Genomic DNA, 57,333 nt, shown 5'->3' with positions numbered 1-57,333 from the left:
TCGTCACCCTCTGTCCCGGGCAGGGACGTTGTCCCCCGAGGCTGTGCTGGGCCTGGCCCCACTCCCCGCTGCCATCATGGTGCTTGCAGGGGAAGTGCCAGCTTTATTTATATAACAGCCACTGTTTTTAGGTGCTGTCACTCACACGTACGCTGGAAAACACAGTACTTGAAAAGCTGCTATGCTAGTACAGCATATGCTGGAGGCAAAACTATATATATATTTTAAAAAAAAAAGATCCTTGTAAAAAAAGAATTAGAGCAGGATTATCACAGCGTGTCAGCCTCCTGTCCACAGCCCAGCCGATGAAGCACCTCACCGGGGCCACCTTTTAGAAACACTTCCTCAGTTAAAAGCCCTTGTTGTTGGAATTGATTTTATTTTATATTTCCGATCCAGAACCTAAGAGATATTCTCAGGTGAACCAAATTCCTGCTTTTATTAGCAGCTATAGGCTGGGCAGGGGATGAGAAGGTGCTGGTGACCTGGCGTGGAGGAAAGACCCGGGCTGCTGGCATCTCGCCTTCCTGGGGATCACTGGTTTTTCTTCACGTCCAGCATAAGGAGAAATTACTCTCAGGTGTAAATGCGTGAGTTTTAAATGCATGCGATGCAGATATTGAAAAGCAACAGTGCATCCTGAATGGAGACGTCTACGATGCTTTCCACCAAAAGTCCTGTTCATGCAATTACAGACCGCGGTACAAGAACGAAGCTGCTGCTGGAAATAGTCCCCTTGGACAGGGCAGCACCTGTGACCTCCACAGACCTGAAGTATTTCGGTGGCGCTGGCTCATCAGCAGAGCTCATCCATTAGATTTCCATTGCTTTTTCTCAAAAGCAGATCTCTGCTTTAAGGTTAATTTAAAGCCAATAGATACATTTAGTCATTATTTTTCCCCGTCCCCAGTTTATAGAGGTGAATGTGTGTAGGGACGCTGTCCCCGCTGCAGTCACTGGAAACCTGCCTACTGGCTCCAATGGACTTTGTGTTTGGCTCTCAGTAAATCGTCCTACATGTTCTAAATAGCACCTCATACTCCCTACCATTGCTCTTCCCTTGCCCCAGCCACCATGCACATTTAATACAGGTCTAGTGAGTAGCCAAGTGTGGAAGAGCAGGGAAGCCTGAGCGAGATTAGGCAAAACTCTTGCAGGGGAGAAGATGACAGATGGATGCCTGGTGGTCTCCTCTGTACCGGGGTAATGGCCACGTTTTCTGTCCCTTCAGCTTTGCCAGCTGGAGGCCTCTGTGTGGACAGATGTGGGAGGAGAAGAGAAAGAGCGCAACGGATGGACAAAATGTCAAGAATTTGCCATGTGTCCCGCTACCTGCCTGGAGCAGAGGAGCTAGGAGGGAATCCAGGGCTGGTCCCACCTAACGAAACACTTCAGCTATTGCAAGGAGCAACCAAGAAGCCACCACCTCAGCCCCAAACCTCTCCTGTATGCTTCAGTCCCGCCTCAACATGTCTGGCCAGGTCCTCAGCTGGTGTAAATCAGTCGCTCCTTTGAAACCAGTGCGATGACCTGACAGCAGCTGTGAATTCGACACAGCACGCCGTCTTGCAGCTCGCCCAGCTGTTCTTGATTTACATCTGGATCTACTGGGAAGTTCACGTCAAAGGCGCTGCCACAGAAGGAAGGGGTAGAAGCGGCGCGGGGGGGGACGGCTCACAAAATGCCCTGTGCTGGGAGGGGCCAACCCCACAGAAGGCGTACGGCTGGGACAGGAGTCGGGCACGGACCTTCTCCCCCTCCCCTCGCCCCGACGATGCCGAGCTTCCTGCGATTACTGATTACGACGTTTATAATGTTTCTGGTGTGTATGTGTGCGCACACGTGGGCAGTGGTTTCTTGCTAAACCCGATTCTGTTGGACATTGCCAGATGGTACAAAAGCTTACCGGAATTTCATTTTCAAATAAACCACAGACTTGGATGAGCTAATGTTGTTCCACATAAAAAGCCACAAAATTCAACAAAGTGATGTTGTTTCAAGAAGAGAACATGTCAAGTTAGAGAACCATCCGGTCGGCTCTGAAAGAGCAACACACTCCCCCTCATGCTTTTAGAAGCTGTTTACGTACAAACCCCGGGCATATGGCACTGCAGCTCGGTTTAAAGATTTCTCCGCAGCTGATGTCTGCGGAGCAGAGCCTTGGCAGAAGCGGCACAGGAACCACATCTGCTCGTAAGCCTTTCTGCTTTATTTTAACCACTCGTGAAAGGCTGATGGCCCCGGAGGAACTGCAGCCTCTTTCTCCATAAGGACAGGTACACCATCACCATTGGGGGACGTGGCTGCAGGTACAGGTCCTTGTCATCGTCACCGGGGCAGGGGAGGTGACCTTCTGCGATGCTCCAGAGCTTGCATCCTGGCAGTCCAGAAGCTCGGGGGTCTCCTGGGAACCAAACTGGGACCAGTGGCTGGTTTTAAATATAGCCCTCCGCTGTCACATCTTTGTCAGAAGCGGTTGCTCTAGGTGCAGCGAGGATGGGCAATGTGGACACCAAGAGATAAAGCGGCTAAAGGACTTCACCATTGCAGTGGTTCCTGATCTGCTAGATCCAAAAGCACGCTAGATCCAGCAGACGCGGGGTGGGAGCCATAAAGCCGGCAGCAACAGAGGAACCGAGTGAGGAGAAGATGCACGTCAGCCACAAGAAGAGGGCCCTGCCCAAGGACCCACCTCTCCCTGCACCACCCCCCCGAGCTGTCCGGCAGAACTCAGGTATGTAACTTTCTCTGTGCACTTAGCCCCAAATGGCCTAATGTTGGCATAAATAGTGCTGTGATTTAATGACAAATTGGCAAAAACTTTCTCTCCCCAGCAAGCACCAGCGCCAGTCTGTGGCCAGCGAATTAGGTTTTGGCCCGGCTGAGGGTTGTGTGGAGCTGCTAGAGAAAGTGAGCCCGGTGCTCGGGGCCAGCAGCCACAGCACGGCCTCCCACAGGTCTCTGGCAGAGCCGCGAGGGCTACGTCTGCAAAAGGGCTTCAGCGTTGCAATGGTGAGACTTGCAGCTCCTAAGCTGTAGGACCCACAAGCACGGCCCTACAAGGGGCCAGGTCTCCAGCGGGTGAGAGGCAAGGGGGGGGCCAGTGCCACTGCCCAGAGGAGACTCACCGGTGGTGGTGGCGTTTCACCATGTCCCAACACTGCAAGAAGTACCACCAGCCACATTTGCAACAGTAAGAGTTTGGTTTCCACTTTAAAATGCATCTTACTATTGATGTCCCACTGAGGATGGTTGAGCTTGGGCTGATGGACGTTGCACCAGACCTCTCTGCCTTGGGCTGAGGGTCTCTTTCTCTGGCTGCTTTTCATGCCTATTTTCAGCTGTTGCCATGCTGGCTACTTATTTCAGCCTAGGGCAGGCCCAGGAGATGTGGCTTATAAAGCATAGATGGCCCTATTGCCAGATCAGACCTCCCCTTTCAAACGGTTGCTCCTGGGGCTTTCCTGCCGTGCACAGTCATGTCCCCCTGCCTGCTGCCCTCACGGTCCCACATCTGTGGCCCTGTGCCATCACGGCAGAGATGCGGCGTAATCATCCCTCCTGTTTAGGAGACAGAAAAAAAGAGGCTTGCTGGAAATGTACTCCCAGGTTTGGCCAGAAAGCAGTTAACAAAAAAAGGAGGGGAAATTAAATCAGTATCAGAATAAATCAACCTTGCACTTCCGAAGGAGGATAATAAACAACCTCAGCTCCGAGAGGATGATCTGCTTTCACATTGGAAATAGGATGCGGGTGCTGGCTCTGACTGCCCCTGCCCTGGTACCCGTGCGAGGACGTGGCACCAGTCGTGTTTGGGGGGGTGGCCTTCCCGCTCCCGAAGAAGCAGCCAAACACCAACAGAGACAGCAAAGACTTACCAGCAAAGGCATTTTTTTTTCCCCCTTAAACTCTCAAGCCTTCAGGATAGATCTTGTTTCAATTACATCTTTATAAATAACTTTCTATTTCGCACTCACCTGTTCATTTTCTGCCCTAGTTAGAATCAATATCACTGATAATTATCTGTCAGATCGTTTATACATCACTGGAAGGTGACTAACAAGGAAAAGTCTTTTTCTTTATATGTATTTTTTTCAGAGCGCTTTAAGTGAATTAACCAACAATGAGAGATGGTAGATTGATGGTGGCTGGAGACTAGGTACTAATTTTTACCCACAAATAAATGCATTCTTGCAAGCAGAGGCAATTGAAGTCCTCCCAACAGCTCTGGCAGCCCCGGCAGGAGGGTCACTCCGCAGGGCTGTGCCCTCCCTTCCTGAGCCATCCTGCCTGATGGACATCTGGGAGGCACCAAGGTGGCTGCCACAGCCCTGGCTGTCCCTTGGACGCCTGCTTGTGACTCCCGCCACAGCCCTGCCTGCAGCAACCTGCCTCCCCAAGGGTGTTCTTCTTCCCTCCTCATCCTCCACCCAGCATGAGCTTTTTCCTGTCTGAGCTTCATATCTGACCCCTAATCTGTGTTCGGAAAGTTTTCTTTCTCAGTCGAAGGGACTGTCACTGGACCTGCTGCTAGAGGGATGAATGAATACCTCGGGTCAAAATCTGTTTTACTGGTGAGCTGTCATCCCTTCCCTTTTATTTCTTCTACTTTCCTCTTGCACTAGTGTAAAATCACCTTGTGAGCTTCTTCTTTGCTAGAAGCAGCCAACTTATTCCTCGTTCGTCCAGCACCACGTGCTCTGGAGCCACCATCTACTGTAGGGATGTCCTCTTCTTTAGCACGTGAGCTATAGACACCTCAAATATTAACATGCACAAAAACCTGGATAAGTCTTTTTGCTGAAGCTTCCCCAAGCAGCTCCACATGGTTGCCCAAGGAAGAGAAAGAGAGCCAAGATACCCAGCCTGCTTTGGAGGCTGAAGAGGAGCAACTAATGGACTGCACCACACACTCCCGACTTACCTGGAGAGCAGAGCAGTGCTTCTGGCCACCACCTGCCCTGCTCTCCCATGTGGCTTCTCCCCAGGATGCTCAGGACATGCCTTCTGCCCAGCCCTGCCCTGCTCGTGCCAGCCTGCTGGAATCCCGAAGCAGGTGGTGGGCATCCGTTTGCCCCATGCCTGGTTTGCTGCGTGGCCCCGGTGACAGGCGGTTACACCAAATGGGCTGCAGGTCACTCATGTCCTCTGTCGTCCTTTGTGTGGAGCACAAGCCTTGCCTAAGTGAAGTAGTTGCACGATAGCCGGCAGTAAATAAATCATAAGAAGTCCATCCACGAAGGACTTGTTCCACTCCTTTCTTTGTGAAGTTATTGGGACGCCATCCAATATAATAACAACATTTTTTGAAGCAGAGGCAATAATTTCCACTGGTGTAAATCAGAAATGCTGCTCTGACCCCAGCAGGTTTCCCCCCCCATGATTCAAGCTCTTGTTTGCAAACATGAAACCAGAATCCCCAGCCAAAAGTTTGAAGCTTAGGGAGGGAAACGGCTGGAAGCAGGAGCACAGAGATGGCTCGCTGGGGCCATATGGCAGGTCGCTAGCAGAGCCAGGTTTGTGTTTCCCAGGCTCACGCTCTGCTATTGGCACATGCGGCATTGCGCTGCCGCCTTCTGAACAACCCAAATGATGGCTGTTGGTCGCAAGCCGTGACAGTCTGGTCAGGGTCTGGATCCCAGCATGGACATTTGTCAGGTCTGAGAGCTTGGTCCATGACAGGCAAAGTCACCCCCCCTCTTTTCTCTCTTCTCTCACAGTGTCTTGGGTCTGTTTTTTCCATGTGAGTTTTGCCTCCTGTGGTGCTCAGGGCCACACAGGTCATTTGCTCTACATGTGGGAACAAATAATCACCACGGGAGCAAAGCACCATTAGCAGTGAATATCCTAATCCCAGAGGAGCAGCTTCAGGTTCGGCCCCCCGAGAGGGTGGTCCTCCTGTCAGCATCCGCTGGCATGGCTGAGTGCCAGCCTCGCCTGCCACTGGTGCTGCTCGCAGGAGCACAGCGGGGGGGATTTTGGATGTAGGCTGTGGCATGTCTTAGAGAAGAGGAGGAAGAAGAAAAGCATTTCCACTTTTTTTCACTTTTCTTGCAGTTTTTCTTTTTTTACTTGCTCTGGTTTCTTACAAGAGAGAATCACAACATGCGTGACCCACTAAATCCGGAAAACCCCACCGCTTTCAAGCAGGTACGTCTGGAGAAAGACCAGGAGGCTGGGGCCAGCCCGCTCCTTGCAGATGCATGGCCATGCTCAGTCATTCACCGGTGCAGAAGGTGGGCTTGAGCTGCTTGTTGCACTCGGGCTCCTGATGTGCCAAGGCACAGGACAGGTACGCGCCGGTGCTTGTAGAGGCAGGGAGTGAAATTCGGAGCAGGGCTGGATTTCACACCCTGGAGCGTACGGCTTGGGGTTGTGCTGCCACTGCTTGCTCCAGAGGAGACAGGTTTGCCTGTGTGATGCACTGCATTGCTGCAAACACTGGCATGCCCGGAAGCCACCCATTCCCCCTGCTTGCACAACATCTTGGCAGTGCGTTTGCTTGGCGAGGCCTCGGCTCCCGGGATGCTGCTTTGCACAAGCACTCGTACCCTTGCGCGGAGGAGGTCGAAGCGGGGCACCCTGGTCCCCGCGGTGCCTCCGGGGATGAGGAACGGGCTACTCCCGAGTGCCACGCACCCGAAAAGTCAGTCCGGTCACCTGGAGGCTGATCTCATGATTTAAGGCAGGAGGGGCTGATTTACTATTCTCGTCTGTGCTTCTGCATCCAGCACAACGTGGGCGGTTTGGTTTGTTTCTTAACTCCCCCTGCCCGGCGGGGCTGGCCAGGCAGTGCCAGCGAGGGCACCCCTGGGAGGACAAGGTGCTGCTGACAGTGATGGGGGCTTGCAGGAGGACGCCTGCTCCTGGGAAGGCGAGGGGAAGCCCTCCGGCCAGCTGGCTCCACCACCAGCCGGGATGCCCAGGTGCAAGGGGAACTGCTGGGGTGCAGCCCAGGCACGGTACTGAGGGAAGACCTCCTCCAGCTGCCCCTGCCACCTCCCATGGCCTTTGGCCATCCCCGATAAAAATAGCCACTCGCCTCCCTGCCGTGCACGCAGGCAGGCGGCTGCCTGCACCAGCTGGGCAGCGGGGCTTTCTTTTTCGGTTTATCGTGTGGCGTCTGTTTTAGCAAGTAGCTGCTCTCAAGAGGTTTTGCTTGTGGAAACACCTGCCCGCTGCTCTGCTCACCCCAGCCAGCCCCCGGGCTCGGCGGGCAGCCGGTGCTCCCACCCTGCATCCCTGCCCAGCGGGGCTTGTGCCTACCCGCAAAGCCCGTAGCCCTTGGTTGGTTGCTAAGTTTGTCCTGCCTTGAAACTGGGTCTTCCCCCGTCACTGCAGGGGGTCACCTGGGCCCTCTGCCTTTTTGATGGGCATTTCAGCCAAAACTTGTAGAAGCAGGTTTGGGAAAAGGGAGTCACGTCCTCCCAACATCCCGTAAAATGAAGGGGTTCAAACTGCGAGTCCTAGGGTGGGCTTCTGCCTTGCTTGAACTGCTTTAGAGCAGTTATAAAGTAGGTCCAGCTACTTCACGAAGGCGCCTTCAAGATGGAGCCGTGTTATAAAGAGAAATAGTAACGCACCCTCACAGCCCACTTCTTGGCTGCTGAAGCAGCAAACGTGCTGCGGGGAAACTTGTTCTTGCTGGGGAAAAGTTTGCATCCAGCCTCCTCTGTCCATTGCGCCTTTTAGCTCCAGTCCACAGCCCCTCACCACATCCCTTTTTCCTCAAACAAATATTGATTGCAGGAATGAAGGAGCAGGCCCTTCAGTGGGGTTCTGCATTGCGCTGCACGCTGCAAGCCCACCGTCAGCCCTCAGCATAGGTAAGAAATGCGCTCCAGGACTTAAGGGTCTCTAATGCTTTCATTTTCAAAACTGATCAGCGATTCTGGCTGCCTTCGTTTTGGGGTGTTCATCTCAGGACAGCTTCAGCAGAGCTGGCTTGCAGGGGCTGCAGAGCCCTCCTTCTCTGAAAGCCAAGGCCTTTTAAGGCTTTTCAGGTGGGAAAAGCGAAAGAGCGGGTTGCTTTGCCGTTGCTGAAAAACGCAGTCCAGGAACGCAGCCGTGCGTGATCCCCAGAGGCGCTCCCCGCTGCAGCTGGCCTCGTCCTCCCGCGGCCGGCACAGCAGCATGCCCCCCGGAACGGAGGGCTGCCACGCTCCACCAGCAGTGCCGGGACACGGCTTTCCTGCGTCGCAGCTGTCCCCGTCCTCTGTGGGATGCGTTTCGGGGCAGGTTGGGATGGGCAGCTGCGACACAAATCCTGGCCCCGGGAGGGCGGGGAGCCAGCTGTGCAGCTGCCACTTCCCTTTCCTCCCGCCACGCGCTGCGGGAAACGCTCTGCAAAGAGACTTTGGTGTCTGATAGAAATAATCAAGTTTCTCCTGCTCCCACTCTCTTTGGGCATGGAGTCTGCATGGTGGGAAGAGTGGAAGGGGAGAGCGGATGAATGCCCCAGTACTTTCCACTGTCAGTCGTTTTCTCACTCCTTCTTTAACAAACTCTCCCAAATCCTCCCTCATTAGACCATATGACCAGCACCCAGATCGAGGCTGGAGGACATGAGCCATCCCTTTCACAGAGACAGCAGCCTCCCTATGGGTGGCAGGTCCTGCCTCTCACGTAACTGCATGAACATCGCTTCCCTCCTGGCAGCCCGCCCCAGGCACCACCACAGCTCGGGGGGGCCCTGAGTCCCAAGGGTCTCAGCGCAGAGACCCGCTCCAGTGCACTCCCAGGTTTCTGGCATCCGCCAGCCCCGCTGTAACCCTGTGCCACCACCCGACGTGCCACTCGCCCAAGAGATACTTGCAGTAACTGGTCTGCGCCCTTACGCGTCTGAAAACAATGCCGTAGGTGATGGTGAAAAGCAGTAAAATGGAGGGCAGGAGTGCAGGACTCCAACTTGCCTCTCGCTGTCTATCTCACTGCCCGGCCGAGCTGTTTGCTTACGCCGCTGCAGCCAGCCCCTGGGATGGTGCAAACCAGCCGGCTGCCAATTGACGTCAAAGGAGCGCTGGTGGTTTGCGCGAGCTGAGGGACCGCTTCTGCTCAAGGTGGGTTTCCAACACCACAGAGAAATGTTTAAATCCCCCCCTCCTTTCCCCTCCCTCTGCTCCAGGAAACAAGTGCCTTATTTCATTCATTGGCTGGTTTGGTTATGGCAAGAATCCTGCCCATACTTTGGCTACTTGGATGTTTGCTGAGGACCGAGCAACCCAGATAATGCTAGCAAAGAGCAGGGGAGCGAAAAGAGGGGGGAAAGGTGGGGTGAAGCCAAGTTTAATCTCCTCTGCTCCAGTTTGTGCCACATGTCTCCAGGCAGGACTAAAGCCTTGTATTTTTTCTTCTCACATCACCCTGCGATGTTTTTGAGGCTTGTGAAAAAGTGAGATGCTGAGTTCCTGCCATCCTTCTTCTCTTCCTTTTCAAATCACTGCGTGTGCTGTGAAATGTGTCTGGGCCAAGGGAGTTCATTTGAACTGGGTGCATTTCCTCTTGACTGTTCAAGTTCTCCTTCAGCCACTTTATTTTTATTTTGTTATACCTATTAGCTATTTTTATTTTGTTATACCTGTTAGCTACAACCCCTATATTTTTGCCTGTCTCCATGCAGATTTGACAGTGAGGATGTCAGTACATTTTCCTTAAGCAAATGCTGTAAGACCGAATTTATATCTAGCCCAGACCAAGGTATTTAACTGCAGCATATCCTTCCAAACACAGAGTGATCCCTGTGGGGTGTGCTCAGGGAATTCAATGTGTTGACTTCCATCGGGTTTGGGTCAGGCCTGAGCTCTTGAATCAGTCCGTATATATTGCTGCCAATACGCGAGGCTGTACTATTTAAGATTGTCCAAAATAAACATGCTCTGGGTGAGACCAGTGCACAGACCATCACGTGAAAAGCTTTGTGATAACAACTGACTGTGTGTTTGTTTTCATATGGCATTGACTCTTACTTCCCTGATTATTTTTAGTCTTCAAGGCTGTCCCTTAATCAACCCACTTTCTTAAATAGCTAGTGTTGCCTCGAGTGTGATGCAGCAAGTCTAATGATGCTTTCTATTAAGCATGGGAAATATTAGCTAGCCCACAGCTAGAAGCAAGTGAGAATGAATTTCCTACATGGGCTGATCCAAGGCCACTGAACTGAGCACAAAGTTTTTCATCCATTTCAGTGGCCTTGAATCAGGTCCTTACACCCACCGAAAGAAAAAACTGTCAAACTCCAAACCAGCCCCAATCAACACATTCCTTTTAGTGGGAAAAACCTTACAGTAAGATGTGCCACGCTCAGAGAAAGACATAGCAAACAAATCTTTATTCCTTTTCTACTCCCCCTGCTTTTTTCCTCCTGCAGTGAGGATTTGCAGCCCCGAAGCTGTGCAGAGGTGAGGAGAGGAGCAAGCCTGGCACCGAGCCCCAGCCGGAGCGGAGGGCGTTCCCACACTTGAGAGGAGAGGCGAGGGAGGGGATGCACCCCCGGCAGGCCACTTTGAAGAGCAGACAAGGCTTCGGAGCTGTTTGGAAACGTGGGAGATTGCAATTAATTCGGGAGGAGGTGAGTGTTAAATGGAGCATGCCATCGGCCTTGGTATTTTGACAGACAGCTGCCCAGGTCAAGCCATGCCATGATTCAGGTCTTCTCTGCACTCACACATGGTCATACACCTACATGAAGCTGTGGCTTTCTCATCCACAGCAGTTTTTGCTGTAGTTTTATGTACGTCCAAGTGTAGACTTCATGTTATGTAGTGCCTCTCTGCAAGGGCACGTGTGTATACGTGCCAACACGGGCACATGTACAACCGTCCCAACAGAGCCTTGCCATCCATGCCTGAACTGCACAGGTCCACCCATGGGAGGGAATGGCACGTTGTTGTCTACAGACCCCTTCAAAATGGGTCAGTTTCCCTCGGGCATGCGGGTCAGCCTCGACACCCAGTGATCCCTCACGCTCCCGCACACCTCCCTTGCTCAGTGCGACACCTGAGCACAGCCAGCTCCCCAGCGCTGCCCACGTCCTGAATTTTCCCTTATTCAGGTGAAATTTCCAGGGACTTTGGTGGCAGCAGGGCCTGCCTGTTCCCACCGCGCAACAGCCACGCACGTTGCTTCGGCTAATGAAATCCACTTGTCGCCTATTATCAGGCAATTAGCCTGTGTGATTTTCAAGCACCGGCCCTCTGTAATTTTTTGACAATTTGCTACGAACAATAGCGTAATCAGTGACTGAAGCAGGTTTAGAGGGGAACTCAGGAGAAGTCTCTTGAGCCAGTTTGCAAAATGTGCCTCCCCTGCCCTAGCTAAGCAGGGGCTGCTCGCACGCAGCCCACAGACAGAGTGCCTTTTTCAGGGCTGGTGGAGGGTGTGCAAGGAAAAGTCCCGCCACTTTGGAAAATGGAGAAGCAAGAGAAACGCTGAAACCTGGGTAGAGCGAGTGAGAGAAGTTTTATTAGAAATAAAGTGGAGATGGAACTCCTGTTAGTTCGGAAGCGCAGACTTTTGCAAGCCGAGATCCTAGCATTTCCTTTTGTCCGCAAGAAAAAATGCCGAAATCTGAAAACAGTAGCCTTAACAAAATATATATGGATATATGACTACAGCCCATAAACTGCCCTTCCCCACCCCCCAGCCCCATTAGGTTACAAAATTTAATTTCTGTGGCGACAGCTAAGTCTATCAGGAAAAAGCCTGGCTGGGTCCCCGTCTGACACGGCGCTCTGCTCTTGGGGAGACTCGGACCAGGAGGGAGGAGCCTGTACAAATACACTCTTTTTCACCTTCCTGACCTAATAACACCTTGGATCATGAAAACCCAAAGTGTTTAGAGTGCCCAGTGCATGGTGGTTTATTTTCTGTACTCTTTCACTGTTTCTCAGTGCGTTGGCAGGCTTGGGCAGTGAAACCGGACGGGAGGCTTTCGCTTTTCCGTCAGCTCCCCTTGGTTCCCCTCACATGCGAGCTGCTCGTCTGCTTGGATTCACAAGGTGGAAGGGAAAGTGCAAATGTCTATTTTCTATTATTTTCATCACGATTGTTCCCTAAACTATCCCACCACATCCCTGGTGACCAGTATAGTCAGTATAAATGGGGATAGCTGCAGGGCTTGGTTGACTCAGGCGCATCACGGATCTGGGCCACCGGCTGCCCCTGCCCTCCCTGTGCCAGCGCTGGCAGCTGTGGTGCTGGAAGAAAACATCCCAAAAAAGATGTGAGGGTGGCGTCCACACCTCTCTGCATGCCTGCGGCTCCGGCTCCAGTAGTGACGCTCCCAGCCAGCCCAATGGGGGACAGATCAGGCAAAGGCTTCCTCCCATCATCGTTTTGGTGAAAGAGAAATCCCACACTGATGTAAGAAGAAATCCCTCTGCAGTCAGCTTTGGGCCATTTAAAAACAGGGTTCTCTTTACATGGCCACAGAGAGTGAAATGGGGTTAGAAACCTGCCTTGCTCAACTCTCTCATTGCCAGGACAATCAGGGCTCTTTAATCTCTCCCATAACATGAGGTTAGCCCAGCACTTGTCATTCATAATACATCTGACCGAGGGAGAGGTGTGTATTCAAATCACCCTCTGCAGATTATTCTCCCAGCTCAGGCTAGGCTCCGGCTTGTGCTCGGCGGCTGGCTCTCAGACACCCGTGCCAGGCAGGAATGCCTGGGTGCACCCGGGTGAAGCAGGGAGTCATTTGTGAGCTTTGGTGGGTCTCAGCTCCACGCTCTCTCTGTAGTCAGCCACTGTAAGCGGGCCTTAAGGGCTGTGCTCTAATGCGAAGATGGCTTTGCGGCGTGGGAAAGCATTATGGTAACACATGAAATATGCATTGCCCATATCTTTAAAAAAAAAGAAAAAAGAAATCCCCAGCCCCCCCGCAAACAAGTCTGAAGTTTAGATGAGTCTTTTAACTGTTTGCTCGGACAAAGACATGGAAATCAGGTACCAAAACACAAAGAAAAATGTGCAATTATCGTTTATGATATTTGACTACAGAGCCAATTTAGCAGAGGATAAATGCTACTGATTAGTGATTACAGGAGGCAGCAGTGGAGCAGAAAGCAAAAATCCCTGGGGGGGGAACTGCAGAGACCTGAGACAAGCTAGCACCAAAATGCATCTTCTTGGAGCCTTTGCTACAGGTGCTACAGTCCGTGCGCAGCCATCCAGAAATGACCTCAGGAAGACATTTTTGCCTGAGGGTTCGGCGCTGCCTGACGCGACATGGCAGAGGGCTTCCATACGTCTCAGAAAAACTTGGCCCTGCCTTGGGATTTATGTTACAGGCCGACAACGGGAGAGATCCTCGACTTCAGCCGCCTGAGCCGGCCGGGTGCTGTGGGTCCCCACTGCCTGACCTGCTGCCCAGTGCCTTAAGGAGGCTTCAAGCTTCGTGCTCGGGACTGAGCTGCTGTTGTTCCTCTGCACCTCCCTTGAATCCCCCTAAGCCAACACCCTTTGCTAAGACCGAAAAACATTTTCCAGACGCAAGCATGTGTACGTGTGTGGGTGGGTGGGGTGCAGGGGACTATGAAAATTTCAAGGGGAGGTATGACATCCTGGCTTTCTAAATTTAGAGAACCTGAACTGCGGCTTCTGTCACACGCTAGCAGCGTGCTTTCTGTTTCGAAAGGCCCCCAAAGCAAATATTGCACTGGCTGGTAGCGTGAAAAAAAAGAAAAAAAACCCAATAGTCCTGCGAGTTGATTACAGTTTCCAGTGCTCTTGTGCAGAGCTGTTTTTTAGGCAAAGCTCCAAGCGGTGCCCACGCAGAGCCGGCCGGGCCGGCGAGGCGCAGATGGCCGTCACGTGAAGGCGGTGGTGGGAGGAGTGGGCTGGTGGCAGCCCCGGCACAGGGCCGGGACCCGGCAGCACTTCCCCTTCTCCCACCGGCCCCTGTCCTTCCAGCGGCAGCAGGAGAGGGAGAGGGGTGCGAAGTGCAGCCCCCCCCGTAAGGAGCGGGTGCCACCTCGGTGCCTGGTGGGGTTGAGAATGTGACATTTTGGCTCCGTGTAAGGCTCCGCGTCTCGGTTCCCTTTTCGTTGCCGTTATTGTCGCTCCAGTATTTGCATAGCACAACATCAAAATGCCTCAGAACCAGAGGAAAGCGGTAGCTGCTGCTTCTCCTTTTAAAAACCCAGCAGTTATCCATGCAACACCACCACTGTCTGCGTGTGCTCGGGGTGGAGGAGCAGGCATGTCACCGGCGGGGTTACGGCCTTTGGAAAAGTTTTGTGGAACAGAATTTAATCGAGACTGATGATCTTTAAGCCAAGCTATAAAATCCAGCAGAGAGTTATATGCCAGTAATAGACCCTATTAGAGGGTCTAGCGCAGTCTATAGACAGGATCTCCTCTCTATTAAATTCTCTAGGGCTTGAGTTCTCATTTACACAAAGGGCTCTTTTAGCTGTGTAAAATGGCCATAAAGTAGGTGTAAAAATGATTGATGTCGTCTTTACAACCCCTTTACACTGGGAAAACAGTGTAAAGTGGCTAGGGTGCAAATGAGAATCACACCTGGGTTTGTGAGAGTAAATTACATCAAGCCCTTCGCAAATTCTGTGTGTCCATAGTGGTTTAATCCTACCCCTTTCTGTGGAATTCACACAGAGAATACATTTCCAGGACTTAAAAAAAATGTTTTTTTCTTCAACACCTCTGTCCTTTCTGAGCCTTTTAGTCCCAGTCTTTCTCCTGGTGCAGTCTGTGTGGACTCTGACACCAGGAAAAGGCTGGGAGCTGTCTGAATATGCTGTGGTAGGTGAAAATCTTTAATTACTACTTTCTGAAATTCTTGATCCGAGCAAAATACATGTTGTAAAACCATACCCAGGGGGAAACCGGTTCCAAATGCTACCGTGTCCATTTCCCCATCTCTCCTGGTTTGATTTTATGCGATGTATCAAGAGGAAACACAGAAGTTAGTCTTTGCTAGATCAAAATGCTCCGTATTTATTCATTAAGCATTAAAACACCAACAGAATACATGATGAATATTGCTTTCTTCCAGAGCAAAGGGTTAAGCTGCAACGCACTGGTTAGTGAACCGAACTCAGCAGCAGTAGCTCAAAGCGGAGGGTGCGCTGTTATAGAGGCACACAGCTTGCCAAGCGGAGCAGGCTCTCTTATCCAGATCTCCCTTCTCTTCCCCTTCGCTGCGCTGAAGGCATTTGCAGCGACTCAGTGATCACCATCGCTATGTCTTCCGTGCTCTAGAGGAGTCCCAGCAAATTTAAGCCCAGGGGTGGGTAGGCAGAGGCCAGGCAATGTGAGCCCAGCCCCATCTAACAGGGGCTAGGCTCCGGGAGCCCAGCGCCTGGGAGGTGATGGGAGACAGAGAGTGAAAACATGTGGGTGAGACGGAGGTCAAAGGATTAAGGAGACAAAAGCCCGGCTCTGGTGGAAATGCCGATCGGCCAGGGCCAGCCAGCCATCTCCCACAACAGCTTGCTGCTGCCAGCCTGCACGCAGCACAGCCTAAGCTACAGCGCTGCAGACCAAGTTATCTTCCGAACAACAAGGACATCTGGGAGAGGGCAGGGTGGGAAGCGTGCCCTGCTCTGCCAGCAGAGCCTTCCTTTTGCTTCACCAGCCGTCGGGGCACAGCGCCTGGCGGCGAGGAGGGGAGGAAGCCCCAAAGCTCAGCTGTTTTTCAGCCTCCCCTCAATCCTTTTCCCGTTTCTTATCTTCTTTGCAGAGAGAGGAGCCCACATTTTTGGCCAGAGGGAGGAGTGGGCACAGCAAGAGTCGTGTAGGTGGAAGGCAGGTATATCCTCTGTCCTACGCTTCCACAGAGAGCACAGCTGGAGTCGTGCGAGGGATGAGGGACAAACCAACATCTGAGTACAAGCAGCAGGTGAGAGCCACCCCTGTGTATCCATCTTATACGGGAGGCTGGCCCTGGCACAGGTCCCCGAGCACCGCTCGCAGCATGCTCCGCCAGAGTCGGGGGAGTCGGGCTGGTTCCCGCCACCGCACGGACGGCCCCGTCGATGGCAGCAGCTGGGTTTTACATTGCCAACCCGCCTGCACACTTCACTGCTGTCTCCGCTTGCTCCGAGCATGCCTGGGAGCCAGGCTTAGGACTTCAGATGGGTGGCAACACGTAGGCAAGCGAACGGGCACCCTTGCAAATGTGCCCCGCAGCCACGCTTACTAGTGACTGCTATTTTTAGGTGCCTAAAAAGGCCATTTGGAAGCTGGTCTCAAAAACCTTAATTTTCTGAGGTTCCTCACTTTGCAGCTTGGCAGAGAGCACTTTGGTGACGCTACGTCTACTCTAGAAGCACTTTCCATGACAAAAACTAGACCGCATCCACCAAGCAGTGCTCTAGGTGGACCGCAGAAGACTTAACTACGCTGTGATCTTCTGACCCTGAAGGTATGCTGGTCTAGCCCTGGGATGACATGTGATCACCATATGGAAGACAGGTTTTTGGGTAGGATTAGAGTTACTTAGACAACTAGCTTTTTGCCAGACTGGGTTTTTGACTTCCTGGTGGCTATTTTTGCTGCAGAAACAGAAAGTTTTTGCTTCTTTGAAGCCTTAGAGAAATTTTATTTGCTTCCTCCTTGCTAATGATTATGACATAGTTTTTCTGGCATGTGATTGCTCCACCCCACCTCAGAGGCACCCTCGCCCTGGCTGGGATCGGGAAATCCCTGGTCATGGCAGGGCGTGAGCACCAGCTGTCTTGACCTTGCACAGATATATATTGGCAGGCAGTGCAAAATGCTGCCGATTCAGAATTGCTCTTACATTTAGAAGTCCATGCTGTGCAAGTGGAAATGACAGTTTGAGGGACAAACTGACATACTTGTCTCGGTATAAGGCTAATGAGACGTAAAGCACTTCTGGAACCACACTTTCAGGGTGAAAAAGCACTGAGTGCAGTTTGTTATTCTATGCTCCTTATTAAGAAATCGTCATTCTTTCACCCTCATCATTATAAACGATGTCTTTGGGAGACTAGCAGTCTCTTCTTGCTTCCCTCCCTCCACCCCATTTTAAAAACATTCATTGTTGCAGGGATATATCTTTCAGGGCTGCTGGCCCAACTCCACTGCTGGTGTGTAAGGCTGATTGTCTTCAGAGGAGTTACACCAAAAATGCATTTGGCCTTTTGTGCTTGGAGTATAATTGGTGGAACTGGCTAGATGCCGGGTTTGGGAGCCTGCAATTACAGTAATGTCAACATAGTTTTCAATGTGACTAGTGATTTAGGATCCCCCACTTCAGGAGCGCAACTCAAGGTTTCTTAAATTGATCTTTTCTCACCAAGTGCCAAGCACTCCTACTTCAGAAATATGTCTGGGGTCTCAAGCAGGGCCCACCAAATCACCATTAGTCAACCCACTCATATTGTTGTTTATTAGTAATTGGATTAGGTAACCTATATCGTTAGTCACTCTGAAAAGTCTTATGTATATTTTATATGGCAGTCGTCAATATATTCACTTTGCTGTTGGTCTCAACCTGCATTTGAGGAGGTCTTGACCTCCCTTATTACTTTTCCGTATGGTAAATCCCCATCAGGTTAGCGTGGATTATACCCAGAGCATCCGAGAGACAATATATTCCCTAAGCATGATCAGCATAATTACAATTAAGCAGTTTGGACCAGATCCTTGTATGGTAGAAATTGGTATAGCTTCTCTGAAGGCAAGAACAGGTATCTACCAGCAAGGGAAATGGACCCTATTTCTTAACGGCTGTAGGCCTGCAGATGAGTTCCCAATGATTTTTTAAGCTCTCATTTTGTCTATGGCTATTAAAGATCCTCTTTGGTGAGTATTTGTACAGCTGCATCTTAGTATTTTGTGACCTCTACATAATCTCACAAGAGACCTTTTGCAAGAGCAGCCATATGAAATGCTCTTAAAATGGTTGAAAAATATATTCATTAAAACTGTGTGAATGTTTTTCCTTGTCAAAAACCTTATAAACACTCATCCATCTGTGGTGTCTATGGTGGCAGTATGCTGATAATTTCCATTCCCTGGCTGCAACCCCCTGCCAGCCCAGACCCTATACTTTCTGTTGCTGGCCTTCAGTAGCAATCAAAGGGTAGAACCGAACGCCCACATAGAAGACCTGGTATCTGTGTTTCCACATGACGAAGCACGCCGACAGACACACCAGGGCTGCGATCAGATTGAGAACCATCTGCAGAAGTAAGTACAGGTTGAGCATGCTGGTGAGGCTGCCACAGTCAGCTGCGTCCTGATAGACGAAGGTCCTACCGAGGGGGTCTGCAGTGTCCAGTTTGCACTGGCAGGACTCGAGGATGGTGTCGCAGGTAAATTTTGTCATCTGCAAATAATGGTGTGCAGCAAAAGCCACTGCCAAAACACAGGCAACCAGACCCAGGGCGCTCAGGAGAAAATACATTAGCTGAAAGAAAGCAAAAAAAAAAAAAAAAAAAGTAAAAAAGAAAAAAACCACTCTTTTTCCAGCTACACAGAGAAGGAAAAACACTGAATGAACACATGCACATGTATTTCACAGGGAATATATGCATTCAATGTACTATCTGGACATTATGTGCTTCAAAAATTGCAAGACAACTATAACTCCCTGGTGATGCAAAGTTCAGCAGGTCATCTCAAGAACTAGTAACTCTGCCTTGCATATTTTATATGAGTATTGCCTTGCAATTTTGAGACCTGTCTCTATACAGCCAGAAGTTTTATAGAGAGGTAAGGAGCATCTTCCTCTACTGTTGTACCTGCTGACATAAATTAGTGCAGTTGCCTTGAAGCAGAGCTGAACAGACTGAGGCTTGGGCTGACATCTTATCTCAGGCTGTGCTGTGAAGTAGGTGTTTTTGAAACTTTGCTCATGTGTTATTCCCACCTCTTGGTTTGCATGCCCGAACAAATCTGATTTATACTTGCAAGTCAGGCAGTGAGGTGGTTGAACCCGCTTGTGGCCCTGCGAATGCAGCCAGCCTGCTTGCTTCCCAGGTCCAACTGTGGAGCGGGAATGCAAATCTCCAGGAGAAAGCGCATGCTGTGCTCAATCTCCTTCCAAAACTTGCCCCATAAACATGGAGGAGAAGTCTTTCAAAGGCGTGAAAGAGCAGCGAGCACCTTTCATTTCCCAGTGCTATGGCATGAGAAGGACAAGGGTCTGCTTGTCACCCCACTACTCCTTACACCAGTGGCAGCTTTAAAACAGGGTGGCTTTTATCAAAGGCAGCTCTGCAGAGTCCACCCCCACAAACGCATGGAAACCGGCAGCGATTCAGAGCCTTTTTCACTCTGGGTTGCACCTGAGACCTTTGGATACCAGAGCATATGGACTTCCCTTGCTTTTGATAGCTGGAACTGCATACAAAATATGTGTGAATGAATATTAAACTCGTGTTCTGTGTTTAGCCAAAATAGCATTTTTGGTTCTGTTCAGCACCGTAAAAACATTTATTTTTCTTGGCATCTTATCTGTCAGACACATGGCATGGCTGGGAATCTGTTATTTTAAACAGCAGCTTCTCTCTCTCTCTCTCTTAACCTCAATACCGCAAGCAAACTATCAATATAAAAGCATTTTTTATGACCTTGAAACTCCAAGTATGTATGTCTTGATAAAATTCACACTCCTGGTGTATTTGTCTTATATCTACAGAGTGAATCAATCTTCCTATTCAGTTGCCAGCTTGAAAAAAAAATATTCGGGCTTATTGCAGATCTTAAAGCACTATATACATTTTCTCCTGCAAATCACTGAATTCTTACAGCAAGATCTTTGTTTCCAAGACTTGGCTACTATTAAATTTAATGACTTCCCCTGCAGCCTTAAACCAAGGGCAGCTTCAAAATGAGGGTGGATCTTATTAAATGCAATTACTTTACCCCCGCAGCTTTCAAGGTAAAGGTCCATGGGAAAGGTGAAGCTGGAAAATGGGGACACCTCCTTATATAAAGCACACAGAAGAAAGCGCTACTACTGACTGATAGAACCCCTCCAAACAAAGATGTGGTAATTCGTAGGCCTGTGGCATGACTTTAAAAGATGGTGCAAGTGTGTTTGATGGGGCAAACGGAAAATGGACAAACATTGATGACTGTTCCTCTTCTCTGAGGGACCAAAGTTTTTCTGTGATGCAGAAGTCCTAGTGGACTGGCTGGGAGTCCCTGGCTTCAGACCAGCAGGAGACAGAATCAGGCCTCCCTATTAAATGAGATATTAAGCCAAGACTACATAGTGTGCCTGGTTCTCCCTGGCAGGTATTTTATTTAGCTGCCAATTTCTATCCAAAGTCAGTACAGAATAGCATGAAATCCACAGCCTAAACTACTACACTCCAGGTACAGTAAGCAAGAATCTGCCTGTTGTGTCCCTAAAGGGAAGGAAATCTCAGAATCCCTTCGAAATGCACCAAATAATATACGGGCTGCTCTTACAGCAATCCTCAGAGGTGAGTAGAGATGTGTGGGGACATAGCGCAATTTCCAAATAGCTTATTATTCTCACAAGATGTTTGCAGAGGAATCTCTCTGCGAGCCGCTGAAAACGAACACATTTCCAAATATCAAAGGTGAGGCAAATGCAAATACTGCCTGTGAGGGAGCACAAGACATCAGCAGATTAATCACATGCCAGACCTGGAGGCAGCTTCAACATCGCAAATAAAACCACGTCGTGAGCTCTGCCCAGGAACCAGAACTTGCCACTGGAAAACTGTTTTTTAACAGCCTCAGAGAGATAGGCACTGCAATTGCTGTTTAAATAGAAGGAGAAAAGAGAAGCGGGGAAAGACAGCATACGATGAGGTCAGAGCACAGCAACTCATCCTCCTTCGGGTTCCTCATATGAGGAAGAAACATTTTAGCAATATTTACTGTCAATAGTTTTGCTGCATGCCAAAAAGAAAATGAAGACCCTAAGATGGATCGAGTTCCTCATGGAACAGGCTTCTCACAGTTATCAGAGGTGAAAGCCGAAGGGTTTGCAGACGTGGATCCAGAGGATGCCTTTTGAAGGCGGTGGTGGCTCAGGCACGAGGCCATGCAGGGAACAGGAACCGCAGTGTGTGTCACGGCGTGGGCTGCAGGGGCTGGGCGGGCAGGAGTAGAGGGTGTCACGCTACCGTGGGAGATGCCGTGACGAGGACCACAGTGAGTGGTCTGTCAAATATTAGCAGATAGCCCAGGAAGTCCACAGAAGATCTCAAAATTTTCCTATGATGTGGTTGGGGTTTTTTTGCCCAGGGAGAGGATCGCCCCTTTTAAATACACACGTTGACAGCTGGGCATGCTGCTTTGCCGCCCTGCAGAGCGTGCTTCCTGCAGAGGCAGAGACGGGGCAGGGGCAGAAATTCAGCCTGGGACTCGCCCTTGTCCCCCTGAAGGGCAAAGCCACCCTCCCTTTGGGTGGTGGTCTCCCTTTCTCATAGACTCACGGGGTGCTGCGGATACCTGCGGTAGTCTCAGGAAGGGACTTCTGCCGAAAGCAGTTCTAACACCTCCTTTTTAAACAGGATCCAGGGCTCATGCAAGTGTGAAATGAAAGAAGCAGCTGTGGAGAGGGAGGAAGGCAGGGAGGACTGCATGGGTCTCCTCCCATTTCCCACCCTGAGGGAGTCACTTGCAGTGGTGATAGGGTCACCTCGGGGGTTCACTGAAATCCCCCAGGCCTCTGTGTGTGTGGTCCTCCTCCCAAAGTGACCCTTAGGCTATGCAAGGGATCCCAGCATGCTAACTGCACTCCAGGGAAGCCCGGCCAAGATTTTCTTGTGGGATGATGCTTGGCAGCCAGGTGCAGCCTCGGTGGGCACCAGCCACCAGCGTGAGGGCAGGGCTTGGGCTGGGGAGCAAGTCCCTGGGAGGACAGTCGGGGCAGATAGAGCTGAACCCAGCTGCGGTGCTGGACGAAGCATCAAGCCCCCGAGGAGGAGAGAACTACCCAAGTTGCTCAGCTTTGTCTCATGATTGTAATTTTGCATCCTCAGCCTTGTCGTCAAATAGCTAATGTTCATTGTTTTGTTCGGAGACAGACTTTAACTGACATTTGAAGATCTGAGAAGTGATACTGGAGATTTAGATGAGTCCTGTGTGATCAAAGCCCTGGAGGAGACTCTTAGCTCCTACTTCGTTTTAAATAGGTACGTACCCTGCAGCCAGAAGCTGTTTGTCTGGACAGGCAGCAAGGAGGGGAGACACTGTGGGATGATTTTCCAACCTTAGCGATTCTGTGATTCTGTGATAATGGCTCCCGGTGGGGACGTGGGACAGGAGAGGTGAACAGCCTGGGAATGATGGAGTTTTGTGGCACACTGCAATAGGAAATGCAAGGAAGGTAGATTCTGGGGAGGAGGCTGCTTTTGGTAGGCAACAGTCCATGGGCTGTTGACTGAACCAGAAGTCTTTCAAGGGAGACTTTAGCTCTAATTCTGCCAGGTGATGAGGAATAACCCATTTTACATCATCTGGGGAGCACTTTCAAAACGTTTATTTTCTTGCAGGAGCGATGGCTGACATTCCTCACTGCCAGGGTGGGTGGTGTTGCTAAGGGTGGCAGAGACATCTGAGCTGCCCAGCCCGACATGCCGTTCCCACCATGAGGGATGACTCCCTTCCTGCTTGGATGCCAAGTTCAATTTAATGCTGCAGGGCAAGCAATAAAAAGCCTGGCGTGGCAGCTCCCGCCCAGCCCAGCAGCTCCCTGGGCAGCAGTAATGCTTACTTGTGGGTGTAAAGGTGACAGGGCGAGAATGTAAAGGCAATCAAAGGGCAGAAACAATTGTTCTTCTTCTCCCTTTCTTTATGGAAGTACGGGAGAAGCTTGAGAGAGGCACAAAAGACACGCCAGGGTCTAATTTCTAAGGGAGGATGAATGCCAGGTTTTGAAAAGACGCTCCTTGCATTTGGTTTCCTTCTGCCTTTCTCAGTTAATAATCACTGTTATTTTGTGTTGCTTGCGTCGGTACTTTTGTTGGTTATTATGTGTCTGCAAAATATTAAGAGCCCTGAAAATTACAATAATAAGGAAAAACAGCCCAGAAAAATGGTGTTAAAAACATCCCATCTGGAACAAGCATTCTCAACCTTTCTTTTCTAGTTGCTTACCAGTGTCAATGAAGCAGTTTTGGGGACCGAGGCGGGGCATGGTGCATGTTTTCTGCGCCTCTCTTGCGATGCTCAGATGGGAATTTGCTTCATGGAAGAATGCCTGTCGCCATGGTTTGCTAACGCTTTCCCATGTTCGCTAGTGCCCGACCCTGACACAAGGCACCACGCGCCGAGACACGGCTGCCAGTGCTCAGGTACAGCCTCTCTCTCCCTGACCATGGAGGTGGGCAGGTAGAGTTTTCCAGCCACGCTTTTTAATTTGCCTGTGCCTACGCAGTTTCTTATTTCATGGTGAGGAACAAAACTGCTGGGAAGATGCTGAGATGCTTCTTAGCTCACATTAAAAATTAAAACTTGATTTAAGTGGACCCATTTTATGCTACCCTACTTCTTACCCAGCTCTCTATGAATATCTCTACTTAATCAGTAACCCCCAATCTTTCACTAAACATTTCCCAAATTATTCCAGCTTTGTTGATCTGAATCTCTTTGATATTCTTAAAATACGGCAAATAAAAAGGTGTCTTGCTCTGATTTGAAATATTTGTTATTAGAGTTTCCCCTTTATAGGCTACAGTTTCTTCCTTAGCTGCCTGGAAAATACCAGAAAACCATTCTTGCATTTCAGGTGCATTTTCACTTCTTTTCATGTGGTCTTAAAAATATCCCCAGTATCAACTTTTCTGATTATCTTTAACGACATGAGAGGAAAAAGAAATGTTTAAAAAGTCAAGGTACCTTTACTGTGAACTGCACACACGTCTTCTCATCAGGTTGGTATGAAATACAAAGCATAACAAATCCCACTAAAGACACCACACAGACCTGCAAGGGAAGAGATTTAAAATGTGTCAAAGATAATAAAAAAACCCCACAAAAATAACATTTTTTCAAGCCAAAACACCCTTCTGTGTTAGCAGGACCATAACTCAAGGAGCAGTGTGTAAGTCAGGTCGTTTGAGTAGGGGCTGCAGCCATGCATGTAAGAGCCTCATATGTGTGGATGTACTTGTGAGGAGGGAAGAGCTTTAACCTTCACTTTATGGACACTGAGGCACAAAAAACTTACTCAGAGAGACTTTTTGAATCACACATACAAAGACACATCCCAACAATAGCCTCCAGGAGGTGTTTTGAGTTTTTGTCCATGTAACTAACTACCAAAAAGGAGCAGAAGACTTTTTGTCCATGTAACTAACTACCAAAAAGGAGCAGAAGACTTTTTGTCCATGTAACTAACTACCAAAAAGGAGCAGAAGACTTACGAAGTTGGGCTTACAAGCCTCAAAAGCACCATCCTACGTACCACTGGATGCTAACAGGGCTTTTATGTCACCAGTACAGGTTGTAAATCAGTAACCATAGCTGCTGCTGTGTAAGAAGCAGCACACTTTAGAGCAGAGGCTTTCAACCTCTTCTAGAGTGGACACCTTACCAAAGAAGACATCTCCCCTGCAATCTGAGACTGCATTTTAGCCCCGTGGCAGTAATTGCTGATGGTTGACAGTAATGGAAAAGTATTTATGCACTTTATTATTCATTTAGCTGTCTTTATTATTAATTCCGAAGATTGAGATTTATTTGCAGGAGCAGATATGCACTAGTAGGCATTTTACAGCCACGTAGGGAGGGAAGCTCCTGCTCTGAGGAGCTAGGCCAATAAATACCATTTCCTTTTTAAAATAGTGTTATCTGGGCCCCTCATGCTGCTAAGCACTCCGGTCAAGTGCCTTCCTCTCCCATGTTTTTGGAGGACCGGCAAGCAGATTTCACAGGAGGACACAGATGCTGCAACTCTGCACCCGGACTGCTGCTTTCTGGCAGCTTCCCCCACACCTGGACAAGAGGAGCCGGGTCCCCAGGCACCCGTGAGGGCTCCCTGTGCTGCCACGGGGCTGCCGGGGCTGGATCAGGGCACGCGAGGAGTCCTGACTGCGCCCGCAGAGGGAGAGGGCTTTGTTGGTGGCTGGAGCTATGCTTGGAGGAATCCGTGCGTGTTTGGGTTGCCTTGGAAGAATAAGTGAATTGATGGCATGCACGCATTTTTAAATGCCACTTCATATCGCACCTTAAAAAAGGCCCAGGTGTGATGAGCCCTAGTGGGGACCTTAGCTGAGATGAGCCAGCGTGCTTTCGGAGGTGCTAAAGCTTGTCTTCACACGGGCCAGAACCAAGCTTTGTCCTCCTTGCTAGGAGCATCTTGATTATGAATGATAGCTATTAAATTCCCAGTGACTACAGCGAGAATCTATATTGTTTCTCCCCCTTCATTTTACTTTGGGGATTTTGAAGACTTTGCATTAATTTGAGGCTTTCTGCTTTCCCAGAGCAGTGGGATTTGCCCTCTCAGGCCAGACTCGGGCGCGAGTTGCCTTTGCTCAGGGGTGGGACTACGCCACGGAGATGCGCTGCACGCTACGGCAGTGCTGTTCACATCCAGATTCCCAGCTCCATAGGGGACTGGTTGACCTGCAGTGAAAATGTGTAACTGTCCTTTTAGGCAGCAATGGTTAAACACATTTCTTTTATGATCTGATGCTTAAAATACCAAATATTTCTTTACATCCGCATTGTTGGTGTAAGGCACTAGACAGCAGCCCTGTAAAGGAAGAGTGCATCTCAACACACGGATAGTCATGTTCCTCAAGAACCTGTGTGATTAATAACACTTTTCCCCATAAAGTTTTATTTCATGTCATTTCAGTAGGACATGAATAGGAAGTATTGCCTGAGAACATTTCTAAAGAAAGCGTCACTATTATTTACTCCTTTCCATGTCATGTGTATTTATATTCTGGTCCTATGACTTACACATGGCCTCCAATTTATTTGTTTTCTTCTTTTTATTGTTGAGAGCCATAGCTGACAGGGTTGTCAGGGGAAAAAACAACCTTTCTTGTCAAAGGTCCTTCAGTGCTGGGGTTTTTTTTGCCCTATAGTGCTTCTATGTGACTCAACCATGTTTTATTTCTCAGGATTAATCGCCTATGTCCTTGGTCCCTTGCACTGTATATTAATCTTTTAATTCAATTAACATGCCCATAAAACTTAAATCTTAAGGAGATCATATCTCCAGTAATATCCAAATGACAAACTCCCCCAGTGGCAGTAGTGGCTGAAGGAAAGAACTTGCAGCGAGAACTAAAAAAAATTGCTTAAATACCTTCACTTAATGTTACGTCCCCAAATTAACGTGAAATCAAAGGCGCTGCTCACATCAAAGTTAGACCTAAGTATTTTCAGGATCTGGTGCTGAAGGATTGCGTTATGAGCAATGAGTCAAATTTGCTTTGCTTCAGCTACACTAGTGGGCATTTACACTTGCATGAACTGAGGGTCGGATTTGCCTCGAGGTTACTCCCATGAGACATCATGGGACTGTGCCTGCTGTCCCGTTCCCGTTCCCGTTTTCCCACAGAAAGCTGACAGAGCTGCATTAATTTTTGAGGGCAGAGCCAGATACCAATGGTGGAATTTTCTCTCTACCATCAAGAGCCTCGTACAACTTCTGAAAAACCCTGCCAGCTTTCAATGCAGCAGGATCAGACCTTCCTCTTCAGAAAGCTTCCCATACAAAAGACTATCGTTTAAAAGGATTTTCATTCCTGCACGCGCTTTCTAAAGTTCCTCTGGGATTTAAATAATATACTCAGTGATACTTGAAGAGGCACATTTGTAGAGAGGTATTTATAGAAGATTACACTAGGTCGGGATTCCGGCAAGTCTTGGCCAGGATATTTCAGAAGGCTTAAGTATTTCTTTTATAACAATATGCCAACATTTTTTTTTAACCAGAGATGTGTATTTTTGTAAGTGATAGTAAAAAATAGTGTTGCTGAGAATTATGACCCATATATGTTTTACATTTCGGTTCTTTAAAGGTAAATTCACTCATTGGAGCTAATGGAGCTGTGGAACATTTATACAGAAAACAGCTTTATGTTTCTATTTTATACATTATTAATAGATCAGTTTTGAATTATACCTGTGAAGTGTAATAGAATAACTATAAAAATCCTCTGGTAAATACTTGTTAGGACCTGCTAAGTGACTAAGACAACTGCATTACAGCAGGCATGTTATGGATGCTGTTGATGCTGATTGCTAAGTAGCATTAGGTAATCCTGCGTCCTAGTGCTTCAATAGCCCTTGCAATATCCCCGCGTGAAGCATACATTTCCTATGCCTTATTGACTAAGCACACAACATAAAATGCAATTGAACTTGCTTTAGCACTTGCTTGCCACCAATCGATATGCATTTGTTATACAAATAAAATAGATTCTAGAAGAGCTGCAGAATAGCAGTTAATTAGATCAGCTCTTGTAACTGTTATCTGGAAATCTAGAAATTTGCATTTCTATGCTGAGTAAATTTCCACTCAAGTTTATTTCAAGATCCTATATTTCAAATTTTTCCAGACGGACTAACACCCTTTGCTGAATAGGTAGTGACGTGAAAGGTTATCCAAGGAAAGAATTTATATTTAGAAAAGTACTGTCTAGAGAAAGACCCGAACATGATACAGATGTATTTAGGAAGGGTACAGATTTAATTTTGGTTAAGGCATACCCTGTGAAATCCCCCAGTTCACAATCCAGGGGAATCAGCTGTTTACTAGATCTGGCTGAAAAACTTAAAAGTTTATGCTCTAGAAAGGTTTCAATATGATTTCTTTTTAGTGGGAAGCAGTAGACATTCCTTCCATTGGGCGGGAACATCTCAGGGATGAAAAGTGACTTAAGAATTAAATTTTTTTAAACCACAATCAAACTAGGAGTAGACATTTTCTGGGTTGCCCCCACCCCAAAGAGGGCTAGAGCCTGTTGTTGTGAGAACTGAATTAGGTTCCTATAGATTTCATCAGGAACGGGACCTGATCCCAACTGCATTTAGGAGTGGGTCCTGGTTGATTTGCCTGGGAGGCTCCCTGCACCCATGAAGATCTAGCGTGCAGTCCTTGGCTCTTCAGGACTTTGGCAAACTCACTCTCCCTGTACCCGCACACAGGCTAGCACAACTGGGTGTTTCTCACAGCCTGGAGCCTCACACACTGCTTCAACAGTGAGACTGCAACAGTACTGCCACGCACATTCGGCACTTGCAAGGAGCATGCCTTTACATATATTGATCATCTTAAAAACAGAAGCAGTACTTACTCAAGCAGTAAAGAAGCTCGATCTCAAGCTTGGTGTACCCAAAATCCCTCGCCACCAGCTTTATTTTAGCTGATCTTGCCTTGCTGAAGAGCTCCAGCTGCCACTGAAGCACGGGGGGCTGACACCCTGCCCAGCACAGTGCCGGCATCCTCCTGCACCAGCCAACCCTGTCCCTCCCACTAAACTTACTACACTTCTGAAAAGTGACATGGGTGAGAAAAACAGGCTCGTCATCTCTGACAGGAGCAAACACAGGTGGCAATGCAGAAGGGTGTTTGGACAAAGACCACAGACGTTGCCACCCAGTGAGGACCACGAGGCTCGGGGCAAGGGAGCCGCTCTCCCCGTCCTCACCTCCCTGTGGCTCACTCGCGTCTGGTCCTGCAAGGACTAAGCACAAGGTGTTCGAGCGGCACAAGGACACCGCATGGTAGTGACGACGATGTTATGTAATGTACGTAATTGGGAGAAATATGAACACGTAGGGCACAAGTTTCAGCTGTGGTTTGCATTCATTATCTTTGCACACTGACATATTAATGTGGTTTGCTTTATTTCGACAGATTTCAAAACCGCAGATTGCTGTCTGCATCTCTCCCTTGTATGTTTGTGAAACTGCTTTTTCTTTTGTTACTGCTACGTTTTTAGCTTGCGTGTTGCTATAGAATAGGTGGTTTTCTCCAGCAAAGCACTTCCTACCCAGAGCATCTTGGAAACCCTGGCACACCAGCCTGGTAAAGCGGGAGAGTTGGAAACATCCACCAAGAAATGAAGGAAGGAGGCGAAAACCTAGTTCAAAGGAGCATCTTGGGTCTACACCACATCACAAGACAAATGCTGCAAACACTCACAAAGACATACTATAGCTCATCTGTTCTTTATATGGGGCCTTGTTATCTAGAACCTCCTGCAACAACCTTTAGGGGCAGAAAGCAAACATGTTAGAGGACAATACCTCTCAAATATATGCAGTATGGTGCCACACGGCATCACTGAGACCCACAGGTAGACTCTTCCTTTTTAATAAGAATGTAAACTCTCAAACTTCAGGGCAAAAACTGCTATTAACAGAACTAGGAAGAAATTTCCATTATGGACAAGTTATTTTATAGTTGCTCACTTCATGACGCTACAGACCTTTCTGTTTGTAGGGACAATGGTAAAGAAATTGTCTCTTGTAGCTATTTCTAAAGTCTCTGGCTTACCCTCAGAGGTGATACTTGGCTTCACAGCTCACCCACCTTGTCAGATATGGCAAGGCTTAGCGCCTGTCCGCACTTTTGGAGAAGCCACGTTATCCACTGAATTTAACACTCCCACTGGACACAGACTTTAATGCAAGAAAGAACACATTCCTGTTGGCTTTGCCATTATGAACCAGGATCATCTCTGATGCCAGACATCTGCACAGGCTGTGGCAGACAGCGACGCTGATGTTTATTTGCTTTATGAGGTTTGAGGAAACTGCAATGAAAGTGGGTGCTACAGGCAGCTTTCACTGCTAGCTTTCATCAGCCTCGGGTCAGCCTGGGTCTCACTACCACATGTAAAAGAAGCCAGTCTGCCACACAGAGGTATTGGCACCTTAATGTTTTTTTCTCCTCATAGATTTCTCGTTAGATTTGACAGTCTAGTTGCATATAAATTACTTCCAGAAATAATAGCTGTAATAATAATGATAAACATGTATATTGTGGTTGCAGCCAAAGGCCATCATCATCTAGGAAATAATTCTCTTAACAGCCATAAAACGCATAATAACTGACCACCCCTGCTCCACCTACAGAATAAAATAATGATGTCTTTACTACAGGTCCCTTCAAGCCATGCAACAGCACATCGTGGCAGATGCACAACTTTCTTTTAAACTCTGTAAAGTCATCAAACCCCTGCAAGAACATTCATAATCAAATTAACTCATATTTTTATGTAATGATCTTTGCTGTTTAGGTCAGTTGCTCAGCAGTGAAAATGGTCACTTATGCTACGGCAAGATTTAATTCCCACAGCAAAGCACTGCAAAGGCTACCATCACTTACAAAGCCAGCAGCTGCAGCAGCAGTCCATTACTGCTGTTAAGTTAGAAATACAGTGCCGGGTGATCAAACGCCTGAGGGAACAAAAAAAAAAATTAAAAGTTCCCAGAGCCAGCAGTGATTTGCAACGTGAGTAGCGTAGCATGGCCAAGAGTGCTACGTGAACACAACTTGCGGTTGGAGTTGTGTCCATGATTATGAAGCTACGGAAAGCCATCATCTCTAAATAGTCAAAAGGTTATCTAGGCTGAGGAAACGTGTTTGAACAATCTCCCTCTCCAAATCTTACCTAGGCTTTTTGCGCAAACATAATCCAGCCAGAAACTCTGACTTCCTCCCTCTTTCCCTTTGAGGCTGTAGCTAGACCAGGGAGCTAAACCACAAAGGTGTCCGGAATTAGATCAGCACTTGACCAGGTATCACACAGACCTCTGGTGTGCAGCTACCTTCTCAAACCATTCTGAAAGGTGACATTTCAACATTTTTTCCCCCTAAAAATTTTCCACTCTATACCTGATCAAAATAAAAGTATGGATTTCAGTTAATCAGGCATCAATGTATATTTGCTCTTAGAAAATTATGAGATTTAATGGCAGAGGGCTCTGAAAAATACAGCTCTGGTGCTACATACATATACGTCTATAAACAAGCCCTGGAAACCTCACCAGAGCATATTTCATGCAGCGTACCTCGTTGCATACCATCCAGAGTTTCACATACTTTGGAGAAGGTTCAATTAAATACCTAAACTTGGAGGCTCTTCTTGAAAGCAGTCCTCCCTCAAACCTTTTGATGTTTGCCCGTGGCTAATTGAAGCTAGCTTGTATAAAAAATGGATGCCTGCATGACTATAATTTCCATTAGCTGCTTTGATGGCACTAGTTTTTAAGTGTCACCTTTTATTAAAAATTGAAATCGGTTTCCCTAATAACAAGTGAAAGTTAAAAACCCAGCAAGGCTGTATAGGAGGTAAAGCCTGACTGAAAGCCACCTCCACAATTGCTGCAGGAAAAGGTGTCAAAAGCAACAACAGAAAAAAACAGCGAGGGGCCAGGGCTAACAAGAAAGTGTCTCTCTCCTTTCAGGCTTTAAAAGAGAACACATTTCAGGGGTTTTTAAATACTCAGTCATGCTCCATATCAATATGGAAGGGGATCAGTTGCCTCTTGCTCTAGCTGGGGATGCTTCCCAATTATTGACCCTCTCTAGGAAGATAAAAAGGTTGCCTCATGCATAAAGCGGTTGTCTGATGTTTGGCAGGGCCACCACTGTGCAGCCGGAGCGTCTGGCCGCGTGGAAAAACGTTACATCCAGCAGCTGGGGGCATCCGGAAAGAGGAAGGCAAGGGATGCTGACAGGGGCTTACCCATACAGGTTTGTCTCATTTTATCATGTGAGAGACCATCTGCAGAAAGTCTCGTAGATGGAAACGTCTACAGAGCCTCACCTGTGCAGAAATCGTCAGAGACAATGTGGCCCTTGAATTGCTTCGTTACACTGAGCCAGGGAAACCATCTACATTATAGGAACAGCCTCAGGTACAGTAAATCCCTTCTGGTCCAGAGGAGCATGGGTCTAGCCAGCTTCAGCTAATCGTCAGGGCACACTTAATGCCAATTTCTAATTTATATCTCACGGCACTGTCCTTTTGTCCCCAGATACCTGTATACAGTTTATATCTCATGGCACTGTCCTTTTGTCCCCAGATACCTGTATACAATGCTTCAGCCTTTCAGCTTGCATCTCACAACAATGTTCTCAAAGATTCTCCTTAACAGTTATACACACCACCACCACTGTACCCGTTTTCAGGATAAAAATCCCAACCCCTGGCCTCTCCCTGTTGCCATCTTCTACCATTGCAAAAGTCCAGCTTAATTTTAGGGGCCCTGCTGCTTCCCTGGGAACTGGGGATGCCGGAGCGACTTTGCCGAGAGCTGCACAAGGCAAAGAGGGTGCTGGGTGCAGGGAGCTTGTCACACCGCCTTCCTGCCCTTCCAGCCCCAAAGCAACACAGACCCTGACAAGCTAAAGAGGCAGAGGCTGGGTCAGCACTGCCTGTTACAGGCAGCCTATTGATTTTGGCACTCAGATTTACCAGCTCACAAGCACGTGCTGAGTCAGTGGCAGGACCCACCGTCTGAGTCAGACTCTCATGCAGAAATACATCAATTAAACAAACATCTCAATTATCAGCATCTGATAGGGATACATGGTGTCAGGAGACAGTCCTCGCTGTTTGCTACCCACGTTGTACCAAGCATCAAAAGCTCTCTGAAGCATGAAAACCAGTTAAACTCCTCTGCCAGCCCTGTTGTACGGACAGGTTGTCTTTCACTGTTCCCTCATGCTGCCACACAACACGCTCGCTCTTGCCTCTCATCTCCTGCAAACTGTCCCTCACAGCTGGGTTTTCCAGCCATCGTGGGATCTTCGTCTCACCTATCCTTGTCTGTGAACTGCTCAAAGCAAAAGATTTGTTTCCTTTCGTGAAGGCGTTGGCTTAAGTTTTTTAAAGTTTCTTTAAAAAAAGGCATGAAAACTTAGAGAGACATAAATATTTCTGACCCCAGGTAAATGAAGAATAATTAAATGGCTTTTTCAGTTAAAAGTCTGCCTGCCTTTTCACCACAAAGCCCCATGTCAGAGAAGCCAATGCTTGAATGGTGCGGCCAAAAGGCAACAAGGCATGGCTACCCCTTGGGTAAAGCTCAGGGGCCCTCTGGCTTGGCGAAACACCCGGGGAGATGTGGCCCTGAAGGGCCTGAGCAGGGAGGAGCATCAGAGCTCCTGGGTGGGGGCTCGGCCCATGGCAGATCTTTTGAGACAATTTTTGCAATAAAATAAATGACAGACGGAGCCATGGTTGCCACCTCGAGCTGCTTGAGAAACAGATTTTTTTAAATGTTTTTAAAAATTACAATTTTATGTACATCCAGATATATATATATGATTTTAAAATAACTTTCCGACAGAAATAAAAACACCCTGGTTAATAATTTCTGATGAGCATTTCTGTAACTTTCTTAACTGCCTGAGTCTGCAAAACGGGGCTGAAAGGGAGCTTGCCTGTGAAAACTCTGGTACTCTCTACTTTTGATCACAGTGGAAATAATCTAAGAGCAGATTTTTCAAGGAGAAATACATCGTTTCTTCTTCTGGGTGTCAAAAGGCCACAAGCTAATGAAAAAGAATGAAAAGGATACCATTAATATCTACTGCTTCTGCAACACTTTTCATCCAAGGATCTCAAAGCCAGGGGTGACGGATAGCCATTATTAACCCCACTTTACAGGGGAAATAACAAAGTCTTAGCAAGGTTAAGTAACTTGCCCAAAGCTACGCAGCAAGTCAGTGGCAAGACAGAAAAAATAAAGCTCTGCACTCCTGGCTGGATTTGCGAAGAGTTTGTCCAAGCTCCTTCAAAACAGCAAGAAAGAAGATACTGCCGGGGTGGTCCAGCCTGCTCTTTCGGGTGCTCAGGACAGGTCTCACGGAGGGGCCGGGCAACTGCTTCAGACCTGGATGCCTTCATGGCTACAGGTAGGTGAAACAAATGCCACCCTCACTGTTTTTAATTGCATTTATTTGCCTGTCCCTAGCAATGTGGTAGAGGCATTTTACAGGGAATAGGTTGTTGAAGCTCAAGCAGAAGTGGTAAATCACATAGGCTCTGTGGCTTCTGTCCATAAACCTTTCCTTTGGTTTCTGACTAATGCCCCACGGATTTCGGATGAAATGCATTTTGAACTAGTAGGTTTTAACCAGGTTTCATGGTGAAACGCTCTGATGCAATGCAAGCTGTATCGTTTCCTTCTGCAGGAGCTGCAGGAGGGAAGGGCTGGTGCAAGGCACCCCTCGGGGGGGACCCCTTCGGTGTCGGGGGCTGCCTCTGCTCCCTGTCAGCGGATCGCTGGCCACAGTTTTTTCACAGGATGGTGAACCCAATCCCTGGCCTGTGCTATCCTCACAAACCTAGGCGGTCAGGTTTTGAACCGGTTTAATTGAGACTGCCTTGCATGGTTTTCCTCGGTAGCATTTTTCTGTACCTACTTCTCTGAGTAAGTTCCTTTTCATTCATGGTAATGCACTAAAGAACTTGATTTTCAGTAAGGAACAGCGTCACCATTTTGCCACTAATAAAGAAGAAGAAAAAAAAAATCTTTCAATCAATCAGGGTCTATTTAACACATTAGCAATTTTCCTTCATTTTTCTGTCATTCTGCATTAACAGCCGTGGGGTCAAATCCAGCCCTGGTGTAATTCCAAAGGAGTAACACTAGGAATGAGCTTCACCCATTATCTCTAATGTTGCTAAAAAGGTCTCGATAATAGATTTTTTAAGTTCTTGATTCTGAATACTAATCAAGTCCTTTAAAAAGAGCACTTGAGTGGGATGCTACTAAAACAAATATGCTCTGATATTTTACACCACATCTTTCTGTTCTGGTGCTCATTTCTGTGCAAATAAATGAGTTTCAGGAAGTCACCTTCTGCCACAAGGTTTGTTCTGGAGCAGCACCCGGGTCATCCATCCCCTACCTATACGCCCTCCATGCAGCCTCCCACAGCAGCCCAAGAGCCAGCCCATAGGACGCCCAGCCACACCTCCTAGCCAAGGGTCCTCCTTCATGGACCAGTTTCCCCCCAGCTCTCCAGAGGCTGGTCCTCAGCACGCTCCCCGCCACAGCTCACCAGCAGCACCCTGTGACCCACACACCCAGAAATCAAACCGCACTTGAACGTGCCGGGGGCTCAACATCGCACCGGAGTCCCCAGGGTGAGAGTCACTCTCTGACTCAAACTGCGGGTACAGTAACCCTCCCCACGGGTCCCCACCTGCAGCCCCCAGGGTGAACTGCTCTTCCCGGCAGCCGGGGCACCCCGTAACATGAAGCAAACCAACGCCCTGACCCCCCACAGCCAGCATAGCCCTGGGAGATGTGTTCCCCAGGGGTTATCCTGGCCCGCTGGTGAGTGCAAAACAACGACCACCACGGCTGAGAGCTGAGTTTTGCTTGGAATTGGGCATCAGCTCAGGAAGGCACACGGCGAGTTTTGCCTGTTTTTCAGGGGGGAACTCTGAAAGCGACTGAGCTTTGCCTCGTCTGGTCATCCAAACGTCACCACTGCCAGCGGCTGCTGCTAAAAACGAGAGGGGTTATAGCTCAGACTTCAGAAAGTAGTGATTTTTGTGGGGTTTCAGGCCTCCCCAAGGGAGATCAGGTGTATGTGGATGTCTCAGATGCTGCTGTTTGGACAGTGATGACATTCACATGGGCCAGGGGCCGCTTCCATGGCTTTTCTCATATCCCTGGCCATACACTGGTTCAGTCCAGCTCACTCTTTCCCCAGCTTTTTCTAGTGAAAAAGCTATTTCAAACCTCGGATGCTACTAGTGCTGTCTGGAAAAGACATAATCGGACCTCCAGAATACCCAAAATAAACAAGAGGAGTGAAAATGTCACATGCTGCTACTTTATCATCCAGACTCCCCCCTCGCTTGTAACAGCAAAAACCCCAGGAGGAAGTTCTCCTCCCGAGCAAGGGCAGGCTCTCGCCCCGTGAAACATCGCTAAAATCTTTGATACCTCTTCAGTCGGAAGAGAAGCAAGAAGGGCGAGATGAGTAAGAGGAGCTCCTCCTTTGGGAGCTCAGGTCCTGCTCCTTCCCCTCTTTGGAGGGTCGCCCAGCAGGATTAACACAGCAAACCCCAAAGAGTTCAGGTGTTCAGGTAATTCTCCAACTGGCAAGGAATTACATTTATGGAAGATGCTCCCATAGCTGTTTTGTTTATTTGCTGGGAGTTCTTACAGTCTAACAATACCCAAAACAGTGCTAACACATCAATACATATTTTCCTGAAGCCTGCTGCCTAGGGAAAAAGACTGCATGCTAAATCACATCCATGGCACATCCCAGGCTCGTAATCACTGACCCTGCCTCTCCACAGGCAAACCGCACGTCCCCGAGCACACGGCCAAGTGGGGCCACACCGCGCACGGCACCGAGACCCCCGCACCTCCTCCCCACCTGTGCAGGGGCAGCCGGTGCGGGGGACCAGCCCAGGCTTCCCCCCCGGGGATGCCTCCTATTTACGCCCGGCAGGACCCTGCCCTTTACCCCATCCCCACCAGCCTGTGCAGCGAGGCTGGCGTGTCACTCGAAACTGCGCGTGACTTGGCGGGAGCCACCAGCGGGCCCTGGGACGGGCTCCCTTTCCCTCCCACATTACCCATCCACCAGTGCCATCCCCCTCCCCACGGCCATGTGCGGTCTCTCCCTCCCGTTGGCGAGAAGTTGGGGAGCAGCAGGCAGGAAAGGGGTTAAATCGCAGCGGTTCTTCAACACAGCACAGCAAGGAAGCTCAAAAGACAGCCATTTCTCTCCTCTCGCTATTACCCACGCGCCCGGCTAAAAGTCGGGAGTTATGCTCTCGCTTCTAAAACCTGATTGTTATGGTTTGGTGGGGAAAGAGGGAAGGCAGCATAAGAATTCAACTTTTTTTTTCAGCATCACCAGACAGGAGTTCACTGCAAAGCGCAAGCTAATACATACATCTAGTGAACAGCAACCCTGTATTTTATTAAGGTCTGTTGGGTACTTCAGGGAAGAATACGAAAGATCATGTTATTCTGCAGGAGCAGTTTCCTTGGAAAAGTATACCCAGACATTTAATCCCAGGAATATTTATAGTTAGCATAACTCAAATGGTGTTGTGCATGCAGTTGGTTAGTCTAAAGTGGAGCATCATGCAGCTTGCATTAATGTTGGCAAAGGCACTTTACGGAGAAACAGACTTTATGCTTACAATTATCCCAGCCCAATATGGAGTGTCTCTGACTAGCAGAGAAGAACTGATGCCTGCCATAAGGAAGCCCAGCACTGTTACAGAGATGCCTAATGCCAGCTGCAACAAAGCAAACAGCAGCGGGAAACGGCAGCCGCAACAAGTGTGGGATTCCTCCTCCTGGACAGTTTTGGGATCCCCCTTGGTTTTCTTCTGCTTCTTCTTCTTCATCACGGACTCCTGTGTCTTGCTCGTCTTGCTCGAGTCGGTGCTTTTCTCCCCTTCGGGTGCCTTCCCTGCCTGGCTCTGGTTATTCAGGGACGTGCTGTGCTGGGGTTTCTTCTCCTCCTCCTTTCCCATGCCGATGAACTTTAGGTTTTCACGTGCGTGTGTGTGTGTGCGCGCACTGATGGGGGTGTGAGGTTTTTTGCCCCCCAAAGCTTCGCTTTGTGCTGGCTGAGTTGTTCCTGGTATTTGAATCAAAGAGGCTGAACAAATATGGAAAACATTTGGAGCAGATTGTCAGAGCTTCGAAATGCCACATATAGCCCAGAGAAGAGGGGGATTCAAGGGGGGTAGCGAACTGCCAACATGCAGGCACCAGCTCTGCACGGGGGCTGGCTGTGCACACACGGCTGAGCATGCGTGCTGCCACGGCTACACAGGTGAGCACACACGTGTGTGCGTGTATCTGGAGGAGCTGGACAGGCAATCAGCCTGCAGAAACTCTGCATTGCCAGCTGATGAACAGGAGGGAAATCTGTCTCGCCAGGGAGCCGGGAGCGATCAAGTGCCTGTGTCTGTGTGCGCACCGAGCGGGCAGGTAGGAGCTCATCATGCCGTGGCTCCCCAGGGGATTACTGGCACGCAGAGCGTAACTCGCTGAACCCACGCAGCACCAGGCATACAACGGGCACCTTTCGTACACCGGCTGAATCAGATTAAATAGGTGCATTTCAGTGGGAGTGAGTTGACTACGTGTATGGAAAGTATAAAATTAACACAAATAAAAATTCAAATTAAGATCCTGGGGAGCCCAAAAGAATCCTGTCTCTTCCCCAAAGTTGCAAAAGCACAGCTAGGCATGTTTTATGATGAGGCAGACAGGGACCAGCGATGAGGACTGGCGCTTCCATGCAGGTACTGGTAGCGCATGGAGCTGAACATCTGCTGAGCGAGTTTCCAGGGCTGCAGGTTATCCATACTAGGAAGATTGTTTATGTAACCTAAAAGAGAGAGGGATGTCTTATTGTGGACCTGTGGTCACTGCACTTCATCCGTATGTTGGCTCACGCTGGTGCTTGGGGACAGCACACCAACAGAAGTGGGGATTTTTTCCTGGAATACTCTGAAGTTGTTCTGCAGCTGAATCCAGCGCTGGGAGCCCCGGCAGAGCCTCTGGGACGCTGGTGGGGCTCCCCGGGGGCTAGCCCACAGAGATGCCAGCAGGACTGGGGTCTGCAGCGTTGAACACCGAACACTAGATCTGTGAATAGGAGGGAGGAAGAAGAGGTGAGTGGTGAGCTGTCCCGCGCCAGAGGCGATGCTGGCAGCCGTGCATTCAGCCGGGCCGCGGTGCACGCGTCCTCACAAGGGAAGACCGTGGGAAGCGGGAGGCTGCTGCGTGCCTGTGCTTAGCTCACGCCAGAGGAATTACTCAAAAGCTTGGGGGTAAGCAGGTGCTTAAAAGCTTTGCTGGCCTGGGACCCGAGTGTGTATGGCCTCATGTATTGCCCTCCTACGAGCCAGGAGCTGCATCGGGACCAGTGGAGCACTGAAACCCCTCCTCCGTGCGTGCAGCTCCATGTCCCCGCTGTCACAGGGACACCATGAGGACATCTGAGCTTGCGCTGCCACACCACCACCATCAACGGGAGCAGCCAAAATGGGCCAGCCAGCTCTGTCCCCATCATTTGGTGATGTATTTTTTTATTTTCCTTCCCATAGAGGAGTCAATTCGAGCAGATAACAAGAGCAAAGCATTGGGAGGAGCGGGGCAGGCAGGAAGAAGACGTCAGATGTTGGGGAAATCACCAGCAAAGCTGCCTTTGAATGCTGCAGAGCGGTTCAGGGGGGAATAACCAAAATGTTGAAGTACTCGGAGAGGATCTTATGCATGCTGAAATAGCATCAAGAAAATCTTTCCTTTGACTTATTGGCAATGCCTTCTGAGAAACTACTCTATTTCCAGCTCTTTATGGCATTTAACAGCAATGAACTGTGTCTTCTGTATTAATAAATTATGATGTCACTTTGTTTTATGGGTTAAGCAATATCCTCTTTGGTTATTTATATTACTGAACGTATGAAAGAAAACTAGAAACAAAGTGATTTCAGACACTTTCTGCACACATAACTCTCGTGCTACACCCATAGAACAAGATTAAGATGTATCGTTCAAAAAAGGAAAAGGAAAAGAAACTAGAGGTGAAAAAATCTGAAAAAACCCTCTTCCCTAATCATGTTGCTTACTGTACTGTGTTTTCATAGCTTCTCACCAAGGCGTTTTGTTACCATCACCCACTTTTTTAAACATCCTTACAATAGCTTACACTCACTGGTGTACCTTGTCTCTCGATCTCAAAGCCACATACGATTATATTTAACCACAGCTTTGAGAGGGATGGGGTGTTCAAGGATCATCATCAAGGTCAGACAGGGAAGCAGAGAACACATGTTTTACTGGTGCCTAGTTGAACATCTACCCTAATAATAAGTATTAAAGTTAAATTAAAGTTAAATGAAGTCAAATTTTCTTTTCCTTTCTGCCCGTCCATTTCCCTAGTTCTATGCCACATATCTTTACTGTGGGTTTTCCCCCAGGAAAATCCCTGGGTTTAGCACCTGGATTTGTGCTGGCAGCTAGATTTATGATCGTTATATTCTAAAAGGGGCTAAAATCCAACTACTTTATTCGTGCCTACAGTCATATTGGTTTCAGGGGTAGTAATTGCCTGAGGAGGATGAAGAGGATTTAACCCAAAGTCAATAAAGTGAACAAGCACTAACCTTACAGCCAATAACAGCACTTGCTTATCTCCTGGCCCAAGAATGTCTCTTAAAACAGGTGCCTAAATATCTTTCTGCACAGCAAGTATCTCAAAAATGAGGCCACACTCCCTGGGCAGCAGGCTGAATATCTCCTGCAGGGTATAGGTGGTCCTGCAGCCCCTTTGACAATCCCAGTTGTATGGCTGGTGTCCAGAGTCCTTAAGGCAGGAGAAGTCTAGGCCAGTTCAGGGGATGTCTTCTGTACAGCAACCCAAAGGTTTGGGTATGAAACTATGAAACATGGTCAACGTAGACTGGAGTTCGCCTTCTCACAGCTGTTGGGTCTGGAGTAGATGCACCACTTGGAGCACTTGGTTTTTCCAAGGAAACCAAAGACGTTAGTTGCCATCTGCCATGGTCATGCTGAGACAGAGAGCCTCTCCTAGGCCGAGTACAATGTCCGTACACAGGGAGGCACTTATCCCAAGGTTAAAGGCAGCAGGACCTGGTCCTGCAGGAGCAGCTTTCAGCCACCTACTGCTTTGTGCTCCTGCTGTTTGCATGGTTATTTGAGTAACATAGCAATCGGATGACAGCTCACCTACTTTTTCCTGGACAACTTCAGGACTTTGATGGATGCTAATCAGTTGCTAGTAAAGACAGTCACTTGTAATTTAAAAAAAAAAAAGCAATACATATTGCATACTTAAAATCATATGTGCCATATCTAATCTCTGCAGCAATACACAGTTATATAGAGAAAAAATTAGGGGTCAAATACATTGAAAAAATGGGGACGGGGATGTTGTTTTGAAATGATTAAACAGTGTGTACAAGAGGGAAAAAGGTTCTTTCACTGTGGCTAGCTTTCGCTGCAAAGTCAAACATGCATATCTTACATGCTGGGAAGTTTAATGGAGACAGAGAAAAGAGGCGGATGCAGGACTGATCTTCCATAATTATTATCTGAACCAGATTGTATTTGCTGATTCCACTTGGCATTAACAATCGAGGGTAAAACAGCTGTGAAAGAATTCACAGCACTGGTGAGCAATGAGAAATTAAAAGAATTACTTTTTTAGAAATTGAAAGATTAAATGAGGACACTGAAATAACACTAAATTTTCTCGAGTAATACATCTTCTGGATGACACTTGGATTTTCTCAGCAACACAAGAATAATCATTACCCTTTTATGCCCAAAGGCCCTGATTAAATATGTTCTTAAATTAAGCACATGCTTGAATACCCTTCCTGGATGAGGATGTTTTTTGATTTGAGCCTAGCTGCCATCTCTCATGTGGCACGCAGTTGTAATTTCGTGTCCTTTACACAAAATGAGTCATGTTGCACAGCTTTTCCATAGCCAGATACTGTCCTCTGTAAAACATTGCCTGCTCTTGTTTCTCCCTTTGCCAAAAGGCAGCATAAACTGGGTGACGATGACAACAAGTCAAACAGCACACACAACGTCAGACATAGAAATGGCAAGATCTGGGCTGCAGCTTTGCGATGACACAGTCTTTCCTATTTCTTCTCCTACGCACGAGGACACACAGCATTGCATGGGACTCCAGAAACCTTGGATTTTTCTCCACTGCGATTTTTACACTGGAAATAAAGTGGGTTTGGCGTGGTTGAACCCACACAGACACATAGATGCACACTCCCACATAATCGCATTTATACAGATATTTCTTCAAGGCATCTGCAGTCCAGCCAAGTGCCAATTGCAGGGTTGCAGCACACAAATCCGGAGCAGCAGAATTAGCAAGGAACAAAGGCTTGGACGGGGCTCACCGCATCGCCCCAAGGACCACGGGGCGTTTGTCTCCCTTTGCCCCAAAAGCAGCTCCACAAAAGGCTGCTGACCCAAGGACCCCCTTGGAGGTGCCACCCCCAGCACAACAGCTGAGGCCGGGAGGGAGCCGAATGTGCTGCAGCCAGCCGAAGGCTCACCCACCCACCAAGTCAGTCTGGGCTATGGAGAAGCCGAGAACCTGCCTCATCCTTGCTCCTCTTTCCCCTGCTCCCCTGTAGCAAGCCATGGACTGCAGAGCCGGACCAAGCAGCGCCAACGCACCATCAAGCAGCCAAAGTTCAGCACACCAGCGATCTGCTAAATAACAGAGGGCTCCCCATTAAAATAAATGATGAAAGATTCTCCCTGAAAGCAGAGGTTTGAAGTCAGCTGCTGTGATTTCTGAAGACTGATTCCCATTGACAGGGGATAATAATAATATCTAGCTCTTGAAAGCGCAATTACATAAAAGACAAGGCCAATTAGAAATGGATTGGACACATGCAATTCAGGGTGGCTTCTGACATGGCCATTTTTAAAGTTCAGGTCATCTGGAGGTGAGGCTTGTTTTTGACACGCTCTTTTGAGGCCAGTTCATGTCATTTTGTGTGTCTGTAGGCTCTGCTGTGAGCGCTGGGTTGGGCCAGATGACCTCCAGAGGAACTGTCCAACCCACATTATTCTTTCTGTGTGCTCCATGTGCCCTTTTGGCATTACTAGGGATAAGACCAAGGTGTGAAGCACTTCAGTTTAGCTGGATGGGGTGGCAGACGTGGACAGAAGTAGAACAGGAGTTGTTTCATGTTAGGTTAATCCGCACTCGGAGGCTGTGTGTTTAACAACGCGCCGTACTCCCTCCAGCCATCACATCTGACCATGAGCTAAATCTGTGCATATGAAAGAAATCAGGTCTTCTTTGAGATTAGAAAGAAATTGTGTCTTGCAGCCTCCACAATGACTGTGCTACACCAATTTAAATTCCTAAATCTTTGCTTTTGCTAAAGCTCCCTTAGATGCCCTGTGCCTGGAGCTCCTCCCGTCCAGCTGTGGTTCCCTGAATCCGGATGCTGGCCCAGGCATTTATGGGGGTCTCCTATAGAAAACTTATCAATAGTTAAGCTGTCCATAATGACCTGACTGTTTCTGTCTTGCCTTCTACTCTTATGGCAGGTTCTTTGGGGTGAAAGTCGTATTTTATTATGTTTCTGCCTGCGGCCTGGAGAGGGTCATTAGGTGCTACAACTGACAGTCCCTCAAAATTGGGATGGAGCAGTAAGAGGTGAGAAGCTGCAATGCTACAAGAAAGTAAAGCTAACTGCTGCGGCTTGGTGTACACATTACCATGCTCTGGCAAGTATTTTATACGAGCCTGGAGTCCTTTGCATCTCTCTGAGCAGGGTTAAGGAGCTTGAAAAAGAGGGATGACTAGTTTACAAACACTCTGTGTCCTTTCCAAAGCTGGTCCTCTTTCTTCAAAGTATATTTGAAGAGGCTATCGCCTGTCAAAATACGTTAATGAGATGCTATGGCCTGTTCCGTGTATGTGCTCACGGGAATGCATACGTACACATACGTGCGTGCGCGCATGCACACGCGGGGCTCAAGCTGCTGCCTTAGACAGTATGCAGAAGCGCCAGAAAACCTGCCCACAGCTTTACTTCATAGCAGCAGGTGCCAAACACGCTCTGCTTGCCCCATGCAGTCGATGCTTTGTAATGAAACTAGAAAGGCCTTTTTTTCAAGAGGCACATGAAAAAAAGTGCTTCTGAGTTGGTGTAACGCTACCGGCAGCTCTAATAAGGTGCTCTCTCCAAAGATCCAGAACAAACTTTGTGGCGCATATGCATATGTATCTCATTTTTCAGACTTTCTGGCATTTACAGACACTCGGGGCTTTGTTTCTGCAGCTGGCTCAAGGTCTCACGCTGGCACTTGGGTAGTCTCACTGCGTTACTCACTGCTCCAGCCGTACTTCAAGGTCTGATGTACTCACAGGCGCTGCAGTTGCCTGAAATACACGTTTGGGCCCTCTGGAAGGCACCAGCTGGAATTTGCTGAAGAGCTCTCACTCTTTCAAAAGCAAGTGGTTGCGACTTTCCTCCAACCAGACCCCACCGTAAGCAGTGGCTTTTCTCAGAGTCACCTCTGGAGCGCTGAAGCACCCGAGCGCTGGAGCTGACGTCTTCAGCCCAATTGAAGTTTGTTGCTGACCTCAGTGTGGCCAAGATTTGCCCCTACCTCTCGGCTGGTTCAGAAATGGAGCCCATGTCCTTCCCTGGAGACAGGAGACCTGAGTGTATCGGGGTTCATTTCTTCCAGTGTCCTCCTGAGATTGTCTTAGCAGCTACAGGGTTGGCTAGATGCTGGGCCATAATCTTCTGCCTCACAAAGAGCTGGTTACTCCCAGAAATCAGTATCCCTTTTCTTCCTGCATTGATGTAAGCCATCTATAAATCATCTCCATAAAAGACCAAAGCTGCCTGCTCTTTACGTGAGGCAAAACAGTGGCCTGAGGCTCAGGCCAGAGCTGCATGACAGCAGATTCTGGACTCTTGATGTCTGCCCACCTCTCTCTTGAAACAGCCACCTGGCCCTTGTCTCTGCACTCCACCTCTCCTTGGACTTGTTTTCCCTCTGATCAGCAATAACAACCTGGCTTCGTGTCCTCCGTTTTCTCAGACCAGTGACCTTTTATGTGAAAGGGTTCTTGAGGACACGGAGCTTTCTGCGCTGCCAGAATTACTGCATCTGCTCCACCAGATGTTGAAGAATATTCCCTCCCATCCAAAGTTACTCTGAGTATTATATTTTCTTGGCTTAGCATTGTTATGAAATGACAGTGCTTCACAACTTCTCTGACTCTTTTGCAATGTCCCCAAGGGAACACAACTACTTTTAAAGCACTGGTTGGGCCCGGCAAGCCCTATGGACTTGTATCATCTTTCCTTCTGGAAGAACCTCAACAATCCCTGCCAGATAGGTGAGATACAGCAGGATGGGAGATGAACGCAAGATGTGCTAATAGCAGATCTGGAAGGCAGTTGCTAGTGGAATTGTCTGAGGGCTGCTTGGGGACTGCTTTTAGTTAATATTTGCCTGTCGCACAAAAGAGGGAGGAGTGCATCGTGAAATTTCCTGATGACACAGACATGTGAGTGCTCGTCAATACAAAAGAGGACCCAGCCTATCAAACAGGAAGAACTGCGTGACCTTGAGGATGGGAACAATGGGAATAGGATGAAATTCAGTTGTGCCAAATGTAAGGCTTGGCACGTAAGGCTGAAGTGTCAGAGTTTCTGTGGGAAAATAAAAAGTCTCCAGCGCCTTGGCTGGTCACAGGATTACTATGAAATGGCAGCATAGAACAGCCATGGAGTAAGGTAACTGTGATCAAGGCTGTATCTAGTATTTCCGACATGGGCCTGAAAAGAATTAATGATGGAGAACAAGTACTGGTGGACCCTGTGAGGAGGCTGCATACAGCTTTATTCGTCTCTATTCGAGAAAGACTAATCGTGACTGGAGCAAGTGCTGGTAGGGTGCTTGGTGGGGGGCTGGTGGAGACCCTACTTAACAGCAGGAAACTGAAAGGAATTGCCTTGTTCAGCCCAACAACATTAAAGGTTAGAGAGGACACGATTGGTCTATAAATATCTTGTGTTAAACTTAAAACAATGTTGGCACAAGGACAAATGGATACAAATGGCCATGAGTACATTTAGCCTGGAAACCAGAGGAAGGTTTCTAACCATGGGAGCAGTGAGGCTGGGGAACAGCAAGAAACATAGCTTGCTGTAAGACACTGCGCTATCAATTTTTGAATTGCACCATTTGACATGGTTGCTTGAGATGATTGGGTGATGCAGGAAGTGTCTTCCCTTCCAAATATCCGTTGTGGGCACACTTTTGGCTCCTTCTTGCTCATACTGGCGCCCTAACTCAGCCACAGGAGGGGAGGCAAGGATCTCGGATCCCTGCATAGCTGTTTTAGGGCTTGGCATAATCTACCTCTTAATTTGTTAGTGGCAATTATTTTGATTTTGTGCATTTCTTACAGAATAAACTGGAGACTTACATCAGTAACCAGGTTTGTTGGGTTTGATTTTTTTTGTAGTTAATACTTTGTACTTATATAGCATCTTTCATCTTTCAAAGTGCTTTACATACATTAATTATTTAATTCTCCCCGTACCCCCTTTGATCTAGGCAAGTATTACGACGTTCAGTTTACAAGTGGGGAAAGCAAACACAGAAGAACAAATCCTTGCTGCTAGGCTCATCCCACCAGGACTGATGCGGCTTCGTGGCTCTGAAAGGCGAGGAAAGGTTACATGATGTGCACAGGGTCGACAAGCGATCCAGTGGTGGAGCCAGGGTGGTAACTCTTCTGGCCACCCTCTCGTTGCAAAGAGGGAGAGAGAGGGGGGCTGCCAGGGAGGGCTGTGTCCAGGGCCAGCTATAGGATGCTGGATGTACAAGAGAGAACCAGAAAATGATGTATCCTGTGCTCCCAAGAAAGACCCAGAATTTAGTTTAATCAAAGCACGTAGAACAAAGCTATCACAATGGCTAGGTGACTAAGACCTAAGTAACAGGAATAAATGCAAATAGTTAAAAGCAGCAAATGAATAAGAGCTGACATTGATCTGTGTAGACATGCATTCAGTGAAAGGATGCGAGTCTTCCTTTTCAGTTAAAAAAAAACAACTGATGTATTTTTGATTGTTCTTGTGTTGAATGTTTACGTCTTTTTTCAGAGTGACTGTCAGAGGCTGATTTGGAGATTTTATTGCTAAATAAATGGGCAATTTTTCTTGCAAATTCACATAGTGATGTTATTTTTGTGTTTGGATTGCTGTGATGATGTGAGGATGCTGTAAACACACTCTGCCTTATTCCAAACAGAAGTCTCACGTTCCCCCTCTCTTTTTCATCCTTTTTAAGGGACATTTCTGTCTTACAGGGGCAAGCAGTGCAGTCTGTTAAGCAGAGCAGGAACCTGGGAAACAACACACTTGGGGTCTAGCTCTCATTCTGCCCGTGGTTTGGTGTCTGATGTTGCACGGGGGGAGAAGCTTCATTTCAGCGGCCAGAGCCCAGAGTGGGATACAAATACAGACTCATTTTGAGGCCAAGAGAATGCTGTTTAGCACTAGCTCGCTGCCCAGCCTTATAGGACAATAGTGTTGTTTGTAAGGGAAACGCAGCTCTATGCATCCTCTTCCTGGCAGAGCAAATGCAGCTTCTGCCCAGAGCAGCTTCTGTGCTCCTCTGGGTCAGTCAGCGCTATAGCATAGTTACCTTTTGGGGGGAAAAAAGGGGGAAAGGGCCTGAATTTTATCGTATTTTTCCTGCAGCAAAATTCTTTCCTGTTACTGCTAGCATTAATTCCTAGAGAAGTAAAATGACTAAAGTTTTTTAATTTCATGGTCATTTTGATATGCTAAATGGTGCCAAGAGAGTCAGTGGGAAATTAACAGAGTTCAAATCCCCATGGAACATGGCAATTGCAGTTAAAATAGTGCTGCTAAATATTAGTAATTAGCAAAAATTATTTTAAAGTGTAGCATTTTAATCAGCTGCAAACGCTGCTCACTTTGCATCAGTATTACCCACGAAATTGCCTACACCTAAGACAATTAAGCTCCTCACCTGCACAAATCCCTTGGGCATCGTGGGTAATAACTGTGAGACCCATGGGGTTGTACACTAAATAAAAGGAAAACTGTATTAACGGAACAAGACTGAAAACATAATCTTCTAACAAGCGTGGTACAGTCAAAGATGCAGTTGTTGCAACTGTCTTGTGTCACTCCCTCCTGCCTGAGTTCCTCTGTGTTTCTTAGTATTAGTTTCTTGTTATCCACTCCTTAGGACCTGTGTTAAAACAGGGCCCTCGTCTGTCCCATTCTGGCTTACCCCAGCTCACCTCATCCATGGGCTTTCCCAATATTTGGTAACAGTCCTTAATTCCAGAAGATATCATTCGGCAGTCGCGGACCTGTCCCCCGGGAAGGCTCCGCCATCTCTCCAGGCCATTTCTCTTTCTGTAGAAACTCCTGCGGTGTGAGAACAGCAAAGCAACAGACCTCAGTCCCCGGCCTGACGGAGTGTGCAGGGCACCGGCTATGTAGGAAGAGGCAGAGCCCACCCAGAAGAGAAGAGAAAGAAAAAGAGAAAGCTCATGCTAGGACAGTGCGGTCTTCGCCACACAGAGTAATGGAGAACTGAGGTACCTCAAAGCAAAGCCATGCACAACATGGGATCTGCGGACTGGCTGAAGGAACAGGCTGGGTGCTCTGACGCTTGGAAATCCTGGGGACGGGGACCTACAGGAAGAGGAGCTGGGGCAGAGTGGGTCATGGGAGCGCCTTCCCTCTGTCTCTGTGACGTTGCGATGCAGGACATCAAGGTAAGGTTGTTCAACAGCCTGATAAGGTGCCCCTAGAAAGACCAAGAGCTGCTTCAATTGTTTTAAAATGAGGCACCGAGGCACAGAGCAGCTGACTTCTGTAAGCTTAGGCTTTCTTGGGGACCCTCGGTGTAGCAGATCTGCCAGAGTACTCAGGTGCTTACCTTCAAGTAATGCCAATGGGACGTGCATCCCTCAATATGTCCGGTGAGCTGGGTCGAGGCATGTTCAAGGTCATATGGGCGGTCTGTGGCAGAGCTAGGAGTTGTACTCCTGCCATCTGAGCACAGGCAAGTGCCTTTACAATAAGATAATTCATGCCCTTGTGCGTATGTCCTCTGCTAGTAGAGGAATTAATAGCTGTATGTTAGAAATACTATGCTGAAGGAAATTTAAACTTCAGTTGCCTGCTCATGTAGCACTGTTACTATGAAAACCCTTGGACGTATTTCTTTTATAAGTACCAGTTGACAAGGATGCTGGTACAGGCAACGATCAGACGACAGAGAGAGACGATTATGACGGGGTCGGTCCATGTGGCCAAAACCACACTGACCATCCTGTGCCATCCTGTGATTCAGGGCATCACAGAGCTGGGCCCCATCTACGCCAGCCCGCGGATTCACGGGCATCCAGATAAAAGTTGGTGGACTAATGGCAAAAGTTGGATATCTGTCCTAAACATCTCTTTCATGTCATTGCTGCACAAGATGCAAGGAAGAGTATTGCTTTTAGGATACACAGCAACAGTAACATTTGTGAAATCTCAACTGATTTCAAACACGTCCAGTTCACGCTATATTGAAAAAAGCAACAAAAGGTTGGGGGCTATCAATACACTGTAACTAAAACTACATGAAACTTCAAATGGGAAGGCCAGCTGTGTGGGATAAAGAAAGTAGCAATAGATATCTCTTTTAAACCAGCTTTGGAAAGTGAATTGAATTTGCACAGGTCAGTTCAATCCTGGCATTTCTAAACCTCTCAATATTTCACTGTGTGGCTGTAATAATTTTTAACACAACCTTCTGGATGCAGTTTTTCAAGTCACAAAAAGACAGAAATCCCGTGGTCTCACACCGTACTGACAGCCCCGTGGCTCATTAGCGGGGCTGTAAAACCGAGAGGCACCAGGCAGAGGTCAGACACCTCAGACAACACGGGGACTGGCAGCAGCAGGGAGGTGCCGCAGCCAAGCGGGAGGTGATGGGGACACGGGGGCTTTCCTGGATGGGAGGCAATGGAAAGACCCATGGCAAATCCCTGACACAACATCTGGCCCTCTTGCCAAATTCCAAATCCCCGCTCCAAAGCAGGGGCATGCTCGAGCCGTTCAATAAAAAGGTCACCAGAAGTGCTTCGCATGGTGCAAAAGAGCTTCTTCTGTCCCTGCCTCTTGCGCTTGGTGCCAGGCGTTGGCCAAGCCAGTTTGGCTGGATCTTTCCCTCCAAGAAGTCAGAGGCAGCCACGCAGCATGGAAAAAATCACCTCAAATTGTTTGGCAAAGCTTTAGTTGACTGAAAATGGAGTTGTGTAATGGGATGTCTTGAATAACTTGAAAAGGAAGCACCCCTACCAGCACTGCCTATAGTGCAGTTGACTGTACAAGGTGTATAAATGCCATTTTTTAGTGTTTTTCCAGCTGCGGTGTGTTCACCCAGCCTTAAAATGATGTCAGTGGTATCTCTGACTGTCATCCGCCTCCTGCCAGCACAGGCCACTTTATACGGGCACAGTCACAGGGAGTCGTGCCCTTGGACATCCACTGCTCCGGGAGTATCAAACCTTGAGCTTAAACTACAAGGCAAAAGGAAAAAGAGCCTTTTGTCTCATGCATCCATAAGCAGCCTAAATGGGTAACAAGAGGGCCTCGTCTGCAGTGACAGTGGTGTTTTCTGGCACTCCCTGCTAGCTTTGCGAGGTGTCTAGGGCCCAGGAGATCTCCTCTGGGCAGCTACAGCCCAAAGCTGAACGGGCAACCCTTGAATGATCTGCTCTCGCTCCCACAGGCACCTTCAAAGGGATGCTCCTACCGAACCCTCACTCCCATTGCTCTTGATGTGCCACAATACCGTGCCTGTGCTGGATTATTTTCTTTTGTCTCTGTGATAGCTGTAATGGCTCTTAAAATCCCTCTCCTACTCTGCCTCCTCTTTTTACACCTGTTCCATCAGCCAACGCCATTGAGAGCAGATTGCCCACTGCCGGGGATTCTCAGGCTACGTTTTTCTACTGCAAAATGAGGTCTCTGGTGCAAGCGAGGCCTCGTGCAGCTGTGTTAGCAGTCCTGGCACGGGCAGGTCAATGGCCTCAGTGGCACAGGGAAGGTGAGGGGGGAGGTCTGGCCTTGCCAGGGTGAAACAGAAGTTGCAGGAAGGAGCTGCCAGACCCTGGCTGAGGTCTCTGCTGTAGGTCTTGGCCCGGATCAGGGTAACAAGAGCAAATCTTATTAGTAACTCGGCTGAGGCAGCTCCTGATTTCAGCACGGTTGTATCTATAGGGCAACTCCCCGTGCCCGGACCTCAAAATAATTCATACCACATCCGCAGTCCTGGTGAGCCACCAGTAAATGTGGGAGAGGGGTGCGCAGAAGGGCAGGCAGTTTTGTGTCTCAAGGGCCGAAGAGACTCCTGCTCAAGATGATGGGAAAGCTCTTGTGCAAAGGTGGTCCAGGGGTGGAAGGGAATATTAATAAAGGTGGTACTGACTGACTGATACAGAGAGCAGAAAGCAAAGCCCAAGGGAGGCTGGCACAAGAAAGTCCAGGTTATTGTTCAGTAGAAAGGAATGGGAATGTTTGATTTGATTTTAAAAAGGAGCAGTGAATGGCAGGAGGAATGGGGATGTGTTTGGCAGTGCATCACAAGACTGGGATTCTCTGCCATGGGAGATTGCCGAGACGAAGAGTTCAGGAGGCCTGAAAAAAATGCACGGGCATTTATAAAGGTTGTGGATATCTCCGGGGTTACCTCATTTTAGATAATCATGCAGAAGGGATATAAACCAGAGCTCTTCAGGGGACATGCCAAGTGATAAATGCCTGGGGTTAGGAAAATATTTTCCTATAGGCAAGTTATAAAGTGGCCATTCTGGCGTTTCTCATTCCGGCTTTACAGCACTTGGCAATTGGGTACCTTCAGAGACAAGACAGGGGAGTAGATGAGCTGCGAGCCTGGTCCAAGGCAGCAATCCTCCGCTCTGCGTCCTGCTGCGTGAGAAAGCATGTGAGGAATTATAATTCCCTTTGGACATGTGACCCAAATTGCAGTGGGAATTTGCATTCCTGGTGCCTGCTTCCATTTCATATCTTTCCCCCACGCACAGTAACACCTGCAAGAGGGTTTATTACCCTCACTGAGAGCACAAGCTCTACAATCTTTTCAGAGAAATTAGGAGTATCTATAAAGGAAACCAAAAGTAAAAAGGAGTCAAAAATATGTCAATGCAACATAAAAGCTTGTCCATACAAAACAAACTTGGTAAAAGAAAAATCAACTGTCACTTTAAAATCTGACATTAAGTTTCTCAAATCGCAACCCTTAATCAGGAGTAATACTTGAAGAGGAACAAAGAATTTATGATGAAAAATCAGGACAGTTGAGCACTAAGCTCAGCAGGACTAACTGCGTGACAATATGGATAAGAATGATAATTGCATTAGCTTAGCCTGAAATGACTGGCCAGAGCAGGTTTTTTTGGTCAGCTGGATTTTTGTAATGTCTTCATTTACTTTTTAAGCAAACTTGGAAGGAGAATTACAAATAGATTAGGGCATGTCCATCTATTCTCTTAAGGGGACAGGGCATTTCAGAAATTCATCCTAACATTGACTTAGAGCTCTTTGAAATGCACAGGCCCATATGGGTTAAACCAAGGTCCCTTCGGGTCCTTTTCAAATAAGATTAACAAGAGAAGGTAGCTCCTACTGATGAAAGTTAGAGGATCCAAACCCATGATGCTCTCACTTTATTCCATGCATCGTACTCCGACCCCAGCCCCCAGTCAGACCCTCCCCATGGTCACGTTCTCACTTAATCCAATTTTTACATCTTATTTACCTTTTTAAAACGTGGGATAACTTCCAACAGGCACTCATCCTCTGCCCTTCAAAAACAACCCAGAAAAGATAACTCTACCTAACCTACATTTTCTGCAATAGGAAACTGTGTGTTTTTCTCCCAGCTCTACAGCCAAATTCTGGTTCAAATTCAAGCCCAGTGATCCCAGTTCTGGGTCTGGCTGCCAGCCCCATGCAGCTGGGACCTCCTGTAGCACCCAGTAGGAGCAGCTGCAGGTTCCCAAACCAGTACGCTCCCAAACCAGTGCACTGTGGGACCAAACCAGTGCACTCCAAACTGGTGCACTGCGGGATCGCAGCCAGGGGAGGTGGCAGCCAGTTCAGACGGGGGAGAGGAGGCAGACATTCCCCCACTGCCCATATCTGGGCCACTGGTCTCACTGGCGAGCATTGCTTTGATGGAGCGGGAATGTGCCCTTAGCAAAACCAGGAGCCCGAAGTGGGGTGCGTGAACGATGCAGGGGACATGTGAACAGCCACAAAAATGGCTGACCATGGCAAATCTGTTGCCACCCCACGTGCAGCATCAAATACGTGTCAGTGTTACGTCTCTCGGAGCTGTGCAGAGGGCCAGAAAGTCCGTAAGACAGCCGCTTTCAGGGCAGGAGGCAGCACGGGCAGCACGGGCAGGTGGCAGAGGTGAGGGCTCCATCAGCCCCAGGGGCAAACCCATCCGGGACCAATGCCTCTCTGCAATGGGGGACAAGTTACTTTTACCTGTTCTGCACAAAATAACCAAGACAAAAATATCCACGCCTCTAATTCCTCCTTCAGCAGAGAACTGGGCAGCTTCAAAGCCCTGGTCTTGAACCGCTGCCTGGCAAGCAGCACAACGCTCCTGCAGCCAGCTAAAGCAGCAGCAGCGAATGGCTGCTGCCGCCTTGACGCAGATGTGCTCAGGATACCTGCTTTGAGCACTCTGGCTCCTGTGCAAGACGCTGGTGGGTCTGCAAGGCTGACAAATGACCGGAGAGGTGGTTTCTGCTGTCACACAGGCTGCCGCTGCCACCGCCGCCACGACCCAGCCAGCACACCCAGCTCTGATTGCAACACAGCCAGCCTCTGTCCGTGGCTGCTTTTATTCGTCTTCCTCAAAGGCTTAAATAAACAAGAAACAGGTTAAAAACAAAATCTTGGCCCTGGCCCCTTCCTGAGCTGGCTGTTCCATGATGGCTTCCTGCCCCGCGTGCGAGTTTCCCCCTCCAGAGGAAAGAGGCACCGTCCTGCAGCTGCCTTGAGTGGGAAATAAGGCCGCGTACCTGGCTTTGATATCAATGCCAGGCCATCGAAGCAGCTCTCTCCGCACCGTCCTCAGCACTCTCCACGTCGAGTGGGAACTCGAGTGTGCTGTTGGGAGCTGGAAGAGGTTTGCCTTCCCAGGGCCACGGCACAGGGACACGGGGACGCTCTGCGTCAGCTGTGCAGCAGCTCCGCGTGAGGGGGCATTTCCCGAGGCATGAACCCCCGGCACCTCTCCAAAGCCTTCACCTGGGGAGGGGAATTTTATTCCACTTGCAATCTGTCATGAACATAAAAAGAATCTTGGAGAAGCCCATTGGCTCTAGAGCTTTTGCTCTTGAGAGCTGTGGTACAAGTTGCACTCGACTGAAGCTCCTCTGGTCATTTTGATGAAGGGACATCAGGAGCTCGTCTCATTCACCCCCTGCCCAAGGTCACCGTAGGATGGCTGGGAAAGGCTCCCGGGGGTTTCGAAATGCTTCACGTGCACGAACTTGCCTCACAGCACCTTTGCGATGGATGTTTTCTATTCTTGCCATTTGAAACTTTCAGAAACAGATAAAAAGACGCCAAGGTACACAATGAGATGCTGCGCTAGGCAGTGTGCATTTCTTCCTGACCCAGCTCCATACTTTCTCGATGAGGCCCAAATGTTTTTGAGCATTTGAAATTTGGTTTTCTGTGCATATTAAAGAGCTTTACATCCATCAGACTACCGCTAAAACGTGTCACTATCTAGCGATGGCAATATGTTCCTGACTAGTGCTTCCAAGTGTTATAGATAAGTTATGTGACATTTTTCATTTAAATTAAAACAGATCGAGTTAAATTCAAGGGAAGCTGATAGCTGCACTTTCATTTTATTTCATTCTGTTTCCTCTTTATGACCAATTTTACCCTAATAATCAAAACTTTGATTATAGATCCCTAAGGCACCACGTTGCATGCAGGACCAGGCTGGAAGCTGCCACTGGCTCTCACAGTGCCAGAGTTTCAGCTGCCAGACAGCGGCATAAGCAGGGTGATTAATGTCAACACGGCATCTAGGGTCATTTTCCTCCCTCTGCTGAGAAAGTCTCTGCTTGTCAGCTGGCCTGAACTCCACAGGCACAGAGGTACAGATCTGAAATTTGCCTGATTCTGGCATCTGTTGCCGGTGCTAGTAGGATCTCAGACTGCCAGCATGGACTTGGCCACATTGAGATGCATCCAAGTGCTTTGAGGAGACTCTTCCAGTGGACAACCCCAGAAAGGAGGCTAAAAAAACAGCCATTGGGGGTTGTGTTCCTGGGAGCGGATGGACGGGTGCCCCTTTGCTCTGTTTCGGCAGCCACAGAAGCCGGAGACTCGAAGGAGAGGTACTGTCTGGCTGCAGGCACTTGCCATTACACCGGTGCTGGTGCCCCGCTCCTGTCCCCCTCCTGCAGAGCCAGTGTTACAGGACAGCCAAGCCCCCAAGGGCTCCCTGGCATACAGATGCTTCAGGAAACTCCTCTACATCGTTTTCGCTACACCAAGAAAAGGTGTTCAAAACCAAAAAAAACCCCGAGTTACAGTATTAATCTGCAAAATGGAAAAGTAATTTAAAAATCCAACCTTTCTTGTCTCCTTCACCATTAGGCTTGTGGGGCTGAGAAACGGGGATGTGGTAGTGGTCCTGCTTGCCTGACTGCCTGCCCAGTACAAGTATTTGTACCTCATAGTGCCTCTGCTCTTCAGAGAACACCATTTTGGTCAAGGCCTTATTACCTTGCTCAAGACTTCACTCACCAGGTGTTTTAAAGAAGGGCTTGTGCTGTGCAGCAAAGCCCGCAAGTCAGACCTCCTCACAAAGGCCTGGACCACTGTACAGAGCTTCGTGAGCTGAAATTCGGCCGTGGCTGTTTTAGAAAAGTCACGGAGTAAAGTTCAAGGAAAGTGGTGAAATGGCTGCGTGCCTTCTTCTCATCGCGGCAGAAGAGACCCACGGGGACCTGCTGCTCACCCAGCTCTGAACATGAGGAGCTGTGACAAGCATCGCCTGCTACTCTCCCTGTCTTGGATATCATGCCTTACCTGCTCGCTTCCAGGAGACCTGCACCCCTCCAACCTATTGCTTCCTCTTTGCACCTTGTTCAGGACAGTAAACGAAGTGAAGGACAATAAAACAAAACACTAACCTTTCCATACCACGGACCTTTTCCAACCCTGACATAAATTCATAATGCTTTAATGGGTACACGCTGAAGCGTGGCCTTGGCTGTGGTGATTTCATCCTCTGTTCTTTGCCAAGGCCACCAGTAGGCATAGCAGGTTTGTGCTCAGAGCCATGGAGGCAAGGAGTTTTTATGAAAAGATGTTTTGGACCTTCATGGTTGTGGGGTGTGTGCATGTGGGGTGGCAGGGAATGATGCAACTGCAACCTCAGCAACGTCTACCTGAGAGCAGGAATCTCCAGTGATCATGCTGAGATGCACAGGCTGCCCGCCACCTTTTAGCAGGGCGTCAATGCTGAGCCAAGCCGCCGGAGACAGCGGGTGCCAGCGTGCCTCAGAAGTGGGCTCTGTGGGTGGCACAGGCGTGTCCCCATCCCACCGACGCACCCTGGGCTCTCTTTCTGGTGCCCCCCCATTCCCCCCCACCAAGGAGGGCTCCTCGCCACCAGCACGAGGGTCTCTGCTGCTCCCAAGGGAAAAGCGCTGCCCCTGGGGAAGACCCAAGGTCGCTGCCACCCTCACTGTCCCAGCCGTCGACGTGGGAGATCGGGACCCAGCGTGGCCTGGGTGGGCAGGGGCTCATTGTCAGGATGTGCCTCGGGCATGGTGCCTTTGCCCAGCCCTGCTTTCTGACCACAGAAAGAAAACATTTGCCCAGACACAGCCCGGCCCCCTTGCCACGTTGAAAGCCTGCCTGCCGACAGCTTAAAGGGGGTCGTGCAATACCTCCCCAGCAGGATGCAGAGGACAAGACTGGGAGACCAGTTAAACGAGGCTGGTTTTTAGAGCCTTGCTGAAATCCGTCCTCATAAAAGGGAGCTGTCTGGAAACCTGCTCATCCGAGGGGAGGAGAGTCTCCCTGTGAAGAAGGGAGGCTTGCCAGGCCTGCCACCGCCACTGCTCACATGCAGCCAGGCGCCGTGCAGAGCAGCAGCAGCAGCAGCCTGGTAAAACAAAGGGGAGATGAATAACACTGCGGGCAAGTGACCCCTGCCAAGCAGGATTTGCAAAAGCTTCAGAGCCCCGTGCACCATGGGGTAGCTCCCCGTGGCACTGCACCCCCCAGGGAGCACTGCCAGCACAGGCAACCATCCCTGCCATCTGGTCCGGGAGCAAAGGGCACCCCGGAGGGAGCAGGGAATTCAGGCACAACGGTCGAGGGGGTATTTCCCAGTTGGTACAAGGTGCAGAGGTATCCTGCATACTTCCTGACAAGCTAGGATGGGTCTAAGGGCTGTCTTATCCTTCTCTCTGGGACAACAGGTTTTTAGTGATCATCAAACACGCCTGTCCTTTTTCTTGAGCGTCTGTGCTGAGCTCTGTACTGTCCTGCTTCTGGTCTGGGGCTTGACTGCAGGTGGTACCCATCCTAGGTCAGCAGGGAATAGTTCAGCTTGCCTGTCCAGTGCTATCTGTTTCTTTATACAATGCAGAGGGACAGAAGCAGACAGGCACCAACAGATCCCCTGATTTCTCCCCGTCCTTCTAGCTAAAAAGCTCAATGCTTCCAGACCTGTACGCCCTTATGCACCCTTGTCATGTAGCAAGAGAAC

General features: G+C 48.7%; 1 protein-coding gene across 1 annotated transcript; it reads right to left on the bottom strand.

Annotated features, from left to right (window-relative positions):
* Nucleotides 1-14,938: 14,938 nt before the first annotated feature.
* SSPN (sarcospan) lies at nt 14,939-37,508 on the bottom strand. Its single transcript, XM_009807648.2, has 3 exons — nt 37,086-37,508; nt 23,818-23,904; nt 14,939-18,400 (listed from the first exon to the last, which is right to left on the bottom strand). The coding sequence occupies exons 1-3, from the start codon at nt 37,422-37,424 to the stop codon at nt 18,035-18,037; spliced, it is 792 nt and encodes a 263-aa protein (XP_009805950.2). The 5' UTR covers nt 37,425-37,508; the 3' UTR covers nt 14,939-18,034.
* Nucleotides 37,509-57,333: the final 19,825 nt, after the last annotated feature.

This window comes from Gavia stellata, chromosome 4 (genome assembly GCF_030936135.1).
Source record: "Gavia stellata isolate bGavSte3 chromosome 4, bGavSte3.hap2, whole genome shotgun sequence".
NCBI lineage: Eukaryota > Metazoa > Chordata > Aves > Gaviiformes > Gaviidae > Gavia > Gavia stellata.
The sequence above is the reverse complement of the archived record's forward strand: the minus strand, read 5'-3'. Positions and strand labels throughout refer to the sequence as shown.

Excerpts from the sequence above, each read along its gene's own strand:
- SSPN (XM_009807648.2), bottom strand. The coding sequence starts at position 37,424 with ATGGGAAAGGAGGAGGAGAAGAAACCCCAGCACAGCACGTCCCTGAAT. Across the intron at positions 23,905-37,085 it reads CATATTGGGCTGGGATAATT|GTCTGTGTGGTGTCTTTAGT; the intron begins GTAAGCATAAAG and ends CTTCCCTTGCAG. Across the intron at positions 18,401-23,817 it reads GTGTGCAGTTCACAGTAAAG|CTAATGTATTTTCTCCTGAG; the intron begins GTACCTTGACTT and ends GCTTTCTTTCAG.